General features: G+C 41.4%; 1 protein-coding gene across 1 annotated transcript; it reads left to right on the top strand.

Moving 5' to 3' along the window:
- Positions 1-25,959: 25,959 nt before the first annotated feature.
- LOC310956354 (putative transcription factor ovo-like protein 3) lies at positions 25,960-56,093 on the top strand (the record flags this gene model as incomplete). The annotated part of the gene is made up of 4 exons (XM_083926551.1): positions 25,960-26,059; positions 26,194-26,429; positions 45,362-45,551; positions 55,771-56,093. 4 exons carry the CDS (start codon positions 25,960-25,962, stop codon positions 56,091-56,093), a joined length of 849 nt encoding a protein of 282 aa, XP_083782677.1.
- Between the last annotated feature and the right edge of the window lie 15,996 nt (positions 56,094-72,089).

Raw genomic sequence — 72,089 nt, 5'->3', positions numbered from 1 at the left:
TTCACCGTATTATGATAATGACCCTGCCACAAAATGCATTCTGGGAAACTTGACCTACTGCATGTTGGAAGGAGATCTATAATACATCCATGGAGTAAACACACAGCGGTCCTAACAAGAACCATTCCCCTCCCCCAACTGCTGATATCATGGCCAGGCTGAGTAGAACGTGTGTGTGAAACAAATCGGCCCTAACAAGAACCATCACCAAAAAAAAAAAAAAGGCTCTCGCTCGCTCCCCTCCCCCCCGCCTGCTCCGATCACGTGTCCAAGTAATTCCAGGTAATAATAATAATTACTGATCACTACAGCTTGCAAACAACTCTATTCGTTTATTTTTTTAATGTTACCATTTTTATATATTAATTTGTAAATATTTTGGCTCGTCAGTGTCTCTTTTGCTCTTTATAACTACGTGCGGAGCTACTCTGGTGTATGCTGTGTCTTTAAACAAGCGCTCCTGTTTGATCCCTGCACCTGCTTCTCGTCAGGCTCAGACCTGCTCAGACATAGACATATAAAGAGTAGACGCCGCATCGAACGTTGGGCCGCGAGAAATGCGGCCGCCATCTTGGACCGGTCATTCTCCCAGATCAGTTCTATGAGTGACTCGTTGAGCCTCTGAGTTGAGCAGCAGAAGGAACAAGATACCAGAGCACTGTGCAGCGTATTCCTGCTCTAATCTAATATTACAATATTACAATTCATAATCAGTACGGTACAGTACAATTTTAAACAATTATACATAAATCCATGCATTTTTGAATGTTATAGTTAGTAAGTCCCTCAGGCTGTGGCAGGTAGATACATATTTAGCTGCCAGAGGAGCTGCTGTCCCTTATTTTATTATTATTATCTCGTCACAGTAGAGGCATGGAGACTAGCCTCTGTGGGAATGTTAGTTAATTTACCCCCCGCCAGATGTGTGTGTGTGTGTGTGTGTGTGTGTGTGTGTGTGTGCGAGCGTGCCTGTGTAGATATGAAAGGAGAAGCAGGGAGGAGAGGGGTTGTTGTACATGTGGTCTAGTGTAAATGGATTGCACATTTCCAGCATTAGGTCAGCGGAGGATGTGCTGTGGTTTCATGAGAGGAAGACACTTCAGAGACAGTTAATCTCAGGTCACCTCAGATCTTCTCAGTTTTGTTTTTTTAAATATTGAACATGACATTGACATGAATTATGAGATAATTTTTTCATGTCATGTCACTTTTTTTTTTAAAGTTTAGACTATCAAAGGAGAAGTGACAGAATCTGACCAATATCCTTTGCTGTTAAACTGTTTCATCAAACAGGAGCAACATGATGTGGGGTTTATTCTAAAGAATGAATTAGAGATTTACGAGGCAAGCGTGAACATGTATTTCCACTCTGTGCCCGATATTCTCACAGCTGAACAAAATGTCCCATACATTTTTACTTGGTTCTCCACATCTCCACTTAAAGCAGGACGAACGTCACATGTTTGTAAACCAGAACTGATGAGTCCAGGCTTTTTTAGTTCAGTTGTACCAGAGAAGTTGAAACAGTCTGAAAAGAAAAAATCATAAATTTATTAAACTAAGGGAAAATCTTAAATTGTTTGTATAATTTAAAATGGATATTACTGAACTATGCCCCGTGTTTTTGTTTGCACATTAAATACAATTACTACATAATTAAAATATGTAATAAAGAAGACATTCACATAATTAGACCTTGCCTAAAAACAAAGGGCACAGTCATTTTAGATACTATACAAAGTACTCCTACAACATCACTGTCTTTATTAGAGCTACACTCTCATTGGTAATTGTGCAAGAACAAAACAGTGTGAAAATGATTGATTTAACAAAATGTTATATATATTTTTATACCACACACACTCGCTCCCTCTCCTCTCCACTACCACAACTATGCGACTGGCAGAGCATGGATCATTTCTGAATAATTATAAACATATAGGGTTCAGCTCTTGGGTTTTTTAGTGCTTTAAATGGAAGTGTGTCTGTTTGACTTGTATTTAGATGTGTCCAAAATGTCATCTCTCTCTCTGACCTAATTGTATTGATACTCTTGATTTATATGTATTTTAATTTTCTCTGAGTGTGTGTGTGAGAGAGAGAGAGTGAGTGAGAGAGAGATTTATGTATTCATGTATGAAATATAGCCTATTAATACTCTATAAATGATTTCTATTGTTGTGTTTATATTTATAGTGTTTGTAAAACACCTATCATACATCACATATATCATATATCAGAATATTCTATTACTGTTAATCCCACTCTGAATATTAAAATACGCTGAACCGTGTCCTGTCCTTACACTGAGTGGAGAGGGCGACCGGTCCAAGATGGCGGCCCCACCGCTCGTCAGCGCCAACAGGCCCAACGTTCGATGAGGCGTCTACTCTTTATGTCTATGTGCTGAAGAATTAAAAATCAATGTGTTAGTGTGTGTATTAGTAATAATTCAATTAATAATCATGTGTCAGCATGTGTACTAGTAATGATTAATAAGAGTGTGATAATCAATGATTGAAGAATTAATAATCATATGTTAGCGAGTTTATTAGTAATGATTAATAAGAATGTGATAAGTGTGATTATTAGGTATGATCATTTAAAGTGTGATAGTGATTATTAGTCCAAGCTCAAACTTTTCTGTTTCCAAAAGCACACAAACTTTTGACTCAATCTTTTTCTGCTTTCTCCAAAAGCACAGGAACAGTAAGTCGGTCAAGGTCACAAAGACAATGAACTAGCCATGTTGCAAATATGCACCTGGCAAAGTTAGTTGAGATTAGGGAAGTTGCTGTACGTGTTGTGCTTTCTTCACAGATAAAGAAGAAGACTCCTGCTCTACAGAGGCTACTCCTACGCACAGGGAGGAAGATGGAGGCTGGAGCAACTGCTACTTCTGAAATACACATATGCACGCACAAGCAGACACATAACCACGCCTTTGTAACAAGTTTATATGCTGGAGTAGTTAGAATAGATATCAGAACTTCTTGCCTCTGATCACGGGTACTGTGTGCTCACAGTTACTCTAGATAGAGAATAGAACATTTCTCCAGACGTCTGTATCATCCGATGTCCTTCTGCTAATAAATGCCTGCTGGCGCACTAAACTACCAACGACTCTGCTGACTCCAGAAAGCCTCCTGTAGAATTTGAATTACGCAATATATAACTCTGTTAGGTCCTTTTGATTGGTGTGAAATTCTGAAAAGTATTGTGTAAAATTCCTACAGAGAAACTTGGTGACCCCGGACGTGATTCTGACAAGGAGGCTCAGGTAAAAGGAGCTGCAGAGGTTGGACCGGTGACCACGCGGAGTCACTGGGAACCTCCTGGGGCCGACTGAAGTTCTCCACAAGGGCGCCCACCACTCAGAAAGGTAAGCAGTCACCTATTCTTCTTAAGAAGTGAAGACTGTGATTCGGCCTATAATCTAAATTGGTGGAGAATGTCAGTATGTTTCCTAGAGGTTAATTTGATCCAAATTTAGCCGGGGGACTGACGATTGAAAAAAGGCCTGTTAAACTGATTTGGAATCAGTATAAGTAAAAGGTAAAGGAGTGTTGGGATCATAAATCCCGACAGGTCCTAGGCGCATAAACGGTGCTCAGTAAGACGTTCAGGGAACGCAGAAAGGCCGGAGGCTGTAGAGACCCTCGAATATACATTAGGCATTAAGGACTAAAAGCGCCACAGGGGGATAGCCCCTAGGTGAGCCTAGAAAGCCACCATAGGTCTGGGACCTAAAGGTTCTGGGAACCAAAGAAAAAAAATTGTAGGTCTGGGACCTAAAGGTTCTGGGAACCAAAGTGTAAGAAATACTTAAAAACTGTGTTTATTTGTGGGATTGTTGTGTGGGAGGTTTCGAGGATAATAGAGAACACAAACAGATAAAAGTGTGAGTAGGTTTCTGTGGTGGTGGATACACCCAGTCTGTAGCCGCTGATGGTGAAACACTGTCAGTAGAAGCTTGTTGCAGACATCACAGAAAAGCCTGACGATTAAACTCACCACTGGTCTTCTCTTATCTGGGGGTACATAAATAACGTTGCTGTGACACTCGGCTTTTGGTCATTAAAAGTAGTGATTTATATCGTCTCACTCCGCTCTATCACGGTAGAGTAGAAGCTTGAGTGAGGGGAGGATCACTGGGGACTAGATCCACTGACCGGATAACGAGTGTGTGTGAATAAAGAATAAATAAATACCTGTGAATAGTACTTTAACAGCTGAAATAACTATGACAGGCCCTGTAGCGTCCCCGGCTGATTGATGGTCGGACTCTTTAACTGATGGTTCACAAGTGTTTATTTTTGGGCAAAACAGATGATACCGTTGCTCCATTAAATCTTTTGACACCTTGAAGACTCTGAACACACCGTGAACACAACGTGAACAATAAGAGTAAGAGCTATGGAATGAAACAAAAATAATATGTAATAAATAAATAAATAATACCATCTATATAATATCATGTTCAACAATATCAAAATAGTGTTTTTAACCTTTTACAGAAAATGAATTGTCATTTACAATCATGAAATATACTTTAAACCTATTTTATCTTAATTACAAACTCAGAATAGAGTGCAATAAACAAACATATCTAACTAAAAAAAATGATATTATAACAGTTATTATATCAGTTTGCAGCTTTAACTTCCAAAGATTGTTAATGCACACAAAAATAATGCTGTATTTATTAAAAACTAGCAAGAGGTGTAATGAAATAATTGTCTCCTTCAGAAAGACATATGCTCTGAATCGCTCCAAAACAGCGTTACTGATTAAATTAAAAGCTTAAAATAGACCTGTATAAAACGATGCAAAGCAACACAAGGACATCCCGTTTTGATAACGCATTAAGCACCACATGAAACAAAATGATGACAAACCTTGTGCCTTTATCCACCAGGTGCTAAACAAACTTGTCGGTTTACATTTCCTTGAGTTTTTGCGCTTTTGATAGACCCGTTTGCAATACACTTAACTTTCTGTAAAGTTGTTCTTTTTTTTCCGTTTCCGGTTACACTCTATCAAAATAAAAGCACAAGCCTAAAAACAGGAAGTAACGGTAAAAATAAACAAATTGTAAGAGATTTCTCATGAAAATGCAACTACACATTTTGGGAATAAGATGTGCTATATTAATGGTGATTTACAGGCCCAGGATTAGGTTGGGATGAATACTGGCAGCGAGTAGCAGGACGGGTGAAGCGAGCCAGAGAATATGGTAAAATATGTATGTATGTAATATATGGTTCAGTTAGAGGAGGAGTTAGAGGAGGACAGAGCACGTGAAGAAGTAGTGGGAAATAGAAATAATGGTCTGAGTAGGTTGTGGCATAAGAGAAAGAAGGAGGAGAAGGAATAGGAGAAGAGAGAGGAGCGAAGAGCAGATTTGCATATGGCCGGACTGGCAGCTGAGGTAGACAGAAGAGGAGAGACAGTGGGAGGAGGAAAAGCGGAAGGAGAGACAGCGTCAGAGAGGAGCGCGAGATGAGGAAGGGAGGGGGCATGAGAGGGCACAACAGAAAGGAGGGGCCTTCGGAGAGCAGCTGGAGGAAGAGACAGTGGGAGCAACAGGGGGGGTAGCAAGACTGCCCTTCAATGAAAAAACACACACGAACATTCACAGACACCAAGCATGCAGACCCAAACATGAGACTGACTCAGGCCATTCAGATCATGACTCTGACTATGACCATAGGAGTCAGGAAAGTGATAGACATGGGAAAAAGAAAGGGGGATTTAAAGATAAACACATTAGTTTGAAAATAAGCGTGGCTAGTTCAGATTCAGAGGTTGAAGGAGAAGATGAAGATATGTGGTCAGATTGTACGAGCCAAGGATCCGCTGCCTCACCAAAACAGGAGGCCTTGGTGAGAGAGAGAGGAAAAGGTGGGGCAGGAAGGCCCAAAAGTAGGGTAGTGGATGTGGAAGCTTACGTGAATAGGTTAGAGAAAATGGTAATAAGAAACAAACATGAATTAGAGTTAGCTCAACAGAGAATAGAAGAACCAGTATCATGTAGAACGCGTAGCGGTGTTGCTAAAGCATCCGGCATGATGCCGCTGGTGCTTTCGAAAGAGTCAGGACCACCAGTATATAAACCATTTAGTTTAGCCGACAAGGAACACATGAATGCACAACTACCACCACTTAGTGACGGAGCTGGAATGTGGTTACAGAAATTAGCTGGCCTAACCGTAGGCACAGAACTTACCATAGGCGATGTGAGAGGATTAATTGGACAGAAATACGGATTGGGGACAACAGACCAATTGGATAAAGATGCAAGGACCATCAACGTTCCTAACGAAGACCCTTACAGCCACCACGCCACAGCATACGGAGGAGCCCTGAGGAAAAGATTCCCACAGCAGGGTAGTCATCACACCGTAGCATTTGTGAGGAAAGAGGGAGAGGGACCAGCAGACTATGTGGAGAGATGCAGGAAAGACTGGCAGGAGAGATCAGGAATGAATCCAGGGTCAGATCCATTACAGGGATCAATGTTTAAAGCAGCCGTTATGAAAGGAACAGATAAGGAAGTACAGGCAAAGATGGAGGATGACCCCAGGGCAGACACAGAGCCACTACACATATGGATGAGGACACTTCAACATCACATGCGTAGAGCAGATGAGAGAAAAGAGGCAAGCAAGACAGAGGTAGAGAATTTGAAAATACAACTGACTAAATTACAGTTAGCAAAAGCTAGAGAGGAAGGCGCAAGTCACAAACAAGCAGCCAAAGTGAAGACACAAGCACAGATGAGCCAACAACAGGCCGAGCCAGCGCCAATGGGAATCCCCATCCCTGTTACCCCAGTTGTGGGCCAATTCTATGCAGGACCCCCTCCCCAAGGACCATGGAACCCGCCAGGACCATGGGGCCCACCACAATCACATTATAGAGGAGGAAGGGGACGAGGCTTTAATCCTCGAGGAGGTTATGGAAGAGGCAGGGGCGGACCACCGGGGGCCAGGGACAATGGGTGTTTCGTGTGTGGAGGTCATGGACATTGGGCACGAGACTGTCCACAAAACCAGAGGGGGCCACCAAGAGGGGGACCACCACCACAGCAGCAACAACAGCATGTGCCACCACAACCACAACTGGCCCCAGGTAACCAGTTGCCCCAAAGCACCGGGTATCCAGACCAATACTAGGGGTGCCCAGGGTCAAGGGCGAGGGGAGAGGCTGACCCCTTGCTACGGGGAGAAGTGAACGAACGAAGAGTGAACTTTTTAGTCGATACAGGAGCAACACATTCGACTCTGATACAACCTCAGTTCGGTCAACAGCTCTCCAGATATTCCATAGACCTGGTGGGATTTGGAGGACAGCCAATGCCACTCCCTTTCACAGAACCCCTCCCCACTAAAATAGCTGGTTACCAGTTTCATCAAAGCTATGTATATTCGCCACAATGCCCAATCTCACTGCTAGGAAGAGACGTCCTAGTCAGATTAAAAGCATCTATCCTATGTGGCCCACAGGGGGTGCAAATTAATTTCCCTAATGGAGTAAAAATAGACTGTTCAGAGACAATTACTTCAAGATGTAACAATGGACAATGGATCCTAGGGGAAGATCCTGATCAGCAGCAACAGTCGGCTAACGTTTACTGGGCTCAATTGAAGGAAGACCCAGACCCGCCAATCACCAATGTTTTGAAACTGTATCAACAATGGACACCGTGGATTCACTCAGTGCACCCATATGAACCGGTCCCTGACGTTCCTCACTGTACTCTTCTCTATGACCGCACCCAAACTGAAGAAGTGTATGAAGAAAAATTTAGGGAAGTGGAGGGTTCCCCTTGGACACTGACTTCGGACTGTATATATATTTATCAAAGAAAGGAGTAGTAGCACAAGTCCTGCTCACTGCAGAACAGGCAGAGTGGTACAACATGGGGGGCACTGCAGCACCCCATATTAGCTTAGCATTAGGAGCAGGAAGTCAAGCTAATGATTTAGGGCCCATGGTAAAAACCGCCTCTCAGTTACAGGACTGGGAACAAACCACAATCCCCGCAGTCACATACTCTAAAGAAGGACAGGTGTATAAGATCACTCATCACACCACCTCACAATCAGAATTAGAGAAAAAGGTAATTACAAGAACACATGGCAGGGAAAGTACAGATCATGAACAGACAGAAACCATGTTAGGAAGAATACCTAGCACAGTGTGGGCACAGGGAAAGAATGACGTGGGACGATGTGAACCGCCAGAGCCACCCAGATTCAAGGTAAAACCAGGACCGCCAGTGTGGGTACCCCAGTACCCTACAAATGTAAAAGCAAAGGAAACCATAACTAAAACCATAGAAGAACTCAAACGGAATGGAGTGTTGGAACCCTCCGACAGCAACTGGAACACTCCTATTCTACCAGTCCCAAAACCAGATGGCACTTTCAGGATGGCACATGACCTTTGATTAGTCAACAGAAGAATAGAATAGAAGCACTAGCTAAAACAGGCTACAAAGCCTCGAGGAAAAAACTCCAGTGTTGCCGAACACAGGTGCAGTTCCTAGGGAGATGGATAACCGGAGAAGGAACCAGTCTCTCAGGAGCACACAGAGAGACGATTTTAAGACATCCAAAACCAGTGGACGTGAAAGGAATGTTGAGCTTCCTAGGACTGACAGGATACAGCAAACATTTCATCCCAGACTATAACAACAAAGCAGGCCCATTGAGAAGAATGGTCTTAGAAGCAGGGATGAGAAATCAGAAGGAGATTTTGAACTGGACTATGGAGGCCGAAGAAGCGTTCATACGACTCAAACAAGAGATGGCGTTAGCATCATCTCTACAGACTCCAGACTACAAAGAACCATTTTATCTAGACACATCAGAGAAAGACGGGACAATGAATGCAGTACTATACCAGAAAACACCACAAGGGAGAGCAGTGCTGAGATATGTAAGCACACCATTAGATCACATGGAGTTGAGACAGCCTCCGTGTGTGAGACATGCAGCAGGTTTAGCAAGAGTCCTAGAGAAAGTAGAACACCTAGTGGCAGGGCATCCACTTAAAATTTTGACCAGACATAGTGTAATAGCGTTAATCTCATCATCCGTTTTTACTCTATCAGGCTCTCGACTGAGGAAAGTAGAGGACAGCTTAATTGCGCCAAACATAACGTACACACACGAAGGAATTAATGCAGCGAGCTGTTTAGCAGTTCCAGATGACAAAAACCCACATGACTGCATTCCACTGACAGCGCAAGCCATTAAAGTGAGACCTGACTTGCATGCAAGACCATTGGACCGACGAGACATGGACTTGTATGTAGACGGCTGTTGTTTCAGAAAAGATAATGGAGGACTAAGCGCAGCATGGGCAGTGGTTACCAAAGATCAGGGAAAGTTTAAGACACTGAGTACAGGAGAAGTGACAGAAAAACCGTCAGCTCAGCTAGCGGAAGTGATGGCAGTGACAGCAGCTTGTAACCATGGTGAGGGAAAGAGAGTAAACATATATACAGACTCAGCGTATGCATGTGCAGCAGTGCATTGTCAGCTAAAAGAGTGGGAGAGAGCAGGTTTTGTGACAGCTTCAGGTCTGCCTATTAAGCATGAGGAGGAAATGAGGACAGAGAAAATAGCTAAAATGATGGCAACTATAGGTTTATCATGATTAGACTGTTTGCCTATGGCATTATACTCTAAGAGGGCTAGTGTGAACAGAGAAAAGAAATTTACCCCTTATGAGTTATTTACAGGTCGCACCATCCCTGGACCAAGACACCAGGAACCGCTACAGCCAGGGGCCACACCAGGACTGGCATGGTCCTACGTGACTCAACTCCAAGGCTGGGTAAAAAACATTGGCAGGAAGCCAAGGGGGGTCAGGACCAGTACCAGCCCCACTGACTTTGCTAGGAGAACCTTGGGTGTATGTAAAGACATTGAAAAGAAAGTGGACACACCCCAGGTGGACAGGACCCCATAAGGTAGTGGAGCAAACCTCCACAGCAGTAAAAATACAGGGAAGTGACAAGTGGATTCACCTTTCAAGGTGTAGACAGGGGGAGGAGCCCAAAAGGTCCTTAGATCAAGTCAGAATAGATCTAACCGATCAGGGTTAAGGGACTTCTGTAAATACATATAATCTATGATTGACCCACATACACCAATATTAAAGAACACCACAGTATATAGAGTTGATAAATAGGGTAAAGGGGTTAAGTAGGAGTAGAGAACAAACAGTGTGTGTGTGGACACTTAGTGTGTTTATTGTAATATTCATTATTTTAGTGGTAATTTATCTCATATGTGCATGGTTTGATAATTGTTAGAGTTATAGAACTTGGCAGGCCACGTCCGTGGCATCCCTTTAGACATCCAGGATTTTGTGGTCTCGGAGGAATGATCACTCTGGTGAGTGATCAACAGGGGGAATTGAAGAATTAAAAATCAATGTGTTAGTGTGTGTATTAGTAATAATTCAATTAATAATCATGTGTCAGCATGTGTACTAGTAATGATTAATAGAGTGTGATAATCAATGATTGAAGAATTAATAATCATATGTTAGCGAGTTTATTAGTAATGATTAATAAGAATGTGATAAGTGTGATTATTAGGTATGATCATTTAAAGTGTGATAGTGATTATTAGTCCAAGCTCAAACTTTTCTGTTTCCAAAAGCACACAAACTTTTGACTCAATCTTTTTCTGCTTTCTCCAAAAGCACAGGAACAGTAAGTCGGTCAAGGTCACAAAGACAATGAACTAGCCATGTTGCAAATATGCACCTGGCAAAGTTAGTTGAGATTAGGGAAGTTGCTGTACGTGTTGTGCTTTCTTCACAGATAAAGAAGAAGACTCCTGCTCTACAGAGGCTACTCCTACGCACAGGGAGGAAGATGGAGGCTGGAGCAACTGCTACTTCTGAAATACACATATGCACGCACAAGCAGACACATAACCACGCCTTTGTAACAAGTTTATATGCTGGAGTAGTTAGAATAGATATCAGAACTTCTTGCCTCTGATCACGGGTACTGTGTGCTCACAGTTACTCTAGATAGAGAATAGAACATTTCTCCAGACGTCTGTATCATCCGATGTCCTTCTGCTAATAAATGCCTGCTGGCGCACTAAACTACCAACGACTCTGCTGACTCCAGAAAGCCTCCTGTAGAATTTGAATTACGCAATATATAACTTTGTTAGGTCCTTTTGATTGGTGTGAAATTCTGAAAAATATTGTGTAAAATTCCTACAGTGCTCAGACACATGTTCCTGGCCCCACACACGCTCCGCTGGGGGGTTTAAACTTCGGACATGGTGAGTGTTATGTTATTTTTGCTTCCAGTATAATAATGCACTGTTCATTTTACTTGCATACGGTTTTCACACGTAAGTTAAAGCAATGTAAAAAGGCTAACCGTGTGTCAATGTGCTCAAACTTCACCACGGTGGTTAGCTAACAGTTAGTGGCTAATTAGCCATAAATCTGACGAGATGCCGCGTTCCCGTCAATGCGGCTGCCATCTTAGGTCGGGGAAAGGTGTGTCTGCTTCAGTCAACAGAGGCAGAGGTAGCAGGAGGCGGCATCTAGTCTGAATATCTATGATAATTAGCGGCTAATTTAGCGGCCTGTAGTGCTCTGATGTCGGCTAACGTTACACCAGGTGAGCCTGGACAACTGCGATGTTTACTAATTAGCGGCCTGTAGTGCTCTGACTCGGCTACACCGGTGAGTCTGGACAACTGCGATGTTTACCAAAAAAAACACATGAATAGTTCTGATTAACTTAGACAACATCTGAGTCAAGACCTTCAAGGTGCTACAGTGCTGTTGTATTAATCTGATTAAAGCTATATTGTAACACAATAAATGAATGTCTTCATAGTCTGTCTAAGCTGTAACACCAACCTGTTTATATGATAAACCCATGTTGTGTAGGTATCACTATCAGTAATGTGATTGTATGTTTGTTGTGTTCATTAGTTATTCACACACCAGGGAATATTGAAAAAATGACGTTATAAACCAGAAAATAAGTTTCACTCAAAATCCTGTGATATGCGACATCCCAGACAACATCGAGATAATGTCTAGATTAATGTCACAATGTTAATTACGTCCATACACGGCCAGATTCTAAGACTACAGCTTGAAATACAGAGTCATGTGCTGTGTTGAGGTTTGACTGATTGTGTCTCTGTGTTTACAGGAGGAAGGCTCAGGTGTCTCTTCCCCTGGTGACACTTCTGACTGCACAGGTGAGAGGGGGAGACATAAAAATATATTATTATAATGATGTTTAGTACGTAGTTTGTGGGAGTGTACTATGTGACTGAACAATAATTCTTAAAGCCACAGATGGTATCTGTAGAGAAATTGGATGTAATTATATTTGCTGCATTTCATAAACCCTTAGTTTTGTTTAGGGATACACGATGACCTCTGTACAGCATCATGTCAGCAGATAAAGGCTCTGAAATAAAATATTTGCATCAACCAAAAATGAACATTTCTGCTGATGTTACAGGCTAATGAGATGACACTTAAATTACAATTTGAACAATTGGCTCCAAACTTGAATATGTTGGCTGTGACACAGTAACAACAGTAACTGGATACAGATGTAAGGATCAGTGCAGTGCAGATCCTCACATCTCATCTTCATCAACATCAGGTTCACTGTCAGCAGCACACTGTTTAGTTTTAAGTCTGACAACTACAAATAATTTTATGGCTATAGTCTGTAGTTACACGAAAATCAACATATGACTTACATTCTCATACAGGTGTTGTAAGGTCATCTTGAACCTGATTAACATTCTTTTCTTCTCTAATTTATTTGCAGTTGCCGTGACGGATGGCTGTCATGTTGAACAGAAGGAAGATGTAGGATATGTTGTCTTCTTTGGGTTCTTTAAATCAACAACTGAAATCAACTTCCCCAGGCTGTCAGGCTGCTAAATACCCTTTAACCCCCCCACCACTTCCAAACCAGGGATGTGCAGTGCCCGACATTGCTCCACTGTGCAATTATCTCGTGTATATCTTTTATGTATATATTTTACTATCCTCTTTTCAATTAATTGCCGTTTCTTTTTTATCAGTCAGAGCCACAGAAATGTAAATGTCTTCATGCATTCACCACAAGGTGTATGTTCCTTAATGAATGACAAATAAAATCTATCTAAAATCTAAAACAATAGTATCACAGTATATCAGTGGGTACGTTTACATGGACGGTTTCAATCGGTTTCAGAAAGGTTTGGGAGACCAAACTGATTGAAAATACTTCATGTAAACACCTCAAACCGTTTTCGATTAGCCCAAATCAGTTTGAAGGGGGTGGTTTAAACTTTGTTTAAACCGCTGTGTTCGTTCTGCGCATGCTCAGGACTTGACATGCATGCATGCTTGAGCACGTACGAGCACGTGAAAATGTCCGTGTTAATATGGGAAAATGTCGTGCAAGAACTTTCATAACGGACTGACAGGTCATGCGGAAGTTCTGTTTCCACTCGGTGTCTGAAAATTCATGCAGAGAGAGGAGGAGGAGGAGGAAGCGGTGCGCCGCCGGTGTTGTGCCGAAAAGAGACTGCCTGCCTGGGCAGTCGTTTTTCGGCACAATACGCACTCCGACTCCAAACGCTCTCTCTTCTTTTCCTGCTAAAATGAGGAATATGCCACGCTGCTGTTTAATACAGAGAAATATTATAACAGCAAAGACTGCACTCAACAAACCATGTATTTCGTCACAGCTGTAGCACTTCCGTAAATCAATAGTCTACTGTTGTAACCATAGTAACGCAATCACTCAACGGCTGCGGGAACATTCAAAGCGTTTGTTTCGTCGACGCATGTAAACACCCAAGCTGAAACAGATTGATTTAAACCAAACCTCTCTGAAACCATTTGAAACTGTCCATGTAAACGTACCCACTGAGGCCTCCCCCACATGCTTCACTCCTGTCTTTAATTAATTAATGAATTAATTATTCTCACAGTTCCCCAGAATCTGCGTACCATTTGTTCTTTTGTTTTTCCATTTCAAAACAGAATCAGAAAAACAACCTTTGATTTTCTGACAGCAGTGTGACCACTGAACCTGATGTTGAACAAAATGAAAACAGAAGAATGTGAAAATGAAGTTTCTGATTTTTTTTGTATTATTGTGATATCTGGATAAATGCAGGGGAATACTTGGATTCTTGTGGATGTGCAGGTGCTTTACTTTTGGTCACATGCAGAGCAGGAAAGCCTGACTGGAGATCCACCTGCAGACTGCCTGCTGCCCCCACTCCCAGGTGGAGTTGAGTCGTAGAGAGCAGCAGCATGGAGCTGCTGAGACAAGAGGCTGCCCCCCAGCTGACTCAGGAGCCAGAGGATGGACTGGTGTTGTTGCTGATTTTTCTCAGTGGGCTGAAGTAAGTTTACTCTGTGGCTCAGCAGTTGGACAAAGTTACTAATGGGGATGCACATGATTCACCATTTATTGTAACTGATAACAAGAACTTTGACCAGTTAATGCTATCAGACTTCCATGTTAGAGGACTGACACTATCTGCCAGTTATGCAGCGCAGTTCCTGTGAAAGAAGATCAGATGGCAAACAAATATAACAACGCGTTGTTTTTACAAGTTGCACTTTGTATAAAATAGTTAAATATTTTGTAAAGATCTAACCTTCATCTGAGCGCCGATCAGCTGAGCCAGAGCTCACTGATTACTGCCTGAGGAGTTTTTATTATTATTCATACCCATCCCGAGCTGTCTAGATTTTGCCATGGGATTATCCTGGATGTTAGGCTACATAGTTTTTTCCATTCATTTAATACATCTTCAGACATGTCCCTTCAGCCTCCGAGGTTAGTAATGCTGTCTAACGGCTGAGCCACACAGTAAAATATCTTCAGCCAGCTGAGAAAAATCTACAACACAACGCTGTAGCTGGGAGGTGGCCTGTCGTCTTAGTGGCTCCATGCTACTGCTCTCCACAACTCAATTTCACCTCTGAGCGGGGGCTCCTCGGCGACAGTGCCGACTCCTGCCCGGCCTGAGTGACTCGTCTCCTGGTGTGAGTGCGGGCAACAGGCGGCCTGCAGGCAGATCTATGGTCAGGCTTTCCTGCTCTGCATGTAGGCTGTAAGTAAAGCACCTGCACCTCCAGAAGAATATCAAGTATCCCCCTGAATTTATCCAGATATCACAATAACAACACAAAAAAAAAAAATCAAAAACCTCATTTTCATGTCCTTCTGTTTTTATTTTAAAACAGAAAAACAACCATAAAATGCATGATTTCTGTTTTGGTTTTGAAACAGCATAATGAAAGATGGAACCATTCATGCATTCCCTGGCTTTCAGCAGCTGTCTGCTGGCGTCTGTCTCTCTGCTCTGCCTGGTCCTATGCTCTGGTCCTGTCTAATAAAGCATAAATGTCCAAAAAATAATTTGGCTTAACAGTGATGAACATTTTAAAACGTAGTTTTCTGTGTTTTGCAGGCTCAAAGTCGTTTCTTACATCGCCTTCAGAAACTCAAAGCACATCATGATGTGTGTGATGGGGATATTGTGTCTCATTAGTAAACGTTCATTGCTTCACTTCCAGTGTCACTTACACTTTAAAATTCATTCAGACTTCTTTTAAGTCACCTTTTGTGGCATCTTTGCAAGCATTGCAAAGGGTCAAAACACTGCAGCAGTCTGAGCTGAAGGAGAGGGATCTGATGTGTTTGTGTTTTCAAAACCAGTTATGACACACAGCAAAGGACCTACATTTGAATCAAACTAAAAGCCGCTCCACTCAGTATAGTATACTGTAAAAAGCATTTATACCCACTATGGGCACTGCAAATGAATATTAAACTACATTACAATGTACAGGGAGTAACTATTAAAGACATGAAAATGTCTTATTTGCCATTCCTTAGTTTTCTATTGTGGAAGGGAGAGGGTTTTCTTTAGTTTAATTTTTATGACCTCGTGGGGCTGCTCAATTATGGCAAAAACCATATTCACAATTATTTTAATCATTAACCCTTGATTATTTCACATGACCACTCCTTGACTTTGGAAACACTGTGCATTTATTTGATCTCATACTGCTCATCAAACTCTGATCAAACTGGCAAATTAAGTAGTTTTGATCAAATACGACTCAGAATCTTGTAACTTCAGCCTGTTTATTGCTTACGATGTTTTCAGAAACATATTTTAGTATACTGTTAAGCTTTAATATGGGAAGAGGGACAGAGAGGGACTTGCCTGCATCAACAGCCAGACCAAAACAGAGGAAGTGTGACTTCTTTCTCTGCTCAGGGTTCCATGACTCCGCTATATTTACATAGCAAAAGTTGTTTTCTGTTATAAAATTGTTCTAAATCTCATACTTCAGCTTTAAAATACTTTAAAAAAAATTCCTTTGCAATATTTCAGTTTTGGAGATACTGCATTTTAGGTCTTCACTGAATGTTAGTCATAATTATTACTATTAGAATAAACTGAATAAATAAAGACATGGACCTTCTGAAAACTATGTCCATCTATATGCACTCAATACTTGCGCGCGCCAGACAATTCCTCTCTTTTTTTGGTCCTGACCCGTTTGCATCACTGATATAATGTATATTACATGCAAATATATTTCAAATGGTATAAATCACAGGACATCAGGTCTTTGCCTTCAGCTCCCAATCCGTTTTCCACCTCATTCTTGCATCTAGTTTCAACATTGGAAACTAACTATCTGATTATACTGATTGTGAGCATAGTTGTAACAACTTGATTTGGTTTTTCATCAGTTACAGTCCTAGTGAGGCTCAGATGTTGCAGAGCTACACAATTGATTAAGTTGATCTGTTGTTCAACAAGTTATCCTACAGACTTAAAAGAATAGTTCACCCAAAAATGAAATTTCCCTCCTTATCTCCTCCCCCTCATGTGGACTAAGGGCTGGGAGAAGTTTCAGAGTCCTCCATGGCTTCTCTGAGTTACAGGGGGTCTCGGCGTAGCAGTGCATGTCCATACTGTATAACGGTTGCAAATGGATACCAACTGTCTTCGTAACAAAAAGACACCAAAAAACATCCAAATACCTCCATGCTGCTTGTATGTAATGTCTGTTTTGTATTGAAGCCCCGAAATGCGAAATTGGCATGAAAAAAATTAAATCAGTCTATACTTCAAGCTTATAGCTTTAGCTTATAGCTTAACTAAATATTTTCTAAATGCTTCAATTTAAATTTTACTAATTTCCCTTTATGTTTTTTGCAGATGGAAGATGAAATAGAGGTTCCACCCTTGATGAGAACAGACAGTGTATTTGTAAGTAAAGCTTGTGTTGTACATGCTTAAGTGGCAAGCACAGTAGTCAATGTTGTATGCATTGGCCCTGAATAATCAGTTAAACAGATTAATCTGTTATGTACATTTTTAGAGAAGATAATTGTGTTATGAAGTTGCATCCCTTTTGATTCTCATGTAAAATGTCTCTGTTCTATTGTAGCTTACCAAAGAAATGCTGGGCTACAGCTCAGATAGGTCACTTTCCACTGTTTCCAGCAGTGAGGATGATTATGTCCCAGCGTCATCGGAGGCCAGTTCGGAAGAATCAGAACGAAGTACCGGTAGACAGAAACACAGTGTGCATTCCAAAGAAGCATACAAAAAGACATACAAGATGAGTCAAAAACGAGGCACAACTTCTCCAGTAGAGAGTGAATCAGATGACTCTGTACCTAGCAAAAGGAAGAAAATTAGAAAGACTTACTCGAGATGTGAAAAAATGTCTATCTCAGTTAAGAGTACTTCGCTGGTGGTAGCTGATGTTCCAAAAAAAGATGGGTGCAAGAAATATCACCAAAAGAGAAACTACTGTATATACTGCGAAGAACCACATACAAAGATTGCACGCCATCTAGAACGTAAACATGGTGATAAAAGGGACGTTGCTAGTGCAATGATGTATGCAAAGAAGTCTAAAGAAAGGAGAGAACAGCTGGATCTCCTTCGAAAGCAAGGAAATCGGGCACATAACATTGACGCACTCACAAAAGGAGAAGGGACACTGGTACCTTGTAAACAACAAAGCCATGCCAAAGGCAATCCAAAGGACTATCAGCACTGTTTCGCATGCTTTGGGTACTTCAAGCGCAAGTCTCTGTGGAAGCATGCAAAAAGGTGCTCACTTGCTCAAAGTGTTTGCAGAACATTACCAGGAAAAACAAGAATACAAACACTCTGTGCTTCTGCTCAACCTGTACCTAAAGATGTGACTATGGAGGTATGAGCCCTTGTGAATGGTATGACTCAAGATGAAATTGCCCATGCAGTAAAAGAAGACATATATATCATGAAGGTTGGAGAGAAGATATACAACCGCCAACGTGAAACTGCCTTTCAACATGACAATGTTCGTCAAATCATGCCAGGACTGGGAAGACTCTTGATCCTAGGGAGGACGGTGACCCCTCTGAAAAAAATGGAGGATTATATTAATCCACAACACTTTCACCATGTGATTCGAGCTGTCAAAGAAGTAGCTGGCTTTGATGAAAAGAGGAACAAATTTGAGAAACCCACCCTAGCCACAAAGCTAGGGCAAAGCATTCAGAGGGTTGCAGACATCATGGAAGCTGAAGCTCTTACATCCCTGAACAATGAAAAGAAGCAGGTTGTCCAAGAGTTTAGACGCATGTACAGTCTTACCTGGAATGAGATGATCTCTTCTGCTGCATACCGTACACTTGAGGAGAAGAAATGGAACAAACCCAAGCTCATTCCGTTAGCAGAGGATGTGAAAAAAATGCATATGTACATGACTGACAAGCAGAAACAATATTGCAGGCAGTTGTTGGATGAGAAAATCTCAAAGAATTGGAGCAATCTTGCTAAAGTAATATTAGCACAGGTAATCCGTTTCAACCGAAGGCGAGAAGGCGAGGTCTCTAAGATGCGTTTGGAAGCATTTATCACCAGGGACAACTCTCCATTTAATGAAGATATTGGTGAAGCTCTGACGGCATTGGAGAAAAGGCTCTGCCAGCATTTTGTACATGTGGAAATTCGAGGCAAGCGTGGCAGGAAGGTGCCGATCATCCTTACTCCAACAAAGGTGCAATCTCTGGAGCTACTTGTGTAGGAGAGAAGCTCGTGTGGAATATCCATTCCATTGAAGCCCCGACATGAGAAATTGTTCTGAAAAAAATTAAATAAGTCTGTATTTCAAGCTTGTTTGCAGCAGAAGCTCCTCTTCCCGGTTCGTCCAAATCTCGCGAAATTTGCGTTGGCGTCAGTAATCGCACTGACGCCGGCGCAAATCTCACGAGAGGAACAATTTCTCACGTCGGGGCTTCAATACAAGAGGGACATTACAGACGAGCAGCATGGAGGTATTTGGATGTTTTTTGGTGTGTCTTTTTGTTACGAAGACAGTTGGTATCCATTTGCAACCGTTATATGGACATGCACTGCTACCCCAAGACCCCCTGTAACTCAGAGAAGCCACGGAGGACTCTGAAACTTCTCCCAACCCTTAGTCGACATGAGGGTGAGTAGATAATGAGTGAAATTCGAATTTTGGGTGAACTATACTTTTAAGTTAGTTAAATGTTCTTAAATTTTAAATTGTTTTGTTTTATATATAGTTCATTTTAGACCCATGTTGTGCATTATAAGGGGTGTGCATATGTTGTGCATCAAAGAGTTAATCTGAAGGGAGCTCTGTCTTTAAAAAGTAGGACATTTTTTTAATGGGTTATTTTGAGCAGTGCTTTTCTGTGAGTACTCAAAAGTACATGTTGCCTTGGGTCTGACATACTGTAATGCAAAGAAGTCATTTAAGCACAGCAAATGTTAAAGGTTGTTCACTATGTCCCTTAGAGAGCGCTTTTATGTTCATGTCACCTACCTGCACGCTGAATAAATGGCTGCTGCCTGGTAGCACTCCTGGTCGTCGTTTTTCACTTCCTTTCCCACACAGTCTGACGACACGATAGCCTACACTAGTGATGTTACGCTCGACTCCGCCTTCTCGACACCGCTTCGAGCATACTGAACCGGAAGTGCTTCAAACTAGTGCGAGCGGAGTAAAACAAACAAAACTAGTGCGGACATTTAGGAACCGAAAAAAAGGATCGAAATTCAAACAGCTTCTTAACAATTCCGAAACCAGACATTAGGAACCGGTTCCTATTTAGAACCGTTTTTCGGTGCCCAACTCTAATAATTACCTCTTTACTTACAGTATATAACATCACAAGGGGGGCTGGTTCTAAACATCTTGTTTAATCATTTTTAATTTTTGTAACATTTTTCAAAGTTGTTGAGTTTGAGAGCAGTAGGATGGGATAAACAGAAGCATGTTTAAGTAGTTACAAAGCTGTTTTGATTTTATTTATTTTTTTTAATCCGTTTTTTAACAATATCACAGTACTGACATGTACAGGATATTTAAAAAGTTACTCTGTGTACTTGGTTGAACTCATAAATGCCAATACAGAAGGGTTACTTTGAAAAAAAAAAAAAAAGTTGAGGCGGACCTTCTAAGTACAGTAAAAAATATATGGAAAAATAATAAAAGAAAAAAAATCTGTCTTATCTTAAATCTGAGCTGATAGCATTAAAAAAGATTTTTTCCAAGTCCAGGGATGTCTTTCATTTGCTCCTATGATGCCTGGAAAGGGTGGTCCTAAGGAGGTAGGCATTCATTGGAGGTCCCAAGTAGATACAGGTGTGTGTGTGTGTGTGTGTGTGTGTGTGTGTGTGTGTGTGTGTGTGTGTGTGTGTGTGTGTGTGTGTGTGTGTGTGTTATTTGTGAGACTGTAAAGTGTGTTTTTAGTTCCTACCTGACTGACTCAGTGCACTCTACAGGGCCCCTTGTTGGCCAAATACTTTCACTAGTTTTATATTTCACAGGGCAAATAACACTGAACTGAATTTAGCATCAACATTAATTGGATGACTTATTCTAGACCTGTACATGCTGTAAACTAAAGATATCTGCATGGGTTTGGCTAAAAGAAAATGTTGGTTTCATCAATACTACTAGGTACTTTTACAATTATATATATAATTGCATCCAATTATATATATATATAATTGCATCACTAAAAAAAGACTAATACAATTTTCTTTAACTAAAACTAGACTAAAATGTCATAAGTTTTAGTTGACTAAAACTAGACTAAAATGTCATAAGTTTTAGTCGACTAAAACTAGACTAAATTGCTCAGACTTTTAGTCGACTAAAACTAGACTAAAATGCTCAGACTTTTAGTCGACTAAAACTGGACTAGACTAAAATTAAAACAGGCCGCCAAAAACAACACTTACTCCCTCCTGTTTAGTCATTTAGTTGAATCTGAGTTTTTGACATTACTTTACTCACATTAGCAAACTCCCTTCTCTTTAGTCATTTAGTTTAATCCGAACCTTTGACTTTACTTTACTAACATTAGCTAACTCCCTCATGTTTTGTCATTTAGTTTAATCTGAACGTTTAATTTCACTTTACTAACATTAGCTAACTCCCTCCTTTTTAGTCTTTTAGTTTATTCTGAAGTTTTGGCTTTACTTTACTAATATTAGCTAACTCCCTCCTCTTTAGTCATTTAGTTTAATCTGAACTCTTGACTTTACTAACGCTAGCTAACTCCTTCCTCTTTCATCATTTAGTTTAATCTGAATTTTTGACTTTACTAACGTTTTCTCACTGCCTCCTATTTAGTCATTTAGTTTAATCTGAACTTTTGACTTAACTTTACTAACGTTAGCTAACTCCCTCCTCTTTCATCATTTAGTTTAATCTGAACTTTTGACATTTACCTGCTACAGGAAGCCTACTCCGCCCTGGATAGACCCAACATGCTGTCCGCGTCATGTTCTTCGACTTCTCCAGCACCTTTAACACCATCTAGCCCTAGCTGCTGAAGGCCAAACTGGAGAACATGCAGGTGGATTCTCCTCTCGTCACATGGGTAAATGACTATCTGACGGGCAGGCCACAGTATGTGAGATTACAAAACTGTGTGTCTGACCGCCTGATCAGTAACATTGGCACCCCCCAGGTAACTGTCTGGTCGCCCTTCCTCCTCACCACCTACACTGCATATTTTAAGTACCGCACTGAGTCGTGTCATCTGCAGAAATTCTCTGATGACACGGCCATTGTGGGGTGTGTAGAGGGTGGAAGGGAGGATGAGTACAAGAACCGGGTCGGCAATTTTGTCAAGTGGTGTGAGGAGAACCACCTGCAGCTGAGCGTGGCAAAGACGAAAGAGACGGTGGTGGACTTTAGGACTTTATTTATGCATTGGTGGGATGGACATAAACATTGTGGACTGCTACAAGTACCTGGGTGTGGTGCTGGACAATAAACTGGAGAGGACCGCAAACACACAGGCAGTCTACAAGAAGGGCCTGAGCATGCTTTACTTCCTGAGGAGGCTCAGGTCCATCAATGTCTGCAACCGGATGCTTCAGATGTTTTATCAGTTTGTTGTCTCAAGCACCATCTTCTTCGCTGTGGTGTCCTGGGGTGCGGGAATTGAACACACTGAACAAACTCATAAAGAAGGCAGGGTCTGTTTTTGGCTCTAAGCTTGTCACCCTGGAGGAGGCTGTGGAGCACAGGATGCTGTTGTTGTTCATATTTTGTATTTTATATTGTATCTTATTTTTAGTACTTCTGATTGCTTTGTACCGCTGCTACGATTGACCTAATTTCCCCTTGGGGATAAATAATATTATCTATCTATCTATCTATCTATCTATCTATCTATCTATCTATCTATCTATCTATCTATCTATCTATCTATCTAGTCATTTAGTTTAATCCGGACCTTTGACTTTACTTTACTAACATTAGCTAACTCCCTCCTCTTTAGTCATTTAGTTTAACCAGAATTTTTTTTTTTACTTTATTATTGTTAGCTTTATCGTGTGTTGAAAAAAGCTGGTGTCATGTTCAGCTTGATAGCTTATGGTTGCTTGATCATATCTGGACCAAGATAGTCCAAATATGATCAAGTGACAAGGCAGTTAGCGATCAGCCAACTTTAGCTCGGCCGTCTCAGCCTGCAGCTATATCCTACTCTGCTGTTGTGCTAAATGAGTAGGTATGCTAGTGCTAACCAGGGATCTGAATGCCTTTGAAAGAACAGAAATGAGCTCTCAGATGAAGTGTGTGGCTCTTAAAAGAGTCGTTGTGTTGTAGTGAGATCAGGCGGTCAGTGATTTAACTCCTGAAGCCGTACAGGGTACTGCCTCTTCAATACAAAAACCCAAAGACTATTCATTTACTATCATAAATGACAAGGAAAAGCAGAACATCCTTACGTCTGAGAATCTTGAATCAAACTTGATGAAAACAAAAACCAAACACCATTATTTATTTATTTATGATTTGATTTACTATTCCATGTCTCTTGGATTTAGTAAACTTGGTTTGAAGAACTCAACAACCACTCCCCCCTCCCCCTCAATTAATTGAGGCTCGAATCACTAGGAAACCTTATTTCCTAAAACACAAACTTTCCCTGAATGTATTTTGATTTAAGAGCCAGAGTTTTTTTGTGGAGCAGAAAGAAAAGTAAAGCTACCTTTTTACCAATGTATTTCCATGCTGCAGCACACAGGCTGTTGCTTTGCATACAGTTAAAGTGCAGCTTTAGAGGGAACAACAAACAGTACAGTCAAAAGTCCCAGGAAATTCTAAAAGTAAAGTATTCAGGAAGCCCTGAAAGACAGGGTGAAAAAAAGCTTTTTCACTATTGTTGGCCAAACCCTTAGTTTATCTCCTACGTAGAAGATACATTTTGAGGCTTAATTAAGCTGTTTTGAGGGAGAGAACGCAGTGCTGAATGAAGTGCCTGATGCACGATACAAAGGGAAGTGAAAGTTCAGCAAAATGCAGCATAAAGAGCATGTTTTACCTTCTTAGTGAACTACAAATGTTTGTAAAACATAATGGGACTGTGCATAGGTGCAGACTTGGGATAAACAGTATAGATATAAGGTCTGATGGAATCATATTGTGAAGAGACTGTGTTTTCCAAACTTGCTGGGCTGTTCTCTCAGCCCACATGGCTTATCAATATTTATAATCACGTCCTATGGCGTCACCATGGTCTGCAGGCAGATTAAACTAAATGTGCTTAACCTGCCTAATGTGTATATGATGCACCTGGATGTAAGAAATGCAATATGTAAAATAAATATGACAACAAATAGCAAGTTAAGTTCACACCTGGACATTATTTGTACATCACAGCTAATGCGTCTGGGCATGGCTGTTACACAGCTGATGCCATATGATACTATTTTAGTTCACCAGCATTGCAGCACATAGGGACTTATAGGAATGAAGGCAACTATAACGTGAGTAAGAAGCCAATACCTAATCAATACACCTGTTCAACAGGCATAAGTGAAACATGTCACATTATAACCGAGCTGTATAGGGTGTGTAGAGGTCTGTGTGCTTAAACTGTAGCAGACTGCTGTTGTTTTCAGCCGATTTAATAAGGTAAACAAACATGTCTGTAGTATCTCTGCACGTCATCAGCTCCTATAACAAATCAAAGACATATTGAGGGAGACATGTTGACAGTCTCTCACCATCTAAATTCCTGATTAGGATATTCAGAATGGTATTTTGTAAAATAAAAACAATTCTGGGAAATAATCATTCTTTGTTGTGCTTGTTTTATTTGTCTAAGGAGTCGGTTTCATAAATTCTACAGAGTAAACACAACTGTTTGACAGACAAACTTGTTTTACTTGTTGCAGCCACTTAAAGCAAGTTAATTTCATTTTGGCGTTAGAACAACTAACTGACTAAGTTAGAACAAAACCTCTCTCTCTCTCTCTCTGGTGTGTCTAGCTGTTTGATTTTACCTTATAGGAAAGACTTTGATCACTTTACTATTGTTTCTTCCTCAGTGCGCCAATATCAACAGAATTGCAAATTGCATAATTGAAATGTGGGACATACACAGTCTAAAGGGCTGAAGTGTTTTAATACTACCATACAGTATGTGCTACATGATCTACCTGATGTTCTTGGAGTCACCTCTATTGCCATTTGCATGGGCCTCGCGCTGCATTTGTATTTGCTATGCAGAGTCCAGTGAAAAAAGATGCACACAGTTAATTTTCCCCTTAAGAATGGAACAAACCATGCAGACAATTAGAAAGTGTGTGCAGTTTACGTAAAAAATCATCATTTAGTGGCAGAATTTTTCAGTGGAAAAAATATGATACATTAATCACCTTTTTCTGTACAGGGCTGCATAGGCTGCTGCCTAACCCAGCATGCACTGGGCAAATGGCAGGGAACAACACAGGTACTGTCATGTATGTCCAACCAAGTAAAGAACCCAGTCAGTAGACAGCAAGTGCTTGAATGTGTGTGTGAAGGCCCTTTGTGTGCATTTTAGAAGGTCTATAATCCCATCAAACAATTGCAACAGAAAGAGACTAAAAAAAGAGAAAGGGCTGATTTACCTAGCAGTTAAGGCTGTGGCTCCTCTCTACTTGCTCCTGTTACTCAGACCGCGCCCTTTGTCTGGGGCCAGGGCTTGGCCTGGGACAAGAATTTGCATGCCAAGGGCCACTTGAATGCGAAGCTCCCCGGATTCTCACTACCTGACATGCAAAACCAGTGGGGGACCAGTTAAAATGATGCACGCGTACAGTCAACACAGGTGTACTCCAGTGAAAACACTTACCCCCCCCCAACCTTCAACACTCTTTCCTGAGTGCGTTATGGAAATGAGTGCTGTGATTCTGCTGGGATACTGTACCTGCAGGTTGTCTATTGGTGAGGGTTAGATGTAAGGTTGATCCATTACACTAAAAGCAGTGTGGCTGCAAGGATCAGGGGTTGAGGGTGAGCAAAAAGACAGATCAACAGAGGTAGAAGAAAAAGAGGATTAAGATAGAGAGAATTCAAAGGATGCCGAGGTCTTTCCTTGTGAAAAAGAAGCGCAGCACATGTGGAGCATGGCAATGGAAAGAGCCAGAGCAACTTGAGTGGAAAGAAGATAATATAGTGGGTAAGAATCATAAGTATCTTTAGATACAATTTCAGCTGTCATAATCCAAGTTATGCCATCATGTATTTATTTTTATATGAATATAGTTATTATTTTTTTTCAACAAACAATTGTTTCCTTTTATCGTTTTTTAGTGAGCAAAAACCCTAAAGAGCAGTTATCCTGCATTCCTGACACCCAGCAGCTTGCAACTGTGTCTCAGTCAGGGTCAGTAGCCATCTTGGGAAATGAAACAGAAACTGGAATGAGAGTGTCAGGACCTTTCGCTGGAATAGGAGGAACAGGGGCTGACACCAGGCAGGACTGGTCCACACTTATGCTACGGGGCTCCTTCTACCACCCGAGTACACTGGCACTCAGCAGAGCAAAGGTAAGGTTAAATGCTCACATAACTTTTGGCACTTTTTTACTCTGTATTGATAACTATCATAGCTAGCATCAGATAGTGCCTGCTGTGAATAGGGCTAAAACTTCCCTCTCCCTCCACTGGCCGCCTGCTTCACTGCTGTCCTCCATGTTTTTTTTTATTCTGTTCCTGGCTCCCTCCTGTGGCACACTTTTTTTTTTGCTGTCAACTTTATTTGTAGAGATGAGCCGGATACTCAGATAACACACTTTTGCTGAGTACAATTGATATTACGAGTAATACGCTTCAATATCTGTTCTTGGATTGAATTAAAATCCTCATTAGTGGACTTTGTCTGCCTTGTGATTCACTTCATATGTTTGTCACAGCGCCGCTCTGCTGCTGTGTCCCCCTCCCTTCCTTTAACTTTTAAGTTTCTTCAGCTTCAGGTTTGTTTTACCTGAAGGCCCTTGGCACCTATACACAAGTGTGTGTGTGTGTGTGTGTGTGTGTTTTTTTTTAAACCGTCAGCTGTTCTCTCTCTCTCTCTCTCTCTCGCTCTCTCAATCTCTCACACACACAAAATTAAAAATCACACTGCTCATAAAAAAATGAAAAGTAAAAAAAAGAAAGTTATGTTGAGTGTGAAAACTCTTGTTCATTACATTCATGTGTTGTATTCATGTTCGTGTTGTAAACTTGTTCTGTAAATAAGTTTGTTTGCTGTCGTGATCATAACCATTGATCTGAAGCTCAATGCTGATGCTGTCCTGGAAATAGTTTTCTAATCGGCAATTAATAGAACCATTTCTGATCAACCCATATCAATTGCATGCTTAAAATTCCATTCTGGTTCAAGCCCTGGCCATTTCAGGACAACTCGACCCACTTCGGGGTTAATTCATATGGTAAACTGTTACAGTTACAGATAATGCTTTACTCGCTCATCCCTATTTATTTGTCATTCAATTCCAAAACAGGGCAGTGCGGGTGAGAATGACGTCAAAGTCACATTAAATGTGACCTGGCTGTTCAGATTGCTCTTGCCTTAAAAAAAAAATCTAATATGTGTCCGATTCAGTAACACATTTAAAAGTGGCCTAATTCTGATCGGAAAATGTCAGATTCAGTGTGACTGTGACTGTTCACACTGTCAAAAGCAAATCTGATATGGGTCACATATGAGGGGGAAAACCAGACTCAGTTCACTTGGAACTGCAGTGTGAACGGAGCCTTACAGCAGGGAGAAACCTAAAACATTCAGGCCAGTAGCACCAGGAGCAGGACTGGACAGCTCTGCTTTAAGCAATATGAGTGGGTGGGGCAAACCACAGATTGTGTTATTTATTCAGACAAATGATATCCATTTTGTCCATCTTGTAATGTATAAGTCATTTCTCAGTCTTAATAATAAGGTCAATCTCTCCATCTCATTAATTTCTTTGATATTGAGAGCCACATTTCTTCTGAAGGAGGGTTGGAATGTATCCATTTATAAGTTATTTCTTTTTTTGCTGCTACTGTGAATACTTTCAGTAAGTATCTTTCACTTCCTGTTATGTGTATTATGGATGTAAATAGGATTTGCAACCCAAGAATCTGCTGCGCGTACATTTACAATTGCAAAAACAATTGCACCTTAGGCAGGTCCAAAAAATATGGTTTTAGTTTGTCTTGTCCTCTTGAGAGGCGTCTGGTTGCAGCTGTCACTCTGAGGAGCGCCAATCTCAGGAAATGCACACATGTACAAAATAAAATTGTACTGACACTTCTGGTGCAGCAGTCTTTTTTGCCAACTTAACACATTACATACAAGTTAAATATAAAACTATAGAAAATATAAAACTGAATACTTGGGTAAAGAAAAGGCTTCGAAGATATGACCACGTCGAAATACTTTGATAATTCTTCTCTCATGTCCACCCGGCTACGACCAGGTACAAAGGATGACCACGCTGCCGCTGCTGATGCTCCTTTGTCGGGGAGTTTTGAAAAACTGTTTGTCGAAATTTCTAAGATGAATGACACGCTGCAGAGCGTTGCATCTGACGTCTCGTCTATCAAACAAACAACTGCGGTGCATTATAGAAGCCGGACACGTTTTGTTTCACATTCGTGTGCAAGTTCAGTTTGTCTTGTTGTCTGTTCAAAAACAGGCAGGTACAGTGATTGTTATGGAACTAAAAATAATAACATTCTCCACTACAAATGGTTGCAGTCAGACATTCAAAGCATAGAGTATCTATGTTATTTTCCTTCTCTCTTTCTTTTTTTATTTTGTTTTTATTATCGATACTATTATTTATCTTTTATCTAAAAGGGAAAGAAAGACATGACTAGTAGATCAGTTAAGTTTATTTCCTAAATGGATGCAGTAGTCCTATTTAAAAGGAGGAAGATACTATCATTTAAAAAAAATAATCAGGCAGACATTGTTCTAATACAGGAAACCCACATGCAAGGTTTGGAAGCTGAGAAATTTAAAGTGGGATGGGTGGGATATATATTCCATAGCTCATTCTCAAGCAGACATAATGGGGTTCTGATTTTGGATCACAAAAACATAAGTTTCATTCTGCTAAAATAAACTAAAGATGCAGAGGGAAGGATTATCTGTGTTGAAGCAGTGGTCGAGGGAGTGCCTCTTGTATTATGCAACATATACACTCCTAATAAGGGAGATCCCAATTTTTTCCACAATGTAAATAAAATACTAGGAGACACTGAGGGGGAAATTTTTCTAGCTGAGAATTGTAATGAAGTTATGGACCCAGTACCGGATAGGAGCTTATTTAGACCTCCCCCCATGACTAAGGAGAGAGAGGCCTTACTAGCTTATTAGCAAGACAGTTAAAGGAAAAAATCTTTGCTAATACCATACCAGTTATAAGGCAGGGGGATGAACATTTTTTTGCTGCTACAGATAAAAATAGAATATTCCAACAGTATTATGAGAAGTTATACACATCTTTTTTTTTTATCTCCAAATGCCTCACAGGAAGATATAGAACAGTTTCTCCTTAATATAGATGTACCTAAGCTCTCACCTCAGGAGGCAGATGAATTGGAATTACCAATAACTGAAGGTGAAATAAGGGAAAAAATGGGAGGTCGCCGGGTTATTACAGACTCCCAGTGGAATATTATAAAGCCTTTATAGATACGGTTGTGCCAGTATTACAGAGATCAGGAGATGTTTTATAAGGGTTGTATAGCTCCAACTTTTAATGAAGCGGTAATCCCCAAAACAGGTAAAGATGCTGCAGATCCCTCCAATTTCAGACCTATAAGTCTGCTTAACCTTGACTGTAAGATTCTTACAAAAAAATTAGCGACACATTTACAATTAGAGAATCATCCACCCCAATCAGGTTGGTGTCATGAAAAAAAGAACTTTAACTGATAATGTCAGACTCCTGTTACACTTGATGTGGCTGAGTCAATCCCAAAATACTCCTATAACTGCTATTTCTTTAAACGCAGAGAAGACTTTCGATAGGGTGGAGTGGCAGTTTCTGTTCTCCACCCTATCTCATTTCGGCTTCAGCCCTAACTTCGTTAAATGGATAAAGATGCTTTATAAAGATCCTAAAGCAGCTGGGATGACAAATGGAATAATCTCCCACTTCTTTAATCTGACCCGAGGAACTCCACAGGGATGCTCACTGAGCCCATTATTGTTTATCATCTTTTTAGAGGTTCTAGCAGTGTCTGTGAGAGCCCACACTGGAATAAGAGGAGTAAGGGGAGGAAATAATGAACATAAATAATTATTATATGCTGATGATATTTAAGCAGTAGTGTCTGAGCCTTTAACTTCTTTACCACATCTGATGGACACTATAAAATCCTTTTCAGAATTTTCGGGGTACTCCATCAACTGAAGCTGTCTCTATCTGTCTCTCCAAGACATGTATTTTTATCTATGGTGGAAAAGTTTAATTTTAGGTGGGTACGAGACAGGGTATGAAGTATCTTGGCATCAAACTCTGAGGATATGGACAAAATCGTGGCGCTAAACTTTAACCCTCTACTTCAGTAGATAAAAACAAACCTTGATAAGTGGGAAAAATTAAAACTAACATTGTGGGGGAAAATTAATGTTATAAAAATGATAGTTGCGCCACAGTTCAGCTATGTGGCAATGATGCTACCAATTAGGATACCATCCTTTTAGACAACTGGATGATGTAATAAAACATTTTCTGTGGGGTGGGAAAAGACCACAAATTAAGCCGAGGCATTCAGCATTTAACGCCATACTCCCAAACAGACTAATGACCAAATTTTTAGAACTGGGAATATCCAACTCTGTCTGCCTTTGGATCAAGGACTTCCTGTCAGACCGCTCCCAGAAGGTGAAGGTTGGCCCCCACATCTCCACAGCCCTTAACCTAAACATCTGCTCGCCTCAGGGCTGTATGCTGGGCCCCCTACTCTACACCCTCTACACACATGACTGCACCCCCACACACTCCAGCAACGCCATCATCAAGTTTGCTGATGGTACCACAGTTGTGGGGCTCATCTCTGGGGGAGATGAGTCGGCTTACCACATTGACAGCTGCTCAATGTGGTGTTCAGACAATAACCTTGTCCTGAACACCTGAACACCAAGGAGCTGGTCATAGACTTAAAGCCAAAACTGACACTCAACCCCTATTCATCAGGGGGAAACGGATTTCCGGTTTCTCGGTGTGCACATACAGGAGGACTTAACTTGGAACATTAACACCACAACCACCATCAAGAAAGCACAGCAGAGACTGTACTTCCTGAGAGTTCTCAAGAATAACAATCTGACTCAGAAACTTTTGGTGTCATTCTATCATTGCTCAATAGAAAGCATCCTGACTTACTGCATGTGTGTGTGGTTGCTCACTCCCCACCCTTGAAGAACTATACAGCTCTCGCTGTCTTAGTAGGGCTAAAATCATTCTAAGGGATTCGTCCCGAGGGCAGACGTTTCAGTTTTTATCCGAAAGCTATAACAGTGCTGAACACCGCAAATACCTTTACCTCTGATGGTACATGATGCTCAGGGTCTCTGCAATCTACTGTTTTTTGTTTTGTCTCCTTAAGCTGCTACGGTGTGCGTGTGCTTGTGCGTGTTGGTGTGTAAGCTTGTCGTTTTAAATGTGTCTTTTAAAGGTCTAGCCTTTTGTTTTTGATGCTTTTTAATGTTAAATTATTTCTGCACTTTAGGGGTTTGTACTGTTAAATTCGTTGTACTGGTACAATGACAATAAAGACAATTCAATTCACTCACTGTGCAATTAATAATCTACTCTTAGATACCTGGACAATTATTTTATTTTCTTTTTGCAATAACTTTATCCACCACTTAAGTGCAATAATTTAATCTTACTGCTCTTTTCTGTCATATACAGTCATACATATTTTTTTCTTATACATTTCCTCTACATTTAACTTATCTGATTTGATTTTCTGTGAATTTTATTTTATCTGTATTCTAACATCTACCTCATATAATTGACTAAGAGTTTATTGGTTATCTTATACTGTATATTTTTTTATACCTCCCTTGTGTCTTTGTAAGCTACTAGAAATTAAATTTCCTTGCAGGAGTCATCCCAAAGTAATCAATAAAAAGAAGTCTAGGTCTAATTAAGGACAGCTGTGTGGCTTTTATTGTGTATATGTATGTGCCTGCGTGTATGTGCTGACGGCACTAAATCCAATCAAATTAGACCCATGTTGCAGGTCAACCAATGAAGCAGAACTGTCAAACAACGCACCATTTGGAAAAAAATTATACTAAAGATCATATCATTCGGGTATAAAAACTACGAGGTGGTCAACATAAATCAATTGCAGTATGCATAATATGCAGGTCGAAGATTACAGATGGAGACGCAACAACTTCCAACATCGTTCCAAATTTGAAGTTGCACAAAGAACGGTAAGTTTTGCCTGTAAACTAATGTTTTTTGGCTCAGCAACTTTTCTTTGCTGTGAAGTTAAATCGCTGAGGCTGTAAACTCACTGTTAACGTTACATTGCAAAAACAGTAATCTGTTGCGTCCACTGCCAGTTTACTCTATTATTCATACTTTTGTGAAGTGATTTTTTAAGCAGGGTTGTATGAGGTACATAATGTTAGTCAATGTATCACACACAGTAGACAGTGGTCAGCAGCAACATGTATTTTAGCCACCTACAAAAAGATCAAGGTCAGTTTAAATGTACACTATATTTAGAATATATGTACCATTTTAGCTAGCTGTCAGGCTGACTTTTCTGACAGGAAAAACAATGTTATACTGCTCGTTGTTCTCATTCTCCAGCAAACCAGAGTCCATTGACAAAAACATGAAAAAAATTAACATTCTTTATATAGCTATATATTAAACCGACATGAATTTTTATTGAGTTTACCTTATCTTATGTAGCTTAAATACATTTAGCTGCTGACCCCGTGCACAACAATGTAAAGCCTAAGTCATGTGCTGGTAGCCTGTGTGCTTCTCTGTATTGAGTGTGTTGACTGCCAGCTTTTGTGCGTAGTTCCTGATACAACCTAACCTTCACAAATCCCGAAATATCCCTCCAACCCCGAATAAGTTTTACAACACATGTCCAGTGCTGCCATCTACTACAGCAGCACCTGTAACACACACACACACACACAAACACAAACACACACACATACAAAACACAAAACATTTCATAACACAATGTTAAGATTGATGAATAAAATGAGTAATAAAGAGTCATTTCAATGAAATTCATTTGTGGATTTTCTGACATATGTTTATTATGCTTACCTCTTACAGATTTGAAGAATACCAGATGAACAAAAGCATCACAAATTAACCACAACAGCCTTCAATCTCCCAGTTCCTGGATAATCTTGTCGGGCATTACAGCATGAGTCATCCACAGCAGAGAGCTATCACCAATGCAATACTGTCCGACTTGATTATTGATTGCAACTTTCCCGTCTTTTGTGGAAAACAACAGTTTTTGACAAGCCTGGTGTGTGGCAGAACACTGACATCAAAAACAGAGAACCTCGCTGAAGAGAGACATTCAAAATCAAATACCTAATTGAGCAACACTGACTATGTTTCTGTCACAGTGGACATTTGGTCTGACCGAAAGATGAGGGGATTCTTCGGTGTCACAGTGCACTGGATAGAGAAAGAGGCAGAGAGGATGCAGCTAAAGTCCAATCTCTATTCCAGTGAGCACTTCAAAGGCTCACACAGCTGAAAGAATATGTGACCAATTTGAGGCAATATGTGATGAATATAACATTAAAGATAAACTGGACTACATTGTTACTGACAATGCTGCCAACATGCGAAAAGCATTCACTGTGTGCTTCCCCAGTGAACAAGAGGATGACGATGACAGAGATCATCTTGATGACCCGGAGCTCTGGTCTGATTTAACCCTGGAAGATCAAGAAACAGTAAATGTTGCAATGGCAAAAAACAGTGTTTGCAGTGTTTTGCAGATACTCTTCAGCTGGTGGTGGGAGACGGTTTGAAAGGAACAAAAGTAATATCTCCTTCTCTTTTTAAAGTTATCAAAACTCAGCTCACTGATCCCACACACACAAAGATGTGTTTGATGCTGAATTTGGGGAACAGAAAGGCATCCCTGCTGCAGTCAACCCAAGATGGAACTCAACACTGAGGCAAGTGAAGCTCCATTCTGTTCTAGAAAAGGCGGGGCACAGGGAGTTGTCATTCACAGCACAGGAGTGGAATCTGTTGAAGGAGTTGGTTGACATCTTGAAACCATTCAGAGAAGCAACTGATTTGACACAGGGGGAGAAGGTCATCACAGTCAGTGCTGTTGTTCCATCCATTCCATCCTAAAGTCTGTTTCCTGAGCGGCCTGGTCAGAAGTCTCCAGGCATCCCTGAACAAAAGATTTCTTGGAATCTTCATCAATGTGAAAATGGCCAGGACACAAGATGGGATCACTGAACCCTTTTCAGATCCAGTTTACCTCAAAGCAGCTGCCTTGGATCCAGCCTTTTCTCTGTTGTAGGTGGAGCCCTAGTGCTGGTCAATTGTGATGTCAAGGCAGAGGTGGCACAATGAGTTAAAAGGTAAATTTTACTGAGTCTAATGTAACGTTTTCACTCAGACTCTAATCTTATTGACTGCAACAATATTGAAGTATTTAACTCTAACTCACTGCATCACCAACACAAATGGTAATAAGGGCTCTTTTCTTTCTGCTATTGTTTTAACATGTTTTGTCAGAATTGATCCTCCAAGATGCTACAAAGACTGAGCAACCTGTGCCTCTTGTTGATGAAGAAGAGCAAAATGACCTTAGAGAAATACCATCTCATACCATGAGAGGCAGAAGAAGGATGTTGGGACAAATCCAGCACTTCAGCTAAGTCACTACATTGACATAGCCGATGGACAGAACGCCATTTTGTTCTTGGCATTGAACATGAAGACTCTTCCTTCACTGTTCCGAGTGGCCATCATTGTCTTGGCAGTGCCTGCCTGTTTTTTTTTTTGCAAATGCAATGGAGCGTAGGGCCCTGACATATAAAAAGCATTCATGTTCATTAGGGTTACATGAACGTTGTTATGTTCATGTATTTATTATGTTTCTAACATGAACACAAACACACACGCACACACGCACATGCACACGCACACACGCACACGCACACGCACACGCACACATACGCATACACATACACTATAAGATGAGGTAAGTACAGGAAAGGAAAGAAACTGCTGTGGAACTAGTTAAAATGCAATATGCCATGGGAAAACAATGTTAGCACTTTTGTACAAATATTTACAGTTGCTTTTGTTTTTTTCAAATGTGCTTATTCTGTAGAGGAGTGGTTTAAAGAATATTCTTGCAAAATATCAGTCAAATGTTAAAAATGAATGCAATTTCAATTGCAAAATGTTTTAATAAATAAATAAATACAGTTTTTAAAAGCATACATGATCTGGGTAAATATATTATTACTCTGTGGTTAAAATGTCTCGAATGGACTCAAAGCTCAAACTGCAGGACTTGGCACTACATTTGAGACTTGTCAGTCTTGACTTGAGACTTGACTTGGGACTTGCCTGTCTTGACTTGGGACTTGACTTTGGACTTGAGGGCAAAGACTTGAGACTTACTCATGCCTTGCAAAACAATGAGTTGGTCCCACCTCTGCTTCTTCTTATAACAAGAAGATTGATCTAGCATGGTTATCAAATACAACTAAGGGTTCATGAAGCTATATTTGGAAACCTCTAAATTCTACTGATTCAGACATCAATTCAGAGCAAGACTGAAGCAGTTGAGTGGTTCATGACCTGCTTTAATATTTGGAACCACCAATTTCTGTCAGATGAAGTCATGCTCTGGTCTGTAGAGTATGTCACATGCCCAAATAGCACCAACGTCAACACTGCACATCTATGGGTGCCAGGCAATACACCCACTAAGTGTGAAGTGGATTGCATCAACAAAACTCAAGATATTCAATTCAATTCAATTGAATTTTCTTTATAGTGCCAAATCATGACAAAAGTTATCTCAGGACACGTTACAGAGTAGGTATAGACCACACTCTATGACTTATTTATGATTTACATAGACCCAACAATTCCCCCGTAGAGTATGGTGACAAACCTATCCTATAACAGGCAGGCACGTTGGACAGACCCAGCTCTATGGAGGACAGACATCGGTCTTGACCGGTTGGGGAGGATGAAAAGGAGCGAGAGAGAGAGAAAAGATGGACAGAGAGAGACAAAGACAGACACACTTCCAGTAACTATAATAATATATATAGCAATGTGAATATGACATATATGTTATGGCAGTTAATACAGCAGAATAGTAGAAACAAGCACAGCTAAGGTGATAGAATATGAAAATGATAATAATTATGGTGGCAAACATGATAAATGATGAGCAGCGGCAACAGCAGCTACGACACAGCGAGACATTCAACAGATGGTGCCTCTATGGCTACAAATTCCATAGTTTATAAGACTAGTGATAGTATATATGACTAATAGTTATAATAGTAGCAGGAAGCGTCATGCAGGACCACGGCAGCAGGCACGATCAGCATAGACCTGCGAGACGACTAAGCACAAACAACTCCGGGGAAGAAGTTGACTTAGTAACATGCATTGATGAGACATGAATAATACAGACAGAGAGGAGAGAAAGTCAGAGTATCAGTAAAAGTATTATCCCCTGGCAGACTAGGCCTATAGCAGCATCATTCAGCAGAACAAAATCAGCTTAAAAATAACAACATTGCTAATGGCTCGTAAGCCCTAGCTGTAAGCTTTAACATAAAGGAAAGTATTAAGTTTACTCTTAAATATGGGGACAGTGTCTGCCTCCCAAATAACACTTGGGAGTTGGTTCCACAGGAGAGGAGCTTGGTAGCTGAATGGCTCTGCCTCCCATTCTACTTTTGGAGACTCTAGGAATGACACGTAGCCCTGCATTCTCAGAGCGCAGCGATCTAGTCGGGTAATACAGTACTATGAGCTCTTTAAGATACGATGGAGCCTGACCAATAAGAGCTTTTTAGGTAAGGAGAAGGATTTAAAATTCTAGTCTAAATTTTACAAGTAGTCAGTGCAAAGAAGTTAATATAGAATATGTTCTTTTCGATTTGTTTTATTTAGTACTAGAGCTGCAGCATTTTGGACCAACTGGAGACTCTTAAGAGACTTATTGGTTTTTCTGCATCTTTCTGAGACACAATGTTCCTAATTTTCGCAATAATATACAGGTGAAAATATGCAGTCCTTGTCATTAGTTTTATGTGAGAATTGAAGGACATATCCTGATCAAAAATAACATCCAGCTCCTTACTGTGGTGCTGGAGCACAAAATCTTTAGCTATTGAGTTTCGGAGGCCTTTGGGGCCAAGTACAATAACTTCAGTTTTAACTGATCGGTTTCTTCTGGTTTGATCGACAAATATATTTGTGTATCATCAGCATAACAATGAAAATTTGTGGAGTGCTTCCTTATAATATTTCCTAAGGGAAGCATATATAAGGTGAATAGAATCAGTCCAAGGACAGAACCCTGTGGAACTCTGTGACTAACTTTAGTGTGCATGGAGGATTTGTCGATAACATGTACAAACTGAGATATATCTGATAAATACGACTTAAACCAGTTTAATGCGGTTCCCTTAATGCCAATTAGATGCTCCAGTTTCTGTAGCAGGATGCGATGGTCAGTAGTGTCGAAGGCTGCACTAAGATCTAGTAAAACAAGTACAGAGACAAGTCCTTTGTCTGAGGCTATTAGAAGGTCGTTAGTCATTTTTACCAGTGCTGTCTCAGTGCTATGATTCGCTCTAAATATTGGCTGGAGCCCTCAAATAACTTAATATGATGTAAAAAGTCACACTGCTGATTGGCAACAAATTTCTCGAGGATCTTAGAGAGAAAAGGAAGGTTAGATATAGGCCTATATTTGGCTAGTACCTCAGGATCAAGACAGGGCTTTTTAAGAAGAGGTTTAATTACAGCTGCTTTAAAAGACTGCTGATTAAGACATGTTAATCATATCTAATACAGGAGTTCTAACTAAAGGTAACACTTCTTTAAGTAACCTAGTTGGAGTAGAGTCTAGGAGACAAGTAGAAGGCTTTGATGCTGAAATAGTAGAGGTTAATTTGTTAAGGTCAACTGTAGAAAAGCAGTCCAAGAATATACAGTACAGTTGTTTCTAAGGTCCCTGGGTTTGAAGAGAAATTGGTGCCAAGCAAGTTGATTTTGTCTCTAATAGTTATAATTTTGTCATTAAAGAAGGTCATGAAGTTGTTACTACTGAGGGTTATATGAATACATAGCTCAATGGAGCTGTGGCTCTCTGTCAGCCTGGCTACAGTGCTGAAAAGAAATCTAGGATTGGACTTTCATGCCGAACTAAGCAAGATTCCTCCAATTTAGTAGAGCGCCATTTACTTTCCAATTTTCAAGCTACTTGTTTTAATTCACGGGATTGTGAGTTATACAACGGAGCTAACTTCCTCTGTTTCATTATCTTATTTTTTAAGGGAGTAACAAAGTCGAGTGTTGTTTGTAGTGAGCCTGCAACACTGTCAACAAGGTGATCAATTTCAGAGAGACTAACACTAGTGCTGGAATCTTGAATATTCCGATGAGGCATTAAATTAAATGCAGGTGAAATTGCTTCCTCTACTGAACTATCAGATAAACATCTAGTGTAGAAACTTTTGCCCAGAGGTGAGTAGTCCTGTAATATGAATTCAAAAGTTATTAAATAATGTTCTGATAAAAAAGTAAGTCATTGATTTCCACACCATAAGCCAAAACAAGGTCGAGGGTGTGATGAAAACAGCGAGTAGGTTTATGTACACGCTGACTAAAACCAATTGAATCTAATAGAGAGATAAACGCAATACTAAGGCTATTATTATCAATTTTGAAACTTAAAGTTTCTTCTAGTCAGACAAGTTAGTTGTAAGGTAAGGATGTCTTCTTACCTTTTTTAAGCTGACAGTTTAGGCTTCCTCAGAACTGCTGTTTTCTTCAGGGTATGACGTGTTTTATGAAAACAGTTTGAAACTTCAAAATAAAGTTCCCCCGACCCGGTTGTGTCCGTTCCTCGCCCTGGTGCCGCTGGCAGAGAATGGTGTCCCAGGTGTGTGGGAGCAAGTATGCCCCCTTGTCCCTTTTCTTGGTGTTGCCCTCATGCCTCCTTATTTCTATGGACTCCTTCATCCATCTTCTGTATATGTTACTATTATGCGGAAGATACGGACATGACGGTGTTGTTGCCCTTCGTCACCTGGAGAGATTGGAAAAGAAGATCACACGCCAAAAGAACCACCTGAGATTCAATCTCAGATGCAAAGAGGAAGGAATAACACCGACAAGCCTAAACATCAAGAGCCCAATCCCAACCAGAAACGCAGAGTATATCATAAACAATGTGAAAAAGGCCCTCATCAGAGAGCGGATAAGGACAAAAGCTAACAAAATTCACATGATCAACACGGAATTAAAAAAGCAACTGGACACCTTCAATCCCAACACAACACACACTGGATCAGAACATGAAGGAGGTAAATAACAAACATTTAAAACAGATATACGAACAGGAGTTTGACATCACGAAATAAAGCACTAGTAGAAATCATCAGACCTATGCTCGGAGAAACAAAACACCACTGCAAGAACTCAAAACAACTGGCACAAGAAATCAAGAACATAACTGTGGAGAAGGATAAAATGCTCATATCACATGACGTAATATCATTATTCACAAAAACACCCGTAGACATCACTTTACACATAGTTACAGAAAGACTAAAACGGAAATAAGTAGATTTGGCGAGTTTGTCGCCAAATCTACTTATTTCCAATTCAATACATTTACAGAGAGAAGGAAGGTTTTGCCATGGGAGACCCGCTGTCTGCTATCATGAGCGGGTTTTTTATGGAGGACCTAGAAATGAAAGCCATCCAGACTGCACCCCTCCAAATCAAACCCACACTCTGGAAACGGTATGTAGACGACATACTAGAAATAATTAAGACTGGCCACTCACAAGAACTCACTGCCCACTTAAATGCAATAGACAGCACTGGCAATATACAGTTCACACACGAAGAGGAAACTAACCAGACCATACCATTCCTGGATATGAACATACATCACAAAGAAGACGGCAGCATCAAAATCACATCTTACAGGAAACCCACTCATACAGACCAGTACCTCCTATGGACTTCAGAATGTCCCACCGCACACAAACTGTCAGTCGTCAAAACACTATACAACCGGACCAGCATCATAACAGACAATAAAGACAGACAGAAGGAGGAATAACACATACAACAAGTCCTATGTTGCCAATACCCCAGCTGGGCCATAAACAAAGGAAAGAGTCTCAATGTCGCCCGCTCTGGCCCCTGGGACGCATTTTACTATGGTCCCTGGTGTCGCTAAGTTCACGTTTCTCAGAATGGAGCTGCCAGTAACCAGTGTTGTTTGTAGAAAGTGGCTGAAAGAAGGAGAGCTGTGAGTACTTGAGTAGAACTAGTGGATGTTTAAATGTTAAGCAGTAGTTAGCCGCTGTGGTGAATATTATAGCCAAAACAGCTGAATTTAGTGAGAGCAGCAAACAGTGAAACAACGAGTGATCAACACACAAGCAGCAGAAATTACGAATTAGAGATAGATATTATCAGGAAGAGTAACTCTCTCTCTTCCTGTTACCGTAACAACAAGCAACAAACAAAACGTGACCGACACAAAACGCGACTGACACATTTCCTCAAACAAAACTATAAAGACTGATCAGATAGGTAAAGTTATGTTTCAGGTAACGTTGTGTTTAACATTTTCATGAAAAACTAAACATAGAGGCATTCACGAGGACAGCTAACGTTACCCAGTTTCTTCCTGTTTATCCGTCACTACGGCAACTCCTTAACTTTGTTTAGAAGTTAAGGAGTTGTGAAGGACATACTGCTTTTTTAGTTGGACAATCCAATTGATGTTAAAGTTCCCAGCCCCTGGGCCTAAGGGTGTGACCTATAGACTGTTAAAAAAATTCTCTGGACGCGTTGTGATTTTTATGGAAGCTTAATAGGGTAGCATGGAGGAAACAGCTTATGCTAGGGTTTTGGCAAAGGGCAGGAGGGATCTGTCGATAGCGGACAATTTCAGCCTGTCTTCTTAATGCAGAGGATACGATTTACATTAGTGTAGTGAAGAGTGATGAAGAGACTTTTCATTTCTTCATTAATTTTGTTCAAAGGACTAGTGATGGAATTGAATTCAATTTTTGTGTCAAATCATCAGTGGGCAGTGAGTTCTCATCATCAGTCTTTTGAGCACACTCACACAAACAATCCCCCCACGAGCCACAGTGGTGAGGAAAATCAGAGACCCTAGGCTCATGGTCGGCAGCTATATAGACAGATAGAAATGCCAGGTCTAGTTTGTTTTGCTGCAATGACTGTTGTTACAGTGTATGAAGATAGAGAGAATATTATTTAAATAAAAGCTCTGACATTAGGAAGTGGCCTATTGTAAGGCAGGTACAACATGGGTGTGGGGGAAAGAATCTGTCGATAACGATCAAAAAGAGGCAATTAATAAAGATGCAAAAGACAGAGCAAAAAAGCTTGAGTTTATTTCAGAGTATTTCCTGCAGGAAAGGGCTATCCTCAGAACGCACACAACAAGGCTGGTCAGGGACAGACCCACAAGGTAAGGGCTGTCAGCCTTAGGGTGCTCTCACACCAGCCTTATGTAGTCCGGTTGAATGGAACCTGAGTGAGTTCCCTCATTTGCTAGAGTTGGTTTGTGCGGGTAGGAATACAGCAATCATACTCAGTTGCGCACCAGAAGTGGACCAAATAAGCGGACCGAGACCTTGTAGAAGAGGTGGTCCTGGTCCCCTTCCAAACAAACTCTGGTGTGGTTCGTTTGGGGTAAGAATGTGGACCTGCGTCCACACTAACTACAGAAAGAACAGCGCATTTTTGGAACAAGCCAGCCCTTGTTTTTGTTAATGTTGTGTTGTGTGTGAATTTCAGTTGTTTATCTCATGTATTACAGAAACGTGAGATGATGAGTTTGCGTGTAACATGTTCAGAATTTGGTGTGTATTTTATGAACATATATTTACACAGTATAACAATGTTCACCTGCCGTCATTTGTGCAGGAGGCGCTATTTTTTTTCCCAGGATGGTAGAGGAAGGTCCCACATTTTTCGCCTCTGATTGGGTAGAAGTTCTTTCGCCCAATAGGTTATTTGATTTGGCCGTGTAACGTCATCTCACATTTAAAGCAGGCTGTTGGCTAGACTGTTTTGATCATCTTTACAACAGATTATTTTCTGCGCTGTGTTCTACTACACCACTGGATAAAAATGTCTACTCTACTTCACCATGTTGTTGTGGCATCTGTTCTAACACATGTCACATCACGCTAAGAGCTACATCCAATCAGCAACCGGAAAAAAAAAACAAGAAAAACAGCCCTGCTGTCCCTCAGGGCGAACAAACGGCAGACATCAATCATGCGGAAGCCGGGCGTCCGGGCCAGCCCACTGTCCCATAGACCTCCAGAGACACTGAGCGTCCGATGGGCGGGACAAAGCCCAGCATTTATCCAATGAGCATCTAGTTTGGCTGCAGTGGAACAACCCACTCTACACTTCCCCATTGAAGTCAGTAGAAGCTGAGCGTCCGACTGTGTAAAGTGCTGTGGCGCTGTGAGGATGAATGAGAAGGAAGTTGTGCTGGTTACCTGTGATAAGTAGCTGATTTTGAACAAAAGATGAAGGCTTTCTAGCGCATATTTAGTCAATAAAAGTTACACACAGCAGTACAGCACTTTTTTTTTTTGGTGACATACTAGGGGAAGCTGAGCTTCCCTTGCAGTCGTGAGATGATGAGTTTGCGTGTAACATGTTCAGAATTTGGTGTGTATTTTATGAACATATATTTACACAGTATAACAATGTTCACCTGCCGTCATTTGTGCAGGAGGCGCTATTTTTTTTCCCAGGATGGTAGAGGAAGGTCCCACATTTTTCGCCTCTGATTGGGTAGAAGTTCTTTCGCCCAATAGGTTATTTGATTTGGCCGTGTAACGTCATCTCACATTTAAAGCAGGCTGTTGGCTAGTCTGTTTTGATCATCTTTACAACAGATTATTTTCTGCGCTGTGTTCTACTACACCACTGGATAAAAATGTCTACTCTACTTCACCATGTTGTTGTGGCATCTGTTCTAACACATGTCACATCACGCTAAGAGCTACATCCAATCAGCAACCGGAAAAAAAAAACAAGAAAAACAGCCCTGCTGTCCCTCAGGGCGAACAAACGGCAGACATCAATCATGCGGAAGCCGGGCGTCCGGGCCAGCCCACTGTCCCATAGACCTCCAGAGACACTGAGCATCCGATGGGCGGGACAAAGCCCAGCATTTATCCAATGAGCATCTAGTTTGGCTGCAGTGGAACAACCCACTCTACACTTCCCCATTGAAGTCAGTAGAAGCTGAGCGTCCGACTGTGTAAAGTGCTGTGGCGCTGTGTGGATGAATGAGAAGGAAGTTGTGCTGGTTACCTGTGATAAGTAGCTGATTCTGAACAAAAGATGAAGGCTTTCTAGCGCATATTTAGTCAATAAAAGTTACACACAGCAGTACAGCACTTTTTTTTTTTGGTGACATACTAGGGGAAGCTGAGCTTCCCTTGCAGTCGTAGAGCAATCGCGAGTGGGAGGAGAACCCTTCTAAAAAAGAAAAAGGCGGGACCCTTCCCTACCATCCTGGGGAAAAAAATATCTCCTCCTGCCCAAATCACAGCAGGTAAACATTGTTTATTTACATATTTTTGAAAAGTGTTTTCTCTCCGGTGCTGCCTCCATCTGCTGGTTAACGCCGTTAAACCTAGAGAAATACTCCTTAATTATTAAATCTCTGCAATTTTTAAAGATTTACAGCAGCTGTCCTGCATGCAGGATCACACAAGACCCTGAGTCGAGGCTGAGCCTCAACAGGCATACAACTGTGCGAGATAGGATAAAAGTTCCTACCTTTTTGGCGCCTTCTGCACAGCCCCTGCAATGGTGAGCTCAGCCGTCGTCCCAGCAAGCAGGTCCAAACCGATCGAACGTTCGGGGTCACCAATTTATAGTAGAAAAATGTATTATAAAAACAGAAAGGTCTACAAGAAGGAGTCAGCACAGAAGTCTCACAGCCATCAAGGGGAATTTATTGACTCAAGGTCAACACACTCTTAACAAGTGTCTCTTAACAGAACTTCCCCTCTTATACAGAGGTTCGTGTGCTGACAACTTTTACACGCCACATCGGGTCTTTCCAATACACACTCATACATTGACCATCAGTAGGGTCTACTTTACATGACTTTACATGAATACATGACTATAATAAAAAACTATCAAATAACAAGTAAAACAGCAAACATATATCAAAATACAGGACTATAATACAATAAAAATATATCAAAAAAGTAAACCAGCAAATATATAAATTAAAATACATGACAATACAACAATAAAATATATGAAATATCAAGTAAAAAGCAAACCTATATCAAAATCCACCATAATCATTAATATATCAGTCAGAATATCTACAGCCAGATGAGTCTGCCTCCAAGTTATTATCAAATGTCTTAAAATCCTCCAATGAGAGCAGGACCTGAAGTTTCAGGTGTGTCTGTAATTGGTTCAGGTAAAGGGAGCAGCAGACTTCCTTTATTTAAACTAGATTATAAACTGTCATTAGTTGGGACTTTGTGTAATTATACAATATGGTTGCACAACAACTCTATATTATTATTTATTAAAACCATAAGAGACTTGATTAGGACTTGCTCAGAGACTTGAGACGTGACCCGAACATCCCTTTAAAGACTTGAAACTTGACTTGGACTTGCAAAAAGTGACTTCCGACCATCTATGTTACAATGTAGATATAAGGCTGGTTCATGCCACAGAGTAGAATAAAGGACGCCTTAAAGCTGCATTTGCTCAAAAAAGGTGAAAAAGGTGGAAAAGTATTCTGATATAACCAGAAACTATTTAGTGGACTAGTGACTATTTGAGCTAAATAGGTAATCCTGTGCCTTGACCGTTGACATCACATCAGTCTCAGACTGACTGTTTATCCAACTCTGTCTATACTGGTTACAACTTGTCCGTCAAGTGTCCAGCAGCACGGCTGACGATGAGTAGAGTAACTGTCAGTGTAGGTTACAGTTTGTCGATGAATAAACACTACAGCTCCTCGGTGTTCCTGGGTGAAAGTGAAGTGACATCACACTGTGATCTGCCCAGATTGCAGAATGTAAAAAAATAATTATATTTTATTGGGCTTAAACCCTGCAGTAATATCCTGATGCTGATCAGTGTTATCTTTATGCTACATTTATCTCTTTCTACCAGCAACGTCCTTGTACTGCCCCCGGCTCAGGTGACTTTGTGTGCTCAGTGTGCCACAAGATCTTCCCTCTGCAACGCATGCTGACTCGACACCTCAAGTGCCACAGCCTGCTGAAGAAACATCCATGTCGATTCTGTGGCAAAGGATTCAATGATACCTTCGACCTCAAGAGGCATATGCGAACACACACAGGTCAGGAATGAACTTTGCTCGCTCTCTCTCTTTCTCTCTGAGTGAATGGAGTGCTGAGAGCGTGGTGTGTGCTGAGCTTTTCAGCTGTTTTGAGTGAGTTTTTCTCTTTTTTTTTGATGTGTTTATGTGTTTCCAGTTTTTCTTTAATTAGAGGTGTTTTTTGTGGTGTTTGGTGTTTTGGTGGTGGTGAAAACATAGACTGTATAATGAATGAACGGAGCTACGGTGACGTCACTCATAGATTTGCGAACCTCCGAAAAGAAACCGCCCCGGACGCTGCCATCTTCTTTTTTCTATGTCTACGGGCGCTGCCATGTTTAAGTTTTGCAACCGTGGGCAGGAAAGGGAGGAGCTTGGGTGGACAAGGGATGAATCGATTGGATCCTGAGTTGGACCTCACTAGGGGTCCAATGTCTTAAAATCCTCCAATGATCTATCCTCCCACTTCTATCAGCAACCTGACGTATCTGAGCCACTGCTGCTAACAACACTAGCTTGGATAATTGGAGGTAAGATGTACAGCTAACTCATCCTTCATTCATTACTGTAGTAGATATTAGTTTTGTTAACATGAAAAATAACCGTTAACCTTGTGTTGTTATTGTAGCTGAAGTTACACTGTGTATGCTGTCACTGTCGTTAGACGGTAAATAACGTGAATAAGGGAACGATAACGGCATTATATTACATTATTATTACCTACGGTTTGTTCAAGACTCAGGATATCAGCAGATGAAATTAGCTAATTTAACTAGTTTACACCACAGAATACTGTCTGAGTACAGCTCAGCATTATGTGTTAAGAATTAACGTTTGTACACTTTTTTTATAAGTCCTTTCAACTGCATTATTAATATTGGTAATGACATAAAATATTAAAATATTTAACTAATAAGCCATAGATATTAATCTTTTGTTTCGGGAATAAAAACAGCATGACAGTCACCATGGCATGTAAACCTGCTGTGAGTAATAAGTTACTTTTTTGTTGCTATTTAATGTAAAACAGTTTAGCAGACATTTTATTTTTTATAACTAAGGCTTTTCCTTTACAGCCTACAATATGATCCATTTCTTACCATTACAGTTTTCTCTGTCCATCCAGCCAGTGTGTGGATCATAGGAGAATATGGCCGGTGATGGGCTGACAGAGCTACAGAGAACAGGGGAACAGCCTTGGCATTAGGGAGCTGACATACTGCATTATGTATTTACTGTATGTATTTTTACATAGATACACTTGAATGTAAATTTTGCACTGAATGAATTATTATTTATTACAATCTTCTGTACACATTTAAGTATTATCTTTGCGGGGTAATATACTGTAATTGTTAAATAATTCCAATTTAATGTGCAATAAAAGTTTTTATGAAGGACTTGCCAAAAGTTTGTTGATGTTTTTATGGTGCAGATCTGGTAAGAATTTTAACATTAGCAAAATGTACAGTATTGTAAACAGACAAGAACACATAGAAAAAAGTTTTGCCACAATTTGTAATCAGTTACAATGCTCTTTATACAGTATGCTAGCTGTTATCAACATTATAGAAATTTGCATATAATTCCCCAAGCAAGAGTATTCTCGAGTTCATGTTAATACAATCACAGCAGGAAAACAGAAAACTAGGATCATCATTTATTACATTTTTCCATTACAATAACTGTGGATATGAATAAAATGATTGTGCACATTAAGGACAGAGAATAATAAATAAATTGCAAAAACTGCAGTGGGTGATTTAAAGAGTTCCCAACATTAACAGAGCCTGGTGAGCAGAAGTGATTTGGTGATGATCCTCCTTCACAATAAAAATATTTGCTCTTGTGTAGCATAAAGTGAATACAACTTGCATTTAGTTGTGCAACCCTGTGTTGTAGAATGACGTATAAATGACCATCAATTCATCATCACCACACATATGAGAACTTAAACTGTTGTCCATGCAGTCGACCTTCTTTACAACCAGATGACTGACACCAAATATGCCCCTCCTCAGATCAGCTCTTCCTTCTGTTGGCACCGGCCACTCACTTTTCTCTGTGTGGAGAAACTTTACAGATGTAGCAAAAAGACAAACAACATCAAATCAATAAAGCATACCATATAACATAAAAACACATCATAAACGATACCGGATTTAGTTTTTTACATTCACCACTAAGTATTGATACATTTACTGTGTGATCAGTGCATCATGATGCATCTGTCTATATCCTTGTCTAAGAAGAACTGATCCTCTCAGAGACTATAAAACTGAACTTGTTTGTGTTCATTTAAGACGCGAAAATGAATATACATTTGTTTAAGCACTTGAATACAAATATATATGTGACAAATTCAGCCATACAGGCTCATTTTAATTTACAAAACATTACCAACAGCGCATACTCACAGAGAAATAGCAATACTATGCAAAGGTTACCGGCAACAAGCAGCTATTAGCACATAAATGACGAAGCTAATATCAGGTTAACATAAGTGCTAGCTTGGTGAACAACGTACATCAATGTTAACTGTGATATTAGCTGACCTGCTAAGTTTGGTTAGCGAGAGTTAAGGCTTAAAATAATTTGTAACGGTACTCACCGGATTAACTGAACAGCAGGCTGCTTGGAGTGTCTTTAGTTTAACCGGTTAAACTGAAAACAAACTGCGAACACAGAGGAACAACATCACGGCTGTAGGTTTCCACAGCTAATGTAACGTTAGGTCTGAGGCTCAAAATCTCCTAGACCTGTCAATCACAAGTAAGCCACGCCCCCAATGCATCCCCTGCTTTATGGTCTATTTCACTCAAACTGGGACCAAATTTGAAAAAATTAAAACCAGTGAGTATTGTAAAAGGCATCAAACTAACAATAGAGACAATAAAAACCTCTATAACTGGCTTATTGTAGCCGAGGCGCGAAGTTGATCATTTTCACCGTTGACTTGAATACAATCGGATGTCTTCTGCAACCCACGTATCGCCCCCTGCCGACCACTGACTAGAATACAGGCTTAAGGCGCTTCCGCGTTGGTTTTCCTTTTCAGACCCAGTCGCTCCGTCCATTCATTTATACAGTCTATGAGTGAAAAGCAGAGTTTGTTTGTCACCATGCCGGTGGCGGTAGCTGCCACTGAGTTTGAGAGGCTGACTCGGCGTCATGCCCGCCATAAAGGTAACAATCTCCAATGCTCCGCCGTTCATGATGTGCATGATCCTCAAAAGACACGACAAGTGATCTCAGCCTGTCCTTTTCTTTTTAAGTGGAGGGTTTTAACTATATGGTCTTCGCTTCGTCAGAGACCATGAAATGCTTGGTTGTGGAGCAGAGGGGCATTTAGCCCGGCTGGAGGGGCAGGGCGGTGGCCAGCTGCTGCCGCTGCAGACGGGGAGTGCCTCCCGGCTCCCCGGTAGGTGCTGCGGCGCCGCTGTCTGCGGTGGTTCCGCTGGTTGCCCCGACGCCCGTGGGCGTTGCAGTGGCCTCAGCCTCGGTGGCTGCCGAGCCTTCGGGGGTCATGGTCGACCCCATGAGCGCTTCATGCACTGGATTTGAGTCACATTAACAGCCCAAAACCAGAAAACAAAAAATGACTGGGAAAAACAAACAAACTGACAGTTGTAATGAGAACAGTGAAAATGAATCAATGAATCTTGAGTTAACAAATTATAATAACTCATAACCTATATTCTCCTGAAGATATCAAAAAGTTTTTAGAGATCACAAAACGTGCCAGACTTCCTGTAGTGGAGGACCATTTTGATAATGTCAGACTGTTGAAGAGGTCACAGACAAAGAGATTTATCGTTTAAGGAAATTATTAGTTAGAGTGAAGGCACAAATCATTGATGACGAAGATGATTTTTAAACATAGGTGTTTTTGACATGTTTTATCACTGTTGGTTTCTTTTTAAGCTTTCCTCCACCAATGTGTATTTGAACATCAGCATTTTAAACGAAACTGAACTGAACGGAGCCAGGGCTGATTTTAAAAGAGCTGCTCTTTTTAAACTGATGGGGATGATGAGAATAGATGTGATGCTTGTACAGGAAACCCACAGCACAGCAGATAATGAGAGTGACTGGAGGATGGATTTTAATGGGGAGGGGATTTTAAGCCATAAATCCAGTCTCAGTGGACTAAGGAACAAAGGAAGACCATTCATTCTTTACGCACGGGTGGCAGCTCTGAAGTCTCAGACTCTTCTAAGATCAGGAAGTTTGCTGCCGGTTTCTACAGAGACCTCTTTAAGAGTGAGTGGACAAATAATCCAGCCAGACCAGCATGCACAATGACAGAGCCTCTGGGATGGATGGCCTTCCTGTTGACTTTTACAAGTCTATTTTGTCCATTATAGGACAGGACCTGCTGGAGGTGCTGAACCAAAGTCTCCTGACTGGAAGACTCCCTCTGAGCTGCAGGAGGGCCGTCATCACCCTGCTGCCGAAGAAGGGAGACCTACAAGACCTGCAAAAACTGGAGGCCGGTCTCGCTGCTGTGCACGGATTATAAAATCCTGTCCAAACTCTAGCCCTGAGACTGAGGGAGGTGATGGCGTCCTTCAACCACCCTGACCAGACTTACTGTGTGCCCAACAGGCTCATAAGTGATAATATCACTTTAATTTGAGATGTTTTGGACCCCCTTATTTGGACCCCCTCATTGGCTGTATAAACTGGTCTTATTTCCATAGACCAGGAAAAGGCTTTTGACCGAGTTGAACACCAGTATTTATGGCAGACTCTGGCTGCCTTTGGGTTCAACCAAGGCTTTATAGCCATGATACAGGTTCTCTAGAAGAAGGAGAATGGAGAGATGTTAGCGCGAGGGGGCTGCCAGTGGCAGTTGGGTGCCTTGCTGAACAGCACCTCTGCAGTGCCCAAGAGATGAGCTGGCACCTCTCCAGCCACCAGTCCACGCTCCATTCATGGTCCACACAGGGACTCGAACCTCCGGTTACCAGCCGAGTCACCTATGGACTGAGCTACTGCCGCTCACTCTATAGTGATATTGCCAGTGTCCTTCAGATAAATGGCGGGTTGAGTACTCCGTTTGACGCCCAGAGAGGTGTGAGGCAGGGCTGCTCTCTCTATAGGATGTTCTTCTCTCTGGCCATCGAGCCTCTGCTCCATAAACTTAGGAACAATTTGAACGGTGTGTGTTTCCCCAAGTGTGATGTGTCTTTTAAACTGTCTGTTTATGCTGATGACCTTATTGTGTTGGTCAATACCCAAAGAGATATGGATGTTTTAACTGATACTGTGAAGGACTTTGGTTGTATTTCTGCGGCAAGGTGAACTGGGAGAAGAGCGATGGTTGGTTGGGGAGGAGCTGGGGGGATCGGCTCATGCTGCCCGCAGGCCTACATTGGAAAAGAGGAGGACTCAAATATCTTGGGGTCTTTCTGGGGAATGAGAGCCATAAAAAGAATAACTGGGAGAATGGTTTTACAAAAGGTTTTTTTCAAAAGGTTTTACCAAAAATGTCATACAGAGGTCGCACCCTGATCCTGAACAACCTGGTCTTGTCCGCCCTATGGCACCGGCTATGCTAGTTTCTCTCCTGACACAGGTAAAACAGGTTTTAGTTGATTAATTTTAGACAGGATGCACTGGGTTCCACAGAGTGTCCTCTTCCTTCCTTAGGAGGAGGGTGGCCAGGGCCTGGTCCATCTGGCCAGCAGGGGGCGCTGCCTTCAGACTGCAGTTTATTCAAAGATTACTGACTGGGCCAGAGGACACTCTGTGGAGACCTTTATCCCGGTGCATCCTGGGACATTTTTACAGCCTGGGTCTTAATTTGTTTTTAATGAATGACGAAAAGATAATTTCATCAACTCTTCCTGGTTTTTATAAAAGGTTTTTTATTGTTTGGAACCTGCTTAAAAAAGACAGGCAGCAGCAGGGGGACTCCCATCACTGGTTGCTGCAGGAGCCCGTTCTGTACGGGTCGGTGCTGGACCACCCGAGCTGGGCAGGACTCTCACTGACAAGGCTGCTGCAGACTGCAGGCATCTCCACGCTTGGCCAGGTGGTGGAGCTGTCCGGGCCCCAGCTGAAGGACCCTACTGGACTGGCTGTTAAGCTGGGCCTGAGATCCACCAGGGTAATAAAAAACGTGCTTGACTACTGGAAAAATAACAGGTCAAGACACCCTGCTTTTAAAAACATTCACAGACGGATCTTCTTCCCCCAGCATGGAGGACACTTTTCTGGCTGTGGATTTTAAAGACTGCTCTGGGCCTCTGTTGGAGGCAACACACCCTGTCTCCCTGGAGGGGGCCTCAGAGAAAACTCTTTATAACAGGCCCAGACGACATCCCTGGTAGGGTGCTGAAAGACTGTGCAGAGGAACTGAAGGATGTCTTCACTGACATCTTTAACACCTCCTTGAAGCAAGCCATTGTCCCATCATGCTTCAAAGCCGCCACAATTATACCTGTGCCGAAGACATCATCCCCATCCCGCTACAACGACTACCGTCCTGTGGCACTGTCACCCATCATCAGGAAGAGCTTTGAATGGCTAGCCGAGTAACACATAAACCCCCCCTCCCCTCACTCCCACCTTGGACCCCTTCCAGTTTGCATACAGGGCGAAACGATCCACAGAGGATGCAATTTGCTCTGCCCTCTACACGGCCCTCACCCACCTGAAACAGAAAGACTGTATGTGAGAATGCTGTTCATAGACTTCAGTTCAGCATTCAATACCATAATACCACAGCTCATCTGCAAACTGGACAAGCTGGGCCTCAGCACTTCACTCTGCAACTGGCTGCTCGACTTCCTCAGCGAGAGGCCACAAGCAGTACGTGTTGGGAACAACACCTCCAGCACCATCACCCTGAGCACAGGGGCCCCACAAGGCTGCATACTCAGTCCTCTGTTCACCCTATTGACGCACGACTGCACACCAACTTACATCACCAATCACCTCATAAAGATTGCGGACGACACAACTCTGGTGGGTCTCATCACCAAGGGCTACGAGACACACTACAGGAAGGAGGTAGACCTTCTGACCACCTGGTGTAGGAACAACAACCTCCTGCTAAATGTCAGCATGACGAATGCAATTGTTGTTAACTTCCAGAGAGGCCACACCGACCACCCACCACTAACCATCGACAGTGCTGCTGTGGAGAGAGTGAGTAGCACCAAATTCCTGGGGGTGCACATCAGTGAGGACCTTTCATGGACTACAAACACTACATCACTGGCAGAGAGGGACAGCGCCTCTACTTCACAGGTGTGCCCTGTCAGGTTCAATAAGTGGGATTTCTTGCCTTATAAATGGGGTTGGGGTCAGGTGGATACACAGCTGATAGTCCCACTGAATAAACTGTTTGAATTTTTATTATGGCAAGAAAAAAGCAGCTAAGTAAAGAAAAACGAGTGGCCATCATTACTTTAAGAAATGAAGGTCAGTCAGTCCGAAAAATTGGGGAAACTTTGAAAGTATCCCCAAGTGCAGTCGCAAAAACCATCAAGCGCTACAAAGAAACTGGCTCACAAGAGGACCGCCCCAGGAGAGGAAGATAAACAGTCACCTCTGCTGCGGAGGATAAGTTCATCCGAGTCACCAGCCTCAGAAATTGCAGGTTAACAGCAGCTCAGATTAGAGAGCAGGTCAATGCCACACAGAGTTCTAGCAGCAGACACATCTCTAGAACAACTGTTAAGAGGAGACTGTGTGAATCAGGCCTTCATGGTAGAATAGCTGCTAGGAAACCACTGCTAAGGACAGGCAACAAGCAGAAGAGACGTGTTTGGGCTAAAGAACACAAGGAATGGACATTAGACCAGTGGGAATCTGTGCTTTGGTCTGATGAGTCCAAATTTGAGATCTTTGGTTCAAATCACCGTGTCTTTGTGCGACATAGAATAGCTGAATGGATGGACTCTACGTGCCTGGTTCTCACCATGAAGCATTGAGGAGGAGGTGGGATGGTTTGGGGGTGCTTTAGTGATGACACTGTTGGGGATTTATTCAAAATTGAAGGCATACTGAACCAGCATGGCTACCACAGCATCTTGCAGCGGCATGCTTTTCCATCCGGTTTAGGTTTAGTTGGACCATCATTTATTTTTAAACACAACAATGACCCCAAACACACCTCCAGGCTGTGTAAGGGCTATTTGACCAAGAAGGAGAGTGATGGGGTGCTGCGCCAGATGACCTGGCCTCCACAGTCACCAGACCTGAACCCAATCGAGATGGTTTGGGTTGAGCTGGACCGCAGAGTGAAGGCAAAGGGTCCAACAAGTGCTAAGCATCTCTGGGAACTCCTTTAAGACTGTTGGAAGACCATTTCAGTTGACTACCTCTTGAAGCTCATCAAGAGAAAGCAGAGTGTGTGTGAAGCAGTAATCAGAGCAAAAGGTGGCTACTTTGAAGAAACTAGAATATAGGACATATTTTCAGTTGTTTCATACTTTTTTGTTAAGTACATATTTCCACATGTGTTAATTCATAGTTTTAATTCCTTCAGTGTGGATCCACAATTTTCATAGTCATGAAAATAAAGAAAACTCTTTGAATGAGAAGGTGTGTCCAAACTTTTGGTTTGTACTGTGTATATATATATATATACTGTATATATATATATATATATATATATATATATATATATATATATATATATATATATATATATATATATATTGTTCTCTCAAGACCTGTAAGACTATGATGCCACCATCTGCACTTTTATTATTATTTTTGCTATTGTATTGTATTGTTTTTACTATAGCAGTTAGATCATTTATGTTGTGTCACTTACCATTGTGTCTTCCCACTTCTTATTGTGTCTTGTCTTTGTCTTTTCTAGTCTACACATGGGATAGTGAGAAAATAAATTTAGATTCCTTGTATGTTTTGTTCATGTGAAGAATTGACAATAAAGCTGACTTTGACTTTGACTTTGATAAACTGTTGGTTAAAACACTGAACAGAAAAAAACTAAATGGACGGACAGACACTCCTTGGAGGGCTTTTTTAGGGCTGGACCTGGGATCCAGGCCTTAGTGGAGGTCTCTCTACAAGCCTCCACTATGCAAGAGACATGGGGCTGCTCCATGGCATCATGGCAGTGAACTCTTTTATGTCCATGATAAAGGAATCTGTAGAAGACAAATGCCCATTCTGTGGCTTAAGAGAGACAATTTCCCACTGTGGCACCGTCTGTCAACACTTTTTCTGTTTTTACAAGTTGTTTTTACCAGTTTTAGAGAAAGTTTTAGTAAGCAGGTGTTTATTTGTGGTTTTAGATACACTCGCCAGCACAGACACAAGAGCCAGCTTTTAAACTTTGTTTTAGGGCAGGCTAAGATGGTGGTGTATGTGAGCAGGAAGAGAAAGGTGGAGGAAAACCTCCATGTGGAGTTGGTCCGTCTGTCTGTGTTAATATGATAAAGGCCAGACTGTTGGTGGATTTTAGTTTTTATAAAACTGCAGGTGACCTGGACTCTTTAAAAGATCTGTGGTGTTTCATAAATTCCAAAACTGTAGTATGCAATTTTTTAATCACTCACTCACAAAGAATGTCTGCTGCATCCTTTTTTCTAGGCTTCCATAGAAAACTGTTAACTTAAAATAAAGTTTTGAAACCACAATCGTATAGTTTTACGTTGTGTTAAGTTGTTCTTTGTTCTAACATTAAAAAAAACAACATTTTTTTAAGATTATGCTGCATCTGTTGCATTTATTGACGTAAAGTAGCCTCATTGTGTATACCTTTTATTATATGAACTTGCTTGAGACAACTTGAGAGGTAAAATTTGAATTTAAGAGGTTTTCACAAATATAGGCTGTTTTATTCTTAAAGTGTAGTCGATTGATGCATCCCCACAGATCATCTTAAAGGTTTTGAATCCCCGCCCTAATAGTTTGAAAAAATAGGAGCCCCCAAACAGAATCTAACAGAAGAAGAACAGAGGTACAGAAGACAACCCTTCATTAACAAAAGTGCTGTCACGCTATTACGATGAAAGTTCTTGAAATTATTCACAATCACCTCAATTTTTTTTTAGACATCTCAATTTTGTCTCCAGGTGTTTATTTAATGTTTGTGCTTATCCTGCTTTTAAATAACCATATTTGACAGCGCTTTTGTCGAACATTTGTGTCAACTACTGAGCCACTGATACCAATCTGAAAGGAGAAGTGCATTCACATAAACATGCACAGTAAAAACAAAAAGCACCTCTTTTTTCTCCCCCCATTGTAGGTATCCGACCCTACAAGTGTCAGCTATGTGAGAAAGCCTTTACACAGCGCTGCTCCCTGGAGTCCCATATGAAGAAGATTCATGGCGTTCATCAACAGTATGCCTACCGCCAAAGACGTTCCAAGATCTTTGTGTGTGAGGATTGTGGTTACACCTCAAGTCGCCCTGATGAGTATTTCCTTCATGTGAGACAGTGCCACCCCGGCAGTCCCGCCCTCCGCAGGTACTACCGCCGCCAGACCCATGAGAGCAGCAGCTTTGCTTCAGTAGAACGTAAACTCAACCCCTATTTTCTGTACCCAACCCCTGCATACTACATGTAGGGCTTGTTCTACTTCTCAACTACAAAAAGCATTTGTTAGTTTTAGTGATATTTTGAATTTGTACTCAACTGTGTAACACATATCTTTTTTAGTGTTCATTCAGCAGTTCCTGTTTTCATTGATAGATTTGAATTAAAAAACACTACTTTTATCACTTTTATTTATTGCATGTTTATTGTTTAAATAAAAATGAAGGATCAAAGATTATTTTTGGTTGGTTTTATTATGTAATAATGCATTTATGGTTGAATCAAGCACTATATAACGATCTTAAGTATTTTGTAAGCCTTTGGTTAATAATTAAATAATCATCACCAAACATTTACAAATGTTTGTAAATTATTGATATTGAGTGCATATGAATGAATGAATGAATGAATGAATGAATGAATGCTTTATTTCAAACATATGGAAAAAAAAAAAATTACACTTGAAACACGAGTCATTAAAAACACTTTGTATGTTTGAAAAGGAGCAGGAAGAAGCATAAGCTTATTCATTCCTACCCCTTCTCCACTTAGTATCTATACTATAGGTTTTCTTACTTCCTGTTTATCCTGTTTCTTTTATTTATTTATTTATTTTTTTTACATTTTTTTTAATGTATTTATTTATTAATTTATTTATTTATAAAAAAAAATTTAATACGCTCAACAAAACCAACAATTCCAACAAACAAACAAACAATAACCGCTTGTGTATAAATAAATAAACGACAAGTATGGCAAGAAATGAGAACCCTAGTGTTTGTCACACCCCTCTTCTTCCCTGTACCTTGTAAACACCATCCGTTTGTACTGTTGTTTGAATTTGCTCATGGTTGGACATTGTCTGAGCTCATATCACAAATGTATTTTTAGTCACCTATAATCCTTTAATAAATTATAAAATAATACTAAACCAATCATTAGTAAATGATTAAGCATTTAGTTGATAGACTGTAGATCACTGTGATCTGTGGAATATTGTTAACGTCTGGACGTGTTCTGATTTGCTGGTGAAGTTCCTCACATGCAGATGAAAAGAAGAGCTGATGACTCCAGAAATCTAGAAATCTAGGATAGAATTGAAAATCTGTCTCCTTACCTACAAAGCTCCTATCAGTCAGGCTCCATCGTATCTTAAAGAGCTCATAGTACTGTATTACCCGACTAGATCACTGTTCTCTGAGAATGCAGGAGTACTTGTCATTCCTAGAGTCTCCAAAAGTAGAATGGGAGTCTTCAGCTACCAAGCTCCTCTCCTGTGGAACCAACTCCCAAGTGTTGTACAGGAGGCAGACACTGTCCCCATATTTTAAATAAAACTTAAAAGTTTCCTCTTTAAAAAAGCTAGTTAGCCCTTAATGATGCTGCTATAGGCCTAACCTGCCGGGGGATAATACTGTTTCTGATACTCTGAGCTTCTATCCCCTTAGCTGTGCTTGTTTCTACTATTCTACTATATTAGCTGCCATAATATATAGGTGATATTCACATTAATTCAATTCAATTTAATTTTAATTATAGTGCCAAATCATAAGAAAAGTTATCTCAGGACACTTTACAGACTAGGTATAGACCACACTCTATGACTTATTTATGTATTTACATTGACCCAACAATTCAAACAAAAACCTTCCCGACAGACAGGAACGTCGGGCAGACCCAGCTCTGTGGAGGACGAACATCTGTCTTTACCGGTTGGGGAGGAAGAAAAGGAGAGAGAAAGAGAGAAAAGACGAACAGATGGACAGAGAGAGACAAAGACAGACACACTTAGCCAGTAACCAGTAACTATAATAATATCTACAGTAATGTGAATATGACTCATTTGTAATGGCAGTTATTACAGCAGAACAGTAGAAACAAGAACAGCTAAGGTGATAGAATATAATAGTAGTAGGAAGCGTCATGCAGGACCACGATCAGCAGAGAGCTGCGAGACAACAATGAAAAACTCTGGGGAAGAAGTTGAATTAGTAACATGCATTGATGAGACATGAATGATACAGACAGAGAGGAGAGAAGCTCAGAGTATCAGAAAAAGTATTATCCCCTGGCAGACTTGGCCTATAGCAGCATCATTAAGCAGAACAAAATCAGCTTAAAAATAACAACATTGCTAACGTAAGCCCTAGCTGTAAGCTTTATCAAAGAGGGAAATTTTAAGTTTACTCTTAAATATGGGGACAGTATCTGCCTCCCGAATAATACTTGGGAGTTGGTTCCACAAGAGAGGAGCTTGGTAGCTGAATGCACTGCCTCCCATTCTACTTTTGGAGACTCTAGGAATGACAAGTAGCCCTGCATTCTCAGAGCGCAGCGATCTAGTCGGGTAATACGGTACCATGAGCTCTTTAAGATACAACAGAGCCTGACTGATAGGAGCTTTGTAGGTAAGGAGAAGGGTTTTAAATTATATTCTAGATTTTACAGGTAGCCTGTGCAAAGAGGCTTATACAGGAGAAATACGTTCTCTTCGATTTGTTTTAGTTAGTACGCGAGCTGTAGCATTTTGGACTTATTGGAGGAGCCTGATAATAAGGAGTTGCAATAGTCCAGCCTATAAGTAACAAATGCATGGACTAGTTTTTATACACCTTTCTGAGACACAATGTTCCTAATTTTCTCAATATTACGCAGGTGAATATATGCATTCCTTGTTGTTAGTTTTATGTGAGAATTGAAGGACATATCCTGATCAAAAATAACACCCAGATTCCGTACTGTGGTGCTATAGTACAACCAAACATCATCCAGAGTGACAATATCTTTAGCTACAGTATATCGGGGGCCTTCGGGGCCAAGTACAATAAGTTCAGTTTTATCTGAGTTTAACATTAGAAAATTGCAGGTCATCCAGCTTTTTATTTCCTTAATGCACATTTGAAGTTTAGCCAGCTGATCAGTTTCTTCTGGATTGATCGACAAATACAATTGTGTATCATCAGCATAACAATGAAAATTTATGGAGTCCTTCCTCATAATATTTCCTAAGGGAAGCATATATAAGGTGAATAGAATCGGTCCAAGGACAGAACCCTGTGGAACTCTGTGACTTACTTTAGTGTGCATGGAGGATTTGTCGTTAACATGTACAAACTGAGATCTATCTGATAAATACGACTTAAACCAGCTTAATGTGGTTCCCTTAATGCCAATTAGATGCTCCAGTCTCTATAGCAGGATGTGATGGTCAATAGTGTCGAAGGCAGCAATAAGATCTAGTAAAACAAGTACAGAGACAAGTCCTTTGTCTGATGCTATTAGAAGGTCGTAAGTAATTTTTACCAGTGCTGTCTCAGTGCTATGATTCATTCTAAAACCTGACTGGAAGTCCTCAAATAACTCATTATTATGTAAAAAGTCACACATCTGATTGGCGACTAATTTCTCGAGGATCTTAGAGAGAAAAGGAAGGTTAGATAAAGGTCTATAGTTGGCTAGTACCTCAGGATCAATACTGGGCTTTTTAAGAAGAGGTTTAATTACAGCTACTTTAAAAGACTGTGGTACATAACCTGCTGATAAAGACATGTTAATCATATCTAATACAGGAGTGCCAACTAAAGGTAACACTTCTTTAAGTAACCTAGTTGGAATAGAGTCTAGGAAACAAGTAGAAGGCTTCGATGCTGAAATAGTAGAGGTTAATTTGTTAAGGTCAACTGTAGAAAAGCAGTCCAAGAATATATCAGGCCGTACAGTTGTTTCTAAGGTTCCTGCGTTTGAAGGAAAATTGGTGCCAAGCAAGTTGATTTTGTCTCTAATAGTTCTAATTTTATCATTAAAGAAGGTCATGAAGTCGTTACTACTGAGGGTTATAGGAATACATGGCTCAATAGAGCTGTGGCTCTCTGTCAGCCTGGCTACAGTGCTGAAAAGAAATCTAGGATTGTTCTTATTGTCCTCTATTAAATATGAGTAATAGGCTGCTCTTGCATTACGGAGGGCCTTCCTATATGTTTTTAGACTTTCATGCCAAACTAAGCGAGATTCCTCCAATTTAGTAGAGCACCATTTACTTTCCAATTTTCGCGATATTTGTTTTATTTCACAGGTTTGTGAGTTATACCACGGAGCTAACTTTCTCTGTTTCATTATCTTCTTGTTTCAAAAATAATAGAGCTATATTTGGGCATGATGACGTCTGGACACAAAGTAGACCCTACTGATGGTAAAGTGTGAGTGTGTATTGGAAAGACTGTGCGTGTAAACGTTGTCAGTATGAAACCTCAGTATGAGAGGGGAAGTTCTTTTAAGAGACACTTGGAATTTGGAATTTAGAACTTGGAATTTGGAAGTCTGTGATTAGAGTGTGTTGACCTTGATTTAATAAATTCCCCTTGATCACTGTGAGACTTCTCTGCTGACTCCTTCTTGACCTTTCTATTTTTATAATACATTGTTCTACCATAGTGGCCGGCTAGTTACCGTAGCACAAGACTGAGCTTCAATGGTGCAGAGCCGTGCCTCTAACTCACTACAACGCTACAAATAAATTACACTTACCTTTACCATCATCACTAAAGGAGGCAGAGGAGTAGCTTAACATACGACACTCCAAGCAAGAGAGAGCAGGAGAGAGAGCGGGGGAAACCATCACCAGCCATGAAGCTAACTGCTAAGCTAAAGTGGCTAACAGCTTGTAACGTTAAACACTATGGAATAAGTGAGAAAGTGGCTGAAAGAAGGAGAGCTGTGAGTGCTTGATTAGAACTAGTGGATGTTTAAATGTTAAGCTGTAGTTAGCGGCTGTGGTGAATATTATAGCAAAAACAGCTGAATTTAGTGAGAGCAGCAAACTGTGAAACAACGAGTGACCAACACACAAGCACCAGGAATTGCAAATTAGAGATAGATATTATTAGCAAGAGTAACTCTGTCTCTTCTTGTTACCGTAACAACAAGCAAAAAACAAAACGCGACTGACACAAAACTCGACACATTTACTCAAACAAAACCATAAAGACTGATCAGATAGGTAACCTTATGTTATAGGTAACGTTGTGTTTAACATTGTCATGAAAAACTAAACATAGAGGCATTCACAAGGACAGCTAACGTTACCCAGTCTCTTCCTGTTTATACGTCACTACGGCAACCTCGTTTTGTTTTATGAATGTACTAAAGGTAGATTTAGTACATTGATTAAATTCATTTAAAAATAAATAAAAAGCAGATTTAGTACATTGACCAAATTCATTTAAAAATAAATAAAAAGCAGATTTAGTACATTGACTAAATTAATTTAAAAGTACATTAATAAAAACGATAAAGTAATCCTGGTTTGCACCTTGTGGTCAGCAGCTCCTCCTCCACAGGGGGTCTGGTATATTATTATAGTTGCTGTTACTTTTGTGGTTGCTTGCATCTCTGGAAGTGCCTATCTGTCTGTCTGTCTTTGTGTCTCTCTGTCAATCTGTCGTTCTTTTCTCTCTTCTTTTCTTCCTCCCCAACCGGTCAAGACTGATGTTCGTCCTCCATAAAGCTGGGTCTATTTGATGTTCCTGCCTGTTAAAAGGAAGGTTTTCGTTGCCACTGTGTGTACAAGATTGCTGGATAAATACTGTATAATAATTACAGTATAATAAGCATTATTCCTGCTCCATGGGAAGAAATCAACAGTGCTTAACTGAATCATTGATTTTTTCCCCCTCGTCCAGTGCAGTGAGTGAGGCAGCCGGCAGCAGGTGAGACACTCAGACTGAGCTGATCAATCAATGCAGATAGATGTTCAAAACACATATACAGCGGGAGAAAACGATATATATATATAACATTTAAAAAAAAGCTTCTCCTCACCCTCTGCGGGTGCGCAGGTGATTGACCCTCTCTCTAAGCTGGGTCCTCTACCAGAGGCCAGGGAGCTTGTGGGTTCTGCGCAGTATCTTCGCTGTTCCGAGCACTGCACTTTTCTGTACCCAGATGTCCCAGGTTGTTGCGGGAATCTGCTGTAACCACTCCTCCAGCTTGAGGGTCACTGCCCCTAGTGCTCCGATCACCATGGGCACTACTGTCACCTTTACCTTCAAGGCTCTCTCCAGCTCCTCTCTGAGCCCTTGGTATTTTTTAAGTTTCTCGTGTTCCTTTTTGCAGATGTTCCCATCGCCTGGTATCGGCTTTCCTCTGTCCTTATCCACCACCACGATATCTGGTTGGTTTGCCATTACCATCCTATTAGTCTGTATCTGGAAGTCCCACATGATCTTTGCTCCCTCATTCTCCACCACCTTTGGAGGATTTTCCCATTTGGATCTTGGGGGTTTCCAGTCCATACTATGCACAGATGTTTCTTTACACTGTGCCAGCCACTTGGTTATGCTGTTCCATGTATGCTTTCCCTGCCAGCATCTTGCACCCTGCGGTTATGTCTTGGATTGTTTAAGGTGCCTCTTTGCACAACCTACACCTTGGGTCTTGTCTGGTGTGGTATATCTGGGCCTCTATCGCTGGATCACTCACTATTGTGACTGCTTTCCGGGTGAGGCGGTTGGTGTACAAGTCTTTGAGGGATGGGAGTGGGGCACCAATGATTTTCCCTTCTGTGGTACTCAGTGCAGCTCCCGCCCCATACAGTAATACAGCTGGAAATGATGCTCTCAACGGTGCCTCTATAGAATGTCATCAGGGTGGGTGGTGGAGCACTTGCCCTTTTGAGTTTACACAGGAAGTAGAGGCGCTGTTGTGGCTTCTTTGCCAGTGATGTAGTGTTTGTTAGGGATGCACGATATATCGGCATTAATATCGGCATCGGTCCGATGAGTAAAATTGTGCCGATATGCACAACCGATGTATATCCGTCTAGTTGCTATGTCGGGTGAAGGAGCGGGAGAAGGAGGGGAGGGGGAGGGGGATTTGGCCAAGGCCATGGCCATGTGTATTTGTTTGGGCACGTCAGTGACGCAAAGGCGGCACAGGATTGTGGGATGTTAAACGGAAGAGGAGGAAAAAATGTCAGCGGTGTGGGCGTTTTTCACTGTGTCAAACGAAGACACTCGAAAAGCAGTATGCAACACCTGCAAAGTCGAGGTAATGCGAGGAGGATGCCGCGTCAAGTCATTCAACACCACAAATTTAATATGCCATTTGAAAAAATGCCACCCAGAGCTACACAAACAACTGCAGGACAAAAATGCTGCTAACATTAGCCAGCAGGCAAAAACGAAAGCAGCTGCAGCTGGTAGTCCAATACAGTAGGTACTCGACCAGACCAAGAAATTTGCCAAGGACAGCGCAAAAGCCAGGACAATAACCGACAAGGTAATGGAAATGATTGCTCTTGACGACCAACCATTTTCCATTGTGGAGGACCGAGGATTTCGGCGGTTGATAGAGCATATTGAACCCTGCTACACCCTACCAAGTCGGCGCTACTTTTCCAACGTCTCCCTCCCTGCTTTGTATGAAGTCGTGGCCACGCATATCCACAAATTGTTGGACAATGTGACTGACATTAGCTTTACTACGGATATATGGAGCTCGGACGTAAGTCAGATGAGTATGTTGAGCCTTACTGCTCAGTGGATTAATGACAACTTTGAAATGAAGAGAGCTGTTTTACATGCGCAAGAGTTTGCAGGATCGCACATGGGAGTCGCCATCGCTAGCGCATTTGACTGCATGTTTGCCAAGTGGAAAATTAAAAAAGACAATGTGCATGTTGTGCTCCGCGACAATGCGCGGAATATGCAGAAGGCAATGGAGGAGTGTGGCGTTAAAAGCCTGGGCTGCATGGCTCACACGCTGCAGCTAGCAGTGCATGATGAGTGTTAAGCCAGCGGAGCATTTCTGACTGTGTGGCGATCGGGAGGAAAATAGTCGGACATTTTCGCCATTCTCAACTCGCTACTTCTCGGCTGAGAGACATACAGCAAGAGTTAGGTATGAAAACCATGATGCTACAACAAGATGTGGCGACCAGATGGAACAGTACTTTTTTTACGATGAAAAGTCTACTGGATCAGAAGCGCGCACTTGGTGTGTATGGAGCAGATCATGAGCTGCCTGCGTGTTTAAGTGCATATCAGTGGGGCCTCGTTGAAAACAAGACCACGCTTCTCACTCCATTTGAACAAGTAACGAGGGATATCAGCTCACATCTGGCTACTACTGCGGACGTGATTCTGTCTGTTGTGGCACTGAAACGTTTGCTGAGCAAGGCAGCTGACACAGACAGTGGGGTCCGCACAGCAAAGCACACTCTACTGGAAGCTGTGAACGCGCAATTTGGAAGCGCTTTCTCTGAGCCGCTTTACTACTTGGCAACGATCCTTGACCCCTGGTACAAAGACCGTTATTTTGACACAGTCACCAAGCAAGCGGCGGTAAATATGCTCCAGAAGCAAGTGGACAAAATGACGCACAGCGACAGCGCTACGAAGACACCGGACACAGAGGAACCGCAAGAGAAGAAGATAAGAACAAGTGACGAGGGTGGAAAGTCGCTGCTTGACATGCATGACGAAATTCTGGAGGAAAACTTGACCATGGAACAGCAGGCAGGCCTGACAAGCCGCACAAGTGTGCAGGTATAATATTATCAGACCCAGTCTTTTATAAAAAAATAACGAAGTCCTTTGTGTAGTGATTTTTTTTTTAAATTAATGTGCTGTGAATTCTAAAGAGTTACTAAAATAATAGATTTACTTAAATGAAAATGCTAATTGTTATAAAAAAATATTTAGTAATGCTTCTCTGCCCCCTTGAGGTTGACCTTAAGCACTGGTCATCTCCTCAGAGCAAAGTTAATCAAAGCTCTTAAGGGGAGGAGGACAATGTTGTCCTGTCTAGAGTACTGCTGTAAATTTATCAGACATGCATAGTTATACACTTGTCTACATTCCTGTAGGTGCATGGCTATCTGAGTGAGCCCCTCATCCCCAGAAATGAGAGCCCACTGCAGTATTGGAAAAGCAACATGTCTCGCTTTCCTGCCCTGGCCAAAGCAGCATGCAAGTTCCTTTCGGCTCCATGTACAAGTGTGGACAGCGAACGTCTCTTCTCTGCTGCATCACATATTGTTGATGAAAAGAGAAACAGAATCCAGTGTGAGAAAGCAGAAATGCTTCTCTTTGTCAAAAAAAACCTGCCTTTGCTGATGTAGTAGGCCTGGACTATAACTTTCTGTACAGTGTTAGGTGGAAACAGTTTCAGTGTTTGGGACATTTACTTTGAGTACATTGTGGCTGCTTTAAGTTGGAAAATGTACAAAGACAGTTATGTCACAGTTCTCATATTTTGATGAACATTTTTATAGATGGGTCTTGAAATTGACTTGGTTTTTTTTTATGTTTGCTTGGTAGAAACATTGTTTCAATGTTTAGACATTTACTTGAAAATTTCAGTGCAAGTTGAAAAAATGTGCACTCACAGTCAGGACATGTTTTTGATATTTTTGATTTAGGCTGTCTAGTGCACAGAGCTGAAAACACGTTGCCATGAATACTGGCATGTTTGATAAGTGGTAAAAGTTGGTTACTTATGTTTTATGGTAGCCTGTAACCTTGTTATTTGGGAGTAAAATACATTCTGAAAATAAAGGAAGACATTCAAAAATTCAGTTTGCATGATTTACAAAATGTACAAAATTTTATCATCTCAGAAACATTAAAAAAAAACACATATCGATATCGGTAAATATCGGTTATCGGCCATAGCAGAAAAATTCATATCGGATATCGGTATCGGCCAAAATTTTCATATCGGTGCATCCCTAGTGTTTGTAGTCCATGACAGGTCCTCACTGATGTGCACCCCCAGGAATTTGGTGCTACTCACTCTCTCCACAGCAGCACCGTTGATGGTTAGTGGTGGCTGGTAGTTGTTGCCCTTTCTGGAAGTTAACAACAATCTCAGTCGTCTTGCTGACATTTAGCAGGAGGTTGTTGTTCCTACACCACATGGTCAGATGGTCTATCTCCTTCCTGGAAGTGTTGTTCCCAACACTAATACTTGTGGCCTCTCGCTGAGGAAGTCGAGCAGCCAGTTGCAGAGTGAAGAGCTGAGGCCCAGCTTGTCCAGTTTGCAGATGAGCTGTTGTGGTATTATGGTATTGAATGCTGAACTGAAGTCTATGAACAGAATTCTCACATATGAGTCGTTCTGTTCCAGGTGGGTGAGGGCCGGGTGGAGGGCAGAGCAAATTGCATCCTCTGTGGATCGTTTCACCCTGTATGGGGTGGATTTGATGTGTGACTGGACTAGCCGTTCGAAGCTCCTCATGATGATGGGTGTCAGTGCCACAGGGCGGTAGTCGTTGTAGCAGAATGGGGATGATGTCTTTGGCACAGGTATAATGGTCCTTTGAAGCATGATAGGACAATGGCTTGCTTCAAGGAGGTGTTAAAGACGTCAGTGAAGACGTCTTTCAGTTCCTCTGCACAGTCTTTCAGCACCCTACCAGGGATGTCGTCTGGACCTGTTGCCTTCCGGTTGCTGATGGTAGAAAATGTCCTCTTTACGCTGGCGGCAGAGTCCGGTCATGGGGAGTTGTTGGGGTTTTCTGTGGGTGAATGTTGTTTTGTGCATTGAAGCGTGCAAAGAAGCTGTTCAGGTTGTTGAGAAGAGAGGTGTCATTCTCGCAGCTCTTTGGTCCGGGCTTATAGTCTGTGATAGTCGAATGCCTCGCCATAGGCTCCATGCATTTTTGCTGTTGTTGAAGTGGGATGTTATTCTGTGTGTGTGATCCTCTTTTGCTTTTCTGATGCCCCGGGAAAGATTGGCTCTTGCTATTCTCAAGCCACATTCCTCTCCAGCTCTGAAGGCCTTGTCTCTGGCCCTCAACAGCCTGTGGACGTCCCCCGTCAATCATGGCTTCTGGTTTGCCCGAGTGACAATGTCCTTGGTGTGGGTCACATCATCAGTGCAATTGGCTATGTAGGAGGTCACAGTGTTTGTGTACTCCTCAATGTCTGTGTTTTAGTTGTAAGTGGCTGCCTGTTTGAACATCTCCTGCTTTGGTGTCAAAGCAGTCTTGATGAGGAGGCTCCTTCTGGCCACACTCTAATCTGCTTATGATAATTATTATCATTCTCATATTCTATCACCTTAGCTGTGCTTTTCTCTCTTCCTCTCTCCTTTTCTTTGCAGACAGATGTCCGTCCTCCATAGAGCTGGGTCTGTCCGACGTTCCTTCCTGCCACCGTACTCTATGGGGGAATTGTTGCGTCTATGTAAATCATAAATAAGTCATAGGGTGTGGTCTATACCTACTCTGTAAGGTGTCCTGAGATAACTTTAGTTATGATTTGGCACTACAGATAAAATTGAATTGCTTCAGAACCGGTTTGGTAGCTTTCACTGTTTGTCTGTATGCTGGCATTAGCATAACAGTGAGCTGGTCAGATAGGCCAATGTGGGGGAGGGGGCTGACTTTGTATGCTTTGTGTGCAGTGTAGACCAGATCCAAGGTGTGAACTCCCTTTGTTGGAAAGTTTACGTGCTGGTGAAATTTCAGCAGTACAGTCCTGAGACCAGCATGGTTAAAATATCCTTTGAGGATTGTAAAACCATCTGGATGTGCTGTTTGTTGTTCACTGATGGCTTGGTACAGTTCATTAAGTGAAGCATTTCTATCATTGTTGTTGTTAGTGGGAGGGATTTAGACAGCAGCCAGTAGAATCACAGTCATTTCTCTGGGCAGGTAGAAAGGACGTCACTTTATGATCATATACTCCGCCAGTGGAGAACAGTGTTTGCATACAACCACGCATCTCGGATCTAAACACAGATCCCTCTGCCACGGGTCTTCCCTCCTTTTACGAGGGCTCTGTCCGCTCAGTAGCATGCTAGCTTCTCCAGTTGTACAGCAGAGTCGGGAATGTTGTCATCTAGCCATGTTTGAGTGAATACAAGCACACAGCAGTTACTCACTTTTTGATTCGCTGATCTCAGTAGTCGGATGTGGTCCATTTTATTGTTCAATGATTGTACATTTTCCAGGAGCATAGATGGAATGGCTGGGCGAGTTGGACTAGCCTCTAGCCTGGCTTGGATACCTCCATGCTTGCCCCTCTTCGTTGTCCTCGCACAACGCTTCCGATGCCTCTTTTCTGGGGGAGGGTTAGCAGGCGAGTCCAGTGTGAGAGCAGGCTGACGGAGCAGTCCGAGCTCTTTTTGCGTCTCTGTTGTTGGTTCCTGTATGATGACAGGTGGGGGGCGGGGCCCTTTTGGTCGGCAAGGCCACCCCCTCTTGCCGGGTCAGCGGAGGTATACTTTACGGGCGTGCGTGTGTTTTAATGTTTGTGTATGAGGTTCACCTCTTTCATATCTCATGTAATAAACTTCTGCTCCACTAGTACAGTAGGTTTCATGTGTGGCCACAGCGCCCGCATCTAAATCTGGTCAGATAAGGAACTGCAGCGAGCTGTAAGACAGCCCTTGGGAGGAAAAATAAATCTGCACGTCATGAAAGGTCCAAGGACACCAGAACACCTCCAATATATATATATATATATATATATATGTTATGTTATGTGCTATATGTTAGCACTCCTGTACTAGATATGATTAATTTTATTTATTTTTATTTTATTTTACCGGGAAAGTCCTATTGAGATTAAAAACCTCTTTTTCAACAAGAGGCAGCAAAGGTTTACAAAGTTACAATAAACAGACAACAAATACAATAATAAAAAAACAATTACAAGTAAAGGAGGTTGTCTCAAGTGCTCTCAGTCTGGATTTCAAAGCATTTAAAGGAATAACTTCAGTTAATTTCCAGTCTTTTTGCAACATTTTCCAGGTAGATGAATTAGAGTAGACGAAAGCCCTTTTTCCCAGTTCTGTGCGGGCGAATGAAACAGACAGCAACAACAGATCATTTGAACGCAAACCATAAGAATCAACACTTCTCTGTGTGATTAAATTACAGATGTATGTAGAAAGGAGCCCAAACATGGCCTTGTAAATAAAAGTGCACCAGTGTCGTAGCCTCCTGGTGACAAAGAAGGCCATCCCACTCCAGAATACAACTAAAAATGATGAGTCAGGGCTCTACAGTTAGTTCTAAACCTCAAAGAAGCCTGAGGAACAGCGTCAATCTTCCTTAGATATTTAGCTGAGGCATTCATATACATCAGGTCTCCATAATCTAAAATGGATAAAAAGGTTGCAGTGACAAGCCGCTTTTTCACCTCAAATGAGAAACAACATTTTTTTCGGTAGAAGAAACCCAATTTAAGTTTGAGTTTCTTCACAGGATTGTCAGTATAGGACTTGAAGGTGAGGGAGTCATCAAGCAAAACAACAGGTATTTGTATGAATTAACCAGCTGTATTTCCCTTAAGAGTAGACACTGTCTGGATAGTTTGAGGTACTTTCTTAGTGACTTCCGGTTCCTGGTCGCTGCTCGTGTGTTCGACCGGTCGGAGCACAGAGCAACTTTTAGCGTTATTTAGCATTTATTAAGTTTTTCTACTTGTTTTATGTATATATTTGTTACTTTTTAGTTTACCCTTTGCATGTCACACATGCCGAGTGTGTTTTCTAACTTTTCAACTACGTTATATAGACGAAGCAGACTTATTTTCCCTCGCTTGTCTCCTCGTGATGCTCTCTTTGTTTACCTCCCTGTTAACCCTGTGACTGCCGGACAACGTGGAAGTTCTTGTCCTTGTTTTTCTTTTCCCATTTCACCTATTTCACCTGGCACTTTAACTCTCCATTCGGCATGCATATACCCGTGTTTTTCATGGCCATTCTTCAAGTGTGGTTTCTCCTGGAGTTTGTGACGGCGAGCAGAAACAACGACCAGTGGAACACGTACTCCAGAGAGACCCTACAGCAGCTCGGACACCATCCTCTACACGCCTTCGCCGTAGACTTGCTACCTAAGGAATTACTGCGGAGTAACTCAACCAGCCATGACAAGTCCACACACAAGAAAAATATGGTAACCAGAAGGGGGAAGAGAAAGAGCGGAATCAGGGCCAGGCTCAAACGGGAGACTTGTAAACAACGGCTGCTTCCATCTATCGTCCAAGCTAATGTTAGATCCCTTCGGAATAAAACGGACAAGCTACAAGCTAACGTTAACCACATGCATGAGTACAGGACTGCCTCGGTTCTTGCTTTCACAGAGACGTGGTTAAATAAGAACGACATTGACAACGCCCTGCACGTTGATGGCTTCGGCCCCCCTCTAAGACTTGATCGAGATAGTGAGCTCACCGGTAAACAACATGGCGGCGGCGTGTGTCTGTATGTAAACACACGCTGGTGCTCAACGATCGTCGTGAGGGAGAAACTGTGCACCCCGGACATCGAGCTTCTGGCTGTCTCCCTTCGCCCTTTCTACCTACCCAGAGAGTTTCCTCAGCTCTTTGTCATCCTCGTTTACATCCACCCCAGAGCCAACGCAGTCACAGCTACTGGACACATCACAGACTCTTTAAACAAACTGGACCACATTTCACCAGACTCTCCCAAATTCATCTTGGGTGATTTCAACCACTGCTCCCTGGACAAATCATTAAAAGGTTATCAACAGTATATCACATGCGACACACGCCAGGAGAAGACACTGGACAAGTGCTATAGTTCAGTACCCGACGCATACAGATCTGCCCCCCCCACCTCCTCTGGTGAAGAAAGTTGTCAAGAACATCAAGCAGTGGACCAACGAAAGCATCATCACACTCCAAGGATGCTTTGAATCCACTGACTGGGACAACCTCCTGGCCCCCTCTGATGACATTAATGAACATGTGGACACTGTGTCATCGTACATCTCCTTCTGTGTGGACAACATCATCCCCTGGAAAACGGTCACTATCTACCCCAACAACAAACCCTGGATCACCAAAGAGCTCAAGGAGATCCTCAACAAGAAGAAAAGGGTCTTCATCACCGGCTCCGAAACGGAGCTATCTAACTCTGTGACTGGATTCTAACCTGTACTAACACACTAACATCCTGACACTTATTCTTCTTTTACACTTTATTCTTGTTGATAGGTTAAAATGTTTTTGTATCGTTGCACTGTCGTTATTTGCTGCTCTGTGTGCCCTGAATTGCCCCCCGGGGACAAATAAAGTTTTTTTAATTGAATTGAATTGAATAGTGTCGGTAAATAACTTAGCTTAGTCTTGTCAGCATGGAGGACTAGTTTTAGCTGTGTGCTGGACCACATCAAATGCTTTCTGCAGATATTCAACAGCTTTAGTTGGAGTCCAAAACAGTTAACTACCTAGACCTACAAGCAGGTATCAACGGGGTCCAAGCCCCCTGTGCAATTGGACCTGGTGACCTGCAGAGGCGATGCAATCAGACCTGCAGGTCCATGGGCACGACACAAGTTACAGATTGAACGCAACACAGATAGAAGTTTGAATTAGAAAGTGTAGGTATTTTAATTAATAGATATTGCGTTTGTTCACATAATGCATGCATTATTCAATTTTTCATAGCAGCCCCAGCTTGTGGCCGATTGATGTCAGATTTTGCGCAGACCCTCACTGCCGCTCAGGAAACAACTTTTCCAAGTTGTGTGATAATCAGACAAACTACTTCAAGGTAACGCACCACTACCTGTTTTGACTACAGTGTACCAAGTCTTTCTTCTGTAACTTTCGTATTGTCTGGATTATGACAATTTCTTTCAATTTTGATCGTAGAAGTAGAAATGCTAATGAGACTCTTGGCCAAGGAAGAGTTCGCAAAAATGGGGTTTGGATGTTTTTCACACTGTTTGTGTATTTTTTAATGTTGTGTAACAGCGCCAACTAAAGTCTGATTGACCTCAAATTTTGCATAGAGCCTGAAGTTTCCATGGAGAACTATCAGTCCGAGTTGGATGTTATTCAGACTAACTATTGCGAAGATATACAATACTTCCTATTATGAGTACAACATACAGTAAGTTGTTTCTTCATGAAATGCACATGTTTTGGACTATTACAATTCTTTAAATTTTTTTTTATCAAAATGATTAAAGGACGTTTCCTGCCAGTTTTCATGCTGATCAGACTCTGATTGGGCACTATAAATAAAATTGAATTGAATTGATTATAGC

Source organism: Echiichthys vipera (assembly GCF_963691815.1).
Source record: "Echiichthys vipera genome assembly, chromosome: 14".
Lineage (NCBI taxonomy): Eukaryota > Metazoa > Chordata > Actinopteri > Perciformes > Trachinidae > Echiichthys > Echiichthys vipera.
Note: the sequence above shows the minus strand (reverse complement) of the source record. Positions and strands in the feature narration are given on the sequence as shown.